Below are 72089 nucleotides of genomic sequence, written 5' to 3'. Positions count from 1 at the left end.
CTACCAGAACCTATTGTGTTGGCATGCATAAATGAGAAAATTGCCACTGAACTTTTTCTTCAATCTAAAAACAAGGCGTTAATACTGTACCTCGAGGTATTCCTCTGTGCACTATTCACAAAATAGCAAATTATAAATTAAAAGCAGAGTCCTCTACAACATAGCACTCTCTGCCGCCGCTAAACTCTACACAACTCTACTCTTCACCACTGCACTCTACTCTGCACCACTCTACTCTATGCTGCTCTTCTGTACTCTACCCCAATGCATGTAGCCAATACACTCTATATCTCTCCACTCTACACCAATACACTTTAAACCACTCTAATCTACCATGCACTACTGCACTCTACAACATTGAACTCTGCGACGCTCTACTCTATGACACTGCACTCTACACCACTCTATTCTACTCTGCTCTATTCCACTCAACGCCACTCCAATCTACGGCACTACAATCTACCCTGTGCCACTCCACTCAATGCCACTCTATTCTACGCCTCTGCACTCTACATCACTGTACTCTACGCCACTGCACTCTATGAAACTGCATTCAAAACCAATGCACTCTACTCCATTGCACTCTACACCAATCCACTCTGCACATCTGCACTGTACGCCACCATATTCTACTTTGCAACACTCTGCCGTTGCTCGCCTTCTTCCATTTTGACTTATTGGACCAACCAGCACACACCTGCGCATCCCAGAAACATGCCAAAACTAATCGACAGAAGAGAAGAGATGGCACAGGACCTCTTTGGCAAAGGGTTCAGTGCGGCAGCTGCCGCACCACCAAATGCACAACGTAACACTGGACTATGATCATGCTTTATCAAATTGGAAAGGGTCAAACCGGAGATTTCCCATTGAAATCAATTGAGCGCCCGAAAGCTCAAAAGCCCTCTGCATCCAGCCGCCCGGGTGGCCCTGGCAGTGAAAACTCTACACCTACCCACTTCCCCACTTGCCCTGAGTAAGTGCCCAGGAGCTCAGCTCCCACAGCCGCGTGGCTTGCCAGTCAGCAGCCACCAACCAAGGCCCCCCTATCCCTCATAGGATAACATTGGGCCTAACTCTCTCTGCACCCGGCCGCCCTAGAGCCGCTGAGGGTGAACCAACTTTACCTACCTTACCCTGGGGGACCCCTGAGTCTATGCCCAGAACCTCAACTCTGCCAGTCGAGTACTTACCCTTAAACCGCAAACTCTATTTTCCTCATAGGGTAACATTGACTGGCTTTTTCCTGAAATTTCTTCTAAGTGTGGACTTTTCAAATCTTAAAATATTCACCAAAAATCAGCCGAGTAACAAAAACGAAATTACTCACCTGCTCTTAGGTGAGCTCCCTGTGCTGGATTTTGGTGCCCAGCACTGACTCTGAAAAATACTTACAACTGTACTTACCCTTAACTCAATTTTCTTCCGTAGGAAACCATTGACTGTTTTTCTGTGAAATTTCTTCAAAGTGTCGATTTCTTCAATCTTTAAATATTCTTCAAAAATCGTATAATATCTTCAAAGGTAATTACTTACCTGTTTTGGATAAAGATCCCAGTACTGAGTCCAGGCACCCAGTACTGGATTACAAAAGTAACTAGAAAGTACTATACCTGCAATTTGAATTTCTTGCCATAGAGAATCATTGAATGTTTTCTAGGAAATATTTTCTAAGTGTCAACTTTTGAAATAGCTACATATTACTTAAAAGTCATCACTGCAATTAATTCGACTTGTATCACTTGATTCAAAGTACTGACCCAGGACTGAATCTGGGATCCAGTCCTGGAATTCCAAAAGTAATCCGAAAAGTAATCTGTGACAAATAACATGAAAATTCCATTGAACTCAATGCACTGTTGTGTTTGAAATAGTGTTGCTTAGTGCAACCACTTGTAACTGTTTACAAAAATCAATTGCTCATTGCAATAGTATTTATATTCAACATCTCATTCTGAGAAAGTATATTTTAATTCCAATTGTTGGTTCTAAAATAAAACAAGCATATATGTTTTATATAAACTATTGGCCTAGAGTTCAGTTATTGAGTGTGTGAGACCATTTGCTGACTGAGTGTGTACAACAAATGCTTTACACTGTCCTCTGGTACTGCCTTACTGCTCGACCAAGCTACCACTTTAGAGAGTAAGGTTATACCTAACTTTAACCTCTCTCAGCCCCTGGGGGACTGTGGACTCTGTACACCCTGTACCTATTAAGGAACAGTATATACAGAGCCACTTTCTCACACACAGAGAAACAGATAGAATCAATGGATTGTCAGGATTTAGTGGAAAAAATGATGCCATCATTGATAAGGTCATAGAGGAGCACTAACAATACCTCAGAGACAAAAAATGAGAAAGAGCAAGAGGGATGACCGTGATTAGCAGGATGGCGGGATTTACACGTTTGCTAAAAAGTATGATAATCCCATCAGCAACAAGGATAGAAAAAAGTGCAGGGAAGAAAATCTAGAAACCAAATCAGCCAGTAGTATCTCTCTGGCATCAAGCGAAAGTACCACCTCCAGCACAGCACAATCAGAAATCCCTTTAGGCGAAGGTACCACCAATTTCCAAAGGGAACTGGAGAGACTACGCATAGGCGACAGGCAGACAATTATAACTTTTCAACATAATGCACAGCAGCCACAATGCTCTACAACATAGTCAAAAGCTCTGGCTAAACACATAAGGTCCAAAAGGCGAGACCTATTGGCTATGCCAATGCTTGCCTATGATTGTCTTTTAAATGCTGGAAGTTGATGACAGCCGCGTGACCGGTAACATAGAGGAAGGACTAGCAAAGTCTAATTTTTTTGGTACTTTAAATTTACAGTGGCTGATTCAGCCTAAACATGGTTGTTTTGTTTCCATCACTTGCCTTTTCAGCTTTATATATTCCAATAAAAGATACAAAATGTCGAAAAGTAGACACCGTGAAATCTTTCATAGAATGCAATTTGTTTAAAACGGAAATGGCCCGTGTATTGTCATTCAACTATCTGACAGTTAGTACCCCCCACGTCAAACGTCATTCTCTCGGCGTCCCGCCCACCGTTTCATGGGCTCACTGGCATATTAACAAATCCCCGAGTTGCTCTGCCCTGCATCCGATTTCCCAGTTCGGTTCCACCTGACGCTTAGCAAGTAACAAATTATGAGAAAAGCAATATTGTGTAAAAATAAAATACGGAAAAATAAACTGAGCTGCCAAATTAAGATGCTCGTAATACAACGTGGCTCTTTCAAATTACACACGGCCGCTTCCAAAACGTAGACCTAGAATGGACTGTGCATGTTGTGAGGGAGAGAACGCGAGCAGCGTTTTCACTGTTTCATTTCTACTTCCTTTGCCTGAGCTTGATTAACTCATGATGTGCTTATTCAAGTGTTGCATCGGCTGCTCGTTTCTATTGCAAGTTGTCTTCCTCGTGGCTTTGCTTTGATCACGTTAGAAAAGCAGGAAGCAGACGGGTCTCATTTACCCAGAAACCCTTGTTTTAATTTGCATAAATTGAAGATTATCTCCTGAAAGTCTGGCTTCAAGCAGTAAAGATATTCAAACAAATTGACGTGCTATCTCAGAGATAGGGGTGAAGAAAATGGATTACAAATCATCATATACCTTACCCTATTAATAAAGTGTTCTGTATTTTTGGGTTATATATAAGTCTCTACCTAACATCTGTATCTGCCCGGATGAACCTCAGTGGTCTGGGGTGCAGGCTTCAAACCTGTAGCTGTTTAGCGACAGAGTGGTTCAATTCCACCTTCTGGGCGAACTAATTAAATAGATCAGCTGTGTGTTTTGCTACAATAATCATAATTATAGCGTTATTTCTGATGACAGTTCCATGTGATTTATAGACAGACAAACGGAATATCACCGTTGGAATGGCAGGAGGACATAAATAGGTTGGGCTTCGCATATGACGCTGCCTCTGATTTTCGTGTGTACATGATGCTCTCATACTGATCTGCGCAATCACCCTGTGGCACACAAAGTGTGTGTGTATTTGTGTGATTCACTGCCTTTAAGGAGACAGCAATCATTGACTAAGTACCAAGCATTCCTGCCAATATTTGGAAGCAGGAGGAGGGAGATTTAGTAAAAACAAATTTGGGGATTTTATTTTTCACATTGAAGTCTGAAGAGGTCGCAGTTTTAGGCAGCATAATGCTAAAATAAAGCAACTTTTTGCTTTAAAAAATCGGTGCTTTTTGCTACCAGAACCTATTGTGTTGGCATGCATAAATGAGAAAATTGCCATTGAACTTTTTCTTCAATCTAAAAACAAGGCGTTAATACTGTACCTCGAGGTATTCCTCTGTGCACTATTCACAAAATAGCAAATTTTAAATTAAAAGCAGAGTCCTCTACAACATAGCACTCTCTGCCGCCACTAAACTCTAAACAACTCTACTCTTCACCACTGCACTCTACTCTGCACCACTCTACTCTATGCTGCTCTTCTGTACTCTACCCCAATGCATGTAGCCAATACACTCTATATCTCTCCACTCTACACCAATACACTTTAAACCACTCTAATCTACCATGCACTACTGCACTCTACAACATTGAACTCTGCGACGCTCTACTCTATGACACTGCACTCTACACCACTCTATTCTACTCTGCTCTATTCCACTCAACGCCACTCCACTCTACGGCACTACAATCTACCCTGTGCCACTCCACTCAATGCCACTCTATTCTACGCCTCTGCACTCTACATCACTGCACTCTACGCCACTGCACTCTATGCCACTGCATTCAAAACCAATGCACTCTACTCCATTGCACTCTACACCAATCCACTCTGTACATCTGCACTGTACGCCACCATATTCTACTTTGCAACACTCTGCCGTTGCTCGCCTTCTTCCATTTTGACTTATTGGACCAACCAGCACACACCTGCGCATCCCAGAAACATGCCAAAACTAATCGACAGAAGAGAAGAGATGGCACAGGACCTCTTTGGCAAAGGGTTCAGTGCGGCAGCTGCCGCACCACCGAATGCACAACGTAACACTGGACTATGATCATGCTTTATCAAATTGGAAAGGGTCAAACCGGAGATTTCCCATTGAAATCAATTGAGCGCCCGAAGGCTCAAAAGCCCTCTGCATCCAGCCGCCCGGGTGGCCCTGGCAGTGAAAACTCTACACCTACCCACTTCCCCACTTGCCGTGAGTAAGTGACCAGGAGCTCAGCTCCCACAGCCGCGTGGCTTGCCAGTCAGCAGCCACCAACCAAGGCCCCCCTATCCCTCATAGGATAACATTGGGCCTAACTCTCTCTGCACCCGGCCGCCCTAGAGCCGCTGAGGGTGAACCAACTTTACCTACCTTACCCTGGGGGACCCCTGAGTCTATGCCCAGAACCTCAACTCTGCCAGTCGAGTACTTACCCTTAAACCGCAGACTCTATTTTCCTCATAGGGTAACATTGACTGGCTGTTTCCTGAAATTTCTTTTAAGTGTGGACTTTTCAAATCTTAAAATATTCACCAAAAATCAGCCGAGTAACGAAAACGAAATTACTCACCTTCTCTTAGGTGAGCTCCCTGTGCTGGATCTTGGTACCCTGCACTGACTCTGAAAAATACTTACAACTGCACTTACCCTTAACTCAATTTTCTTCCATAGGAAACCATTGACTGTTTTTCTGTGAAATGTCTTCGAAGTGTCGATTTCTTCAATCTTTAAATATTCTTCAAAAATCGTATAATATCTTCAAACGTAATTACTTACCTGTTTTGGATAAAGATCCCAGTACTGAGTCCAGGCACCCAGTACTGGATTACAAAAGTAACTAGAAAGTACTATACCTGCAATTTGAATTTCTTGCCATAGAGAATCATTGAATGTTTTCTAGGAAATATTTTCGAAGTGTCAACTTTTGAAATAGCTACATATTACTTAAAAATCATCACTGCAATTAATTTGACTTGTATCACTTGATTCAAAGTACTGACCCAGGACTGAATCTGGGATCCAGTCCTGGAATTCCAAAAGTAATCTGAAAAGTAATCTGTGACAAATAACATGAAAATTCCATTGAACTCAATGCACTGTTGTGTTTGAAATAGTGTTGCCTATTGCAACCACTTGTAACTGTTTACAAAAATCAATTGCTCATTGCAAAAGTATTTATATTCAACATCTCATTCTGAGAAAGTATATTTTAATTCCATTTGTTGGTTCTAAAATAAAACAAGCATATATGTTTTATATAAACTATTGGCCTAGAGTTCAGTTATTGAGTGTGTGAGACCATTTGCTGACTGAGTGTGTACAACAAATGCTTTACACTGTCCTCTGGTACTGCCTTACTGCTCGACCAAGCTACCACTTTAGAGAGTAAGGTTATACCTAACTTTAACCTCTCTCAGCCCCTGGGGGACTGTGGACTCTGTACACCCTGTACCTATTAAGGAACAGTATATACAGAGCCACTTTCTCACACACAGAGAAACAGATAGAATCAATGGATTGTCAGGATTTAGTGGAAAAAAATTATGCCATCATTGATAAGGTCATAGAGGAGCACTAACAATACCTCAGAGACAAAAAATGAGAAAGAGCAAGAGGGATGACCGTGATTAGCAGGATGGCGGGATTTACACGTTTGCTAAAAAGTATGATAATCCCATCAGCAACAAGGATAGAAAAAGGTGCAGGGAAGAAAGTCTAGAAACCAAATCAGCCAGTAGTATCTCTCTGGCATCAAGCGAAAGTACCACCTCCAGCACAGCATAATCAGAAATCCCTTTAGGCGAAGGTACCACCAATTTCCAAAGGGAACTGGAGAGACTACGCATAGGCGACAGGCAGACAATTATAACTTTTCAACATAATGCACAGCAGCCACAATGCTCTACAACATAGTCAAAAGCTCTGGCTAAACACATAAGGTCCAAAAGGCGAGACCTATTGGCTATGCCAATGCTTGCCTATGATTGTCTTTTAAATGCTGGAAGTTGATGACAGCAGCGTGACCGGTAACATAGAGGAAGGACTAGCAAAGTCTAATTTTTTTGGTACTTTAAATTTACAGTGGCTGATTCAGCCTAAACATGGTTGTATTGTTTCCATCACTTGCCTTTCAGCTTTATATATTCCAATAAAAGAAACAAAATGTCCAAAAGTAGACACCGTGAAATCTTTCATAGAATGCAATTTGTTTAAAACGGAAATGGCCCGTGTATTGTCATTCAACTGTCTGACAGTTAGTACCCCCCCCACGTCAAACGTCATTCTCTCGGCGTCCCGCCCACCGTTTCATGGGCTCACTGGCATATTAACAAATCCCCGAGTTGCTCTGCCCTGCATCCGATTTCCCAGTTCGGTTCCACCTGACGCTTAGCAAGCAACAAATTATGAGAAAAGCAATATTGTGTAAAAATAAAATACGGAAAAATAAACTGAGCTGCCAAATTAAGATGCTCGTAATACAACGTGGCTCTTTCAAATTACACACGGCCGCTTCCAAAACGTAGACCTAGAATGGACTGTGCATGTTGTGAGGGAGAGAACGCGAGCAGCGTTTTCACTGTTTCATTTCTACTTCCTTTGCCTGAGCTTGATTAACTCATGATGTGCTTATTCAAGTGCTGCATCGGCTGCTCGTTTCTATTGCAAGTTGTCTTCCTCGTGGCTTTGCTTTGATCACGTTAGAAAAGCAGGAAGCAGACAGGTCTCATTTACCCAGAAACCCTTGTTTTAATTTGCATAAATTGAAGCTTATCTCCTGAAAGTCTGGCTTCAAGCAGTAAAGATATTCAAACAAATTGACGTGCTATCTCAGAGATAGGGGTGAAGAAAATGGATTACAAATCATCATATACCTTACCCTAATAATAAAGTGTTCTGTATTTTTGGGTTATATATAAGTCTCTACCTAACATCTGTATCTGCCGGGATGAACCTCAGTGGTCTGGGGTGCAGGCTTCAAACCTGTAGCTGTTTAGCGACAGAGTGGTTCAATTTCACCTTCTGGGCGGACTAATTAAATAGATCAGCTGTGTGTTTTGCTACAATAATCATAATTATAGCGTTATTTCTGATGACAGTTCCATGTGATTTATAGACAGACAAACGGAATATCACCGTTGGAATGGCAGGAGGACATAAATAGGTTGGGCTTCGCATATGACGCTGCCTCTGATTTTCGTGTGTACATGATGCTCTCATACTGATCTGCGCAATCACCCTGTGGCACACAAAGTGTGTGTTTATTTGTGTGATTCACTGCCTTTAAGGAGACAGCAATCATTGACTAAGTACCAAGCATTCCTGCCAATATTTGGAAGCAGGAGGAGGGAGATTTAGTAAAAACAAATTTGGGGATTTTATTTTTCACATTGAAGTCTGAAGGGGTCGCAGTTTTAGGCAGCATAATGCTAAAATAAAGCAACTTTTTGCTTTAAAAAATCGGTGCTTTTTGCTACCAGAACCTATTGTGTTGGCATGCATAAATGAGAAAATTGCCACTGAACTTTTTCTTCAATCTAAAAACAAGGCATTAATACTGTACCTCGAGGTATTCCTCTGTGAACTATTCACAAAATAGCAAATTATAAATTAAAAGCAGAGTCCTCTACAACATAGCACTCTCTGCCGCCACTAAACTCTACACAACTCTACTCTTCACCACTGCACTCTACTCTGCACCACTCTACTCTATGCTGCTCTTCTGTACTCTACCCCAATGCATGTAGCCAATACACTCTATATCTCTCCACTCTACACCAATACACTTTAAACCACTCTAATCTACCATGCACTACTGCACTCTACAACATTGAACTCTGCGACGCTCTACTCTATGACACTGCACTCTACACCACTCTATTCTACTCTGCTCTATTCCACTCAACGCCACTCCACTCTACGGCACTACAATCTACCCTGTGCCACTCCACTCAATGCCACTCTATTCTACGCCTCTGCACTCTACATCACTGCACTCTACGCCACTGCACTCTATGCCACTGCATTCAAAACCAATGCACTCTACTCCATTGCACTCTACACCAATCCACTCTGCACATCTGCACTGTACGCCACCATATTCTACTTTGCAACACTCTGCCGTTGCTCGCCTTCTTCCATTTTGACTTATTGGACCAACCAGCACACACCTGCGCATCCCAGAAACATGCCAAAACTAATCGACAGAAGAGAAGAGATGGCACAGGACTTCTTTGGCAAAGGGTTCAGTGCGGCAGCTGCCGCACCACCAAATGCACAACGTAACACAGGACTATGATCATGCTTTATCAAATTGGAAAGGGTCAAACCGGAGATTTCCCATTGAAATCAATTGAGCGCCCGAAAGCTCAAAAGCCCTCTGCATCCAGCCGCCCGGGTGGCCCTGGCAGTGAAAACTCTACACCTACCCACTTCCCCACTTGCCCTGAGTAAGTGACCAGGAGCTCAGCTCCCACAGCCGCGTGGCTTGCCAGTCAGCAGCCACCAACCAAGGCCCCCCTATCCCTCATAGGATAACATTGGGCCTAACTCTCTCTGCACCCGGCCGCCCTAGAGCCGCTGAGGGTGAACCAACTTTACCTACCTTACCCTGGGGGACCCCTGAGTCTATGCCCAGAACCTCAACTCTGCCAGTCGAGTACTTACCCTTAAACCGCAAACTCTATTTTCCTCATAGGGTAACATTGACTGGCTTTTTCCTGAAATTTCTTCCAAGTGTGGACTTTTCAAATCTTAAAATATTCACCAAAAATCAGCCGAGTAACAAAAACGAAATTACTCACCTGCTCTTAGGTGAGCTCCCTGTGCTGGATTTTGGTGCCCAGCACTGACTCTGAAAAATACTTACAACTGTACTTACCCTTAACTCAATTTTCTTCCGTAGGAAACCATTGACTGTTTTTCTGTGAAATTTCTTCAAAGTGTCGATTTCTTCAATCTTTAAATATTCTTCAAAAATCGTATAATATCTTCAAAGGTAATTACTTACCTGTTTTGGATAAAGATCCCAGTACTGAGTCCAGGCACCCAGTACTGGATTACAAAAGTAACTAGAAAGTACTATACCTGCAATTTGAATTTCTTGCCATAGAGAATCATTGAATGTTTTCTAGGAAATATTTTCTAAGTGTCAACTTTTGAAATAGCTACATATTACTTAAAAGTCATCACTGCAATTAATTCGACTTGTATCACTTGATTCAAAGTACTGACCCAGGACTGAATCTGGGATCCAGTCCTGGAATTCCAAAAGTAATCCGAAAAGTAATCTGTGACAAATAACATGAAAATTCCATTGAACTCAATGCACTGTTGTGTTTGAAATAGTGTTGCTTAGTGCAACCACTTGTAACTGTTTACAAAAATCAATTGCTCATTGCAATAGTATTTATATTCAACATCTCATTCTGAGAAAGTATATTTTAATTCCAATTGTTGGTTCTAAAATAAAACAAGCATATATGTTTTATATAAACTATTGGCCTAGAGTTCAGTTATTGAGTGTGTGAGACCATTTGCTGACTGAGTGTGTACAACAAATGCTTTACACTGTCCTCTGGTACTGCCTTACTGCTCGACCAAGCTACCACTTTAGAGAGTAAGGTTATACCTAACTTTAACCTCTCTCAGCCCCTGGGGGACTGTGGACTCTGTACACCCTGTACCTATTAAGGAACAGTATATACAGAGCCACTTTCTCACACACAGAGAAACAGATAGAATCAATGGATTGTCAGGATTTAGTGGAAAAAAATGATGCCATCATTGATAAGGTCATAGAGGAGCACTAACAATACCTCAGAGACAAAAAATGAGAAAGAGCAAGAGGGATGACCGTGATTAGCAGGATGGCGGGATTTACACGTTTGCTAAAAAGTATGATAATCCCATCAGCAACAAGGATAGAAAAAAGTGCAGGGAAGAAAATCTAGAAACCAAATCAGCCAGTAGTATCTCTCTGGCATCAAGCGAAAGTACCACCTCCAGCACAGCACAATCAGAAATCCCTTTAGGCGAAGGTACCACCAATTTCCAAAGGGAACTGGAGAGACTACGCATAGGCGACAGGCAGACAATTATAACTTTTCAACATAATGCACAGCAGCCACAATGCTCTACAACATAGTCAAAAGCTCTGGCTAAACACATAAGGTCCAAATGGCGAGACCTATTGGCTATGCCAATGCTTGCCTATGATTGTCTTTTAAATGCTGGAAGTTGATGACAGCCGCGTGACCGGTAACATAGAGGAAGGACTAGCAAAGTCTAATTTTTTTGGTACTTTAAATTTACAGTGGCTGATTCAGCCTAAACATGGTTGTTTTGTTTCCATCACTTGCCTTTTCAGCTTTATATATTCCAATAAAAGATACAAAATGTCGAAAAGTAGACACCGTGAAATCTTTCATAGAATGCAATTTGTTTAAAACGGAAATGGCCCGTGTATTGTCATTCAACTATCTGACAGTTAGTACCCCCCACGTCAAACGTCATTCTCTCGGCGTCCCGCCCACCGTTTCATGGGCTCACTGGCATATTAACAAATCCCCGAGTTGCTCTGCCCTGCATCCGATTTCCCAGTTCGGTTCCACCTGACGCTTAGCAAGTAACAAATTATGAGAAAAGCAATATTGTGTAAAAATAAAATACGGAAAAATAAACTGAGCTGCCAAATTAAGATGCTCGTAATACAACGTGGCTCTTTCAAATTACACACGGCCGCTTCCAAAACGTAGACCTAGAATGGACTGTGCATGTTGTGAGGGAGAGAACGCGAGCAGCGTTTTCACTGTTTCATTTCTACTTCCTTTGCCTGAGCTTGATTAACTCATGATGTGCTTATTCAAGTGTTGCATCGGCTGCTCGTTTCTATTGCAAGTTGTCTTCCTCGTGGCTTTGCTTTGATCACGTTAGAAAAGCAGGAAGCAGACGGGTCTCATTTACCCAGAAACCCTTGTTTTAATTTGCATAAATTGAAGATTATCTCCTGAAAGTCTGGCTTCAAGCAGTAAAGATATTCAAACAAATTGACGTGCTATCTCAGAGATAGGGGTGAAGAAAATGGATTACAAATCATCATATACCTTACCCTATTAATAAAGTGTTCTGTATTTTTGGGTTATATATAAGTCTCTACCTAACATCTGTATCTGCCCGGATGAACCTCAGTGGTCTGGGGTGCAGGCTTCAAACCTGTAGCTGTTTAGCGACAGAGTGGTTCAATTCCACCTTCTGGGCGGACTAATTAAATAGATCAGCTGTGTGTTTTGCTACAATAATCATAATTATAGCGTTATTTCTGATGACAGTTCCATGTGATTTATAGACAGACAAACGGAATATCACCGTTGGAATGGCAGGAGGACATAAATAGGTTGGGCTTCGCATATGACGCTGCCTCTGATTTTCGTGTGTACATGATGCTCTCATACTGATCTGCGCAATCACCCTGTGGCACACAAAGTGTGTGTGTATTTGTGTGATTCACTGCCTTTAAGGAGACAGCAATCATTGACTAAGTACCAAGCATTCCTGCCAATATTTGGAAGCAGGAGGAGGGAGATTTAGTAAAAACAAATTTGGGGATTTTATTTTTCACATTGAAGTCTGAAGAGGTCGCAGTTTTAGGCAGCATAATGCTAAAATAAAGCAACTTTTTGCTTTAAAAAATCGGTGCTTTTTGCTACCAGAACCTATTGTGTTGGCATGCATAAATGAGAAAATTGCCATTGAACTTTTTCTTCAATCTAAAAACAAGGCGTTAATACTGTACCTCGAGGTATTCCTCTGTGCACTATTCACAAAATAGCAAATTATAAATTAAAAGCAGAGTCCTCTACAACATAGCACTCTCTGCCGCCACTAAACTCTAAACAACTCTACTCTTCACCACTGCACTCTACTCTGCACCACTCTACTCTATGCTGCTCTTCTGTACTCTACCCCAATGCATGTAGCCAATACACTCTATATCTCTCCACTCTACACCAATACACTTTAAACCACTCTAATCTACCATGCACTACTGCACTCTACAACATTGAACTCTGCGACGCTCTACTCTATGACACTGCACTCTACACCACTCTATTCTACTCTGCTCTATTCCACTCAACGCCACTCCACTCTACGGCACTACAATCTACCCTGTGCCACTCCACTCAATGCCACTCTATTCTACGCCTCTGCACTCTACATCACTGCACTCTACGCCACTGCACTCTATGCCACTGCATTCAAAACCAATGCACTCTACTCCATTGCACTCTACACCAATCCACTCTGTACATCTGCACTGTACGCCACCATATTCTACTTTGCAACACTCTGCCGTTGCACGCCTTCTTCCATTTTGACTTATTGGACCAACCAGCACACACCTGCGCATCCCAGAAACATGCCAAAACTAATCGACAGAAGAGACGAGATGGCACAGGACCTCTTTGGCAAAGGGTTCAGTGCGGCAGCTGCCGCACCACCGAATGCACAACGTAACACTGGACTATGATCATGCTTTATCAAATTGGAAAGGGTCAAACCGGAGATTTCCCATTGAAATCAATTGAGCGCCCGAAGGCTCAAAAGCCCTCTGCATCCAGCCGCCCGGGTGGCCCTGGCAGTGAAAACTCTACACCTACCCACTTCCCCACTTGCCGTGAGTAAGTGACCAGGAGCTCAGCTCCCACAGCCGCGTGGCTTGCCAGTCAGCAGCCACCAACCAAGGCCCCCCTATCCCTCATAGGATAACATTGGGCCTAACTCTCTCTGCACCCGGCCGCCCTAGAGCCGCTGAGGGTGAACCAACTTTACCTACCTTACCCTGGGGGACCCCTGAGTCTATGCCCAGAACCTCAACTCTGCCAGTCGAGTACTTACCCTTAAACCGCAGACTCTATTTTCCTCATAGGGTAACATTGACTGGCTGTTTCCTGAAATTTCTTTTAAGTGTGGACTTTTCAAATCTTAAAATATTCACCAAAAATCAGCCGAGTAACGAAAACGAAATTACTCACCTTCTCTTAGGTGAGCTCCCTGTGCTGGATCTTGGTACCCTGCACTGACTCTGAAAAATACTTACAACTGCACTTACCCTTAACTCAATTTTCTTCCATAGGAAACCATTGACTGTTTTTCTGTGAAATGTCTTCGAAGTGTCGATTTCTTCAATCTTTAAATATTCTTCAAAAATCGTATAATATCTTCAAACGTAATTACTTACCTGTTTTGGATAAAGATCCCAGTACTGAGTCCAGGCACCCAGTACTGGATTACAAAAGTAACTAGAAAGTACTATACCTGCAATTTGAATTTCTTGCCATAGAGAATCATTGAATGTTTTCTAGGAAATATTTTCGAAGTGTCAACTTTTGAAATAGCTACATATTACTTAAAAATCATCACTGCAATTAATTTGACTTGTATCACTTGATTCAAAGTACTGACCCAGGACTGAATCTGGGATCCAGTCCTGGAATTCCAAAAGTAATCTGAAAAGTAATCTGTGACAAATAACATGAAAATTCCATTGAACTCAATGCACTGTTGTGTTTGAAATAGTGTTGCCTATTGCAACCACTTGTAACTGTTTACAAAAATCAATTGCTCATTGCAAAAGTATTTATATTCAACATCTCATTCTGAGAAAGTATATTTTAATTCCATTTGTTGGTTCTAAAATAAAACAAGCATATATGTTTTATATAAACTATTGGCCTAGAGTTCAGTTATTGAGTGTGTGAGACCATTTGCTGACTGAGTGTGTACAACAAATGCTTTACACTGTCCTCTGGTACTGCCTTACTGCTCGACCAAGCTACCACTTTAGAGAGTAAGGTTATACCTAACTTTAACCTCTCTCAGCCCCTGGGGGACTGTGGACTCTGTACACCCTGTACCTATTAAGGAACAGTATATACAGAGCCACTTTCTCACACACAGAGAAACAGATAGAATCAATGGATTGTCAGGATTTAGTGGAAAAAAATTATGCCATCATTGATAAGGTCATAGAGGAGCACTAACAATACCTCAGAGACAAAAAATGAGAAAGAGCAAGAGGGATGACCGTGATTAGCAGGATGGCGGGATTTACACGTTTGCTAAAAAGTATGATAATCCCATCAGCAACAAGGATAGAAAAAGGTGCAGGGAAGAAAGTCTAGAAACCAAATCAGCCAGTAGTATCTCTCTGGCATCAAGCGAAAGTACCACCTCCAGCACAGCATAATCAGAAATCCCTTTAGGCGAAGGTACCACCAATTTCCAAAGGGAACTGGAGAGACTACGCATAGGCGACAGGCAGACAATTATAACTTTTCAACATAATGCACAGCAGCCACAATGCTCTACAACATAGTCAAAAGCTCTGGCTAAACACATAAGGTCCAAAAGGCGAGACCTATTGGCTATGCCAATGCTTGCCTATGATTGTCTTTTAAATGCTGGAAGTTGATGACAGCAGCGTGACCGGTAACATAGAGGAAGGACTAGCAAAGTCTAATTTTTTTGGTACTTTAAATTTACAGTGGCTGATTCAGCCTAAACATGGTTGTATTGTTTCCATCACTTGCCTTTTCAGCTTTATATATTCCAATAAAAGAAACAAAATGTCCAAAAGTAGACACCGTGAAATCTTTCATAGAATGCAATTTGTTTAAAACGGAAATGGCCCGTGTATTGTCATTCAACTGTCTGACAGTTAGTACCCCCCCACGTCAAACGTCATTCTCTCGGCGTCCCGCCCACCGTTTCATGGGCTCACTGGCATATTAACAAATCCCCGAGTTGCTCTGCCCTGCATCCGATTTCCCAGTTCGGTTCCACCTGACGCTTAGCAAGCAACAAATTATGAGAAAAGCAATATTGTGTAAAAATAAAATACGGAAAAATAAACTGAGCTGCCAAATTAAGATGCTCGTAATACAACGTGGCTCTTTCAAATTACACACGGCCGCTTCCAAAACGTAGACCTAGAATGGACTGTGCATGTTGTGAGGGAGAGAACGCGAGCAGCGTTTTCACTGTTTCATTTCTACTTCCTTTGCCTGAGCTTGATTAACTCATGATGTGCTTATTCAAGTGCTGCATCGGCTGCTCGTTTCTATTGCAAGTTGTCTTCCTCGTGGCTTTGCTTTGATCACGTTAGAAAAGCAGGAAGCAGACAGGTCTCATTTACCCAGAAACCCTTGTTTTAATTTGCATAAATTGAAGCTTATCTCCTGAAAGTCTGGCTTCAAGCAGTAAAGATATTCAAACAAATTGACGTGCTATCTCAGAGATAGGGGTGAAGAAAATGGATTACAAATCATCATATACCTTACCCTAATAATAAAGTGTTCTGTATTTTTGGGTTATATATAAGTCTCTACCTAACATCTGTATCTGCCTGGATGAACCTCAGTGGTCTGGGGTGCAGGCTTCAAACCTGTAGCTGTTTAGCGACAGAGTGGTTCAATTTCACCTTCTGGGCGGACTAATTAAATAGATCAGCTGTGTGTTTTGCTACAATAATCATAATTATAGCGTTATTTCTGATGACAGTTCCATGTGATTTATAGACAGACAAACGGAATATCACCGTTGGAATGGCAGGAGGACATAAATAGGTTGGGCTTCGCATATGACGCTGCCTCTGATTTTCGTGTGTACATGATGCTCTCATACTGATCTGCGCAATCACCCTGTGGCACACAAAGTGTGTGTTTATTTGTGTGATTCACTGCCTTTAAGGAGACAGCAATCATTGACTAAGTACCAAGCATTCCTGCCAATATTTGGAAGCAGGAGGAGGGAGATTTAGTAAAAACAAATTTGGGGATTTTATTTTTCACATTGAAGTCTGAAGGGGTCGCAGTTTTAGGCAGCATAATGCTAAAATAAAGCAACTTTTTGCTTTAAAAAATCGGTGCTTTTTGCTACCAGAACCTATTGTGTTGGCATGCATAAATGAGAAAATTGCCACTGAACTTTTTCTTCAATCTAAAAACAAGGCATTAATACTGTACCTCGAGGTATTCCTCTGTGAACTATTCACAAAATAGCAAATTATAAATTAAAAGCAGAGTCCTCTACAACATAGCACTCTCTGCCGCCACTAAACTCTACACAACTCTACTCTTCACCACTGCACTCTACTCTGCACCACTCTACTCTATGCTGCTCTTCTGTACTCTACCCCAATGCATGTAGCCAATACACTCTATATCTCTCCACTCTACACCAATACACTTTAAACCACTCTAATCTACCATGCACTACTGCACTCTACAACATTGAACTCTGCGACGCTCTACTCTATGACACTGCACTCTACACCACTCTATTCTACTCTGCTCTATTCCACTCAACGCCACTCCACTCTACGGCACTACAATCTACCCTGTGCCACTCCACTCAATGCCACTCTATTCTACGCCTCTGCACTCTACATCACTGCACTCTACGCCACTGCACTCTATGCCACTGCATTCAAAACCAATGCACTCTACTCCATTGCACTCTACACCAATCCACTCTGCACATCTGCACTGTACGCCACCATATTCTACTTTGCAACACTCTGCCGTTGCTCGCCTTCTTCCATTTTGACTTATTGGACCAACCAGCACACACCTGCGCATCCCAGAAACATGCCAAAACTAATCGACAGAAGAGAAGAGATGGCACAGGACTTCTTTGGCAAAGGGTTCAGTGCGGCAGCTGCCGCACCACCAAATGCACAACGTAACACAGGACTATGATCATGCTTTATCAAATTGGAAAGGGTCAAACCGGAGATTTCCCATTGAAATCAATTGAGCGCCCGAAAGCTCAAAAGCCCTCTGCATCCAGCCGCCCGGGTGGCCCTGGCAGTGAAAACTCTACACCTACCCACTTCCCCACTTGCCCTGAGTAAGTGACCAGGAGCTCAGCTCCCACAGCCGCGTGGCTTGCCAGTCAGCAGCCACCAACCAAGGCCCCCCTATCCCTCATAGGATAACATTGGGCCTAACTCTCTCTGCACCCGGCCGCCCTAGAGCCGCTGAGGGTGAACCAACTTTACCTACCTTACCCTGGGGGACCCCTGAGTCTATGCCCAGAACCTCAACTCTGCCAGTCGAGTACTTACCCTTAAACCGCAAACTCTATTTTCCTCATAGGGTAACATTGACTGGCTTTTTCCTGAAATTTCTTCCAAGTGTGGACTTTTCAAATCTTAAAATATTCACCAAAAATCAGCCGAGTAACAAAAACGAAATTACTCACCTGCTCTTAGGTGAGCTCCCTGTGCTGGATTTTGGTGCCCAGCACTGACTCTGAAAAATACTTACAACTGTACTTACCCTTAACTCAATTTTCTTCCGTAGGAAACCATTGACTGTTTTTCTGTGAAATTTCTTCAAAGTGTCGATTTCTTCAATCTTTAAATATTCTTCAAAAATCGTATAATATCTTCAAAGGTAATTACTTACCTGTTTTGGATAAAGATCCCAGTACTGAGTCCAGGCACCCAGTACTGGATTACAAAAGTAACTAGAAAGTACTATACCTGCAATTTGAATTTCTTGCCATAGAGAATCATTGAATGTTTTCTAGGAAATATTTTCTAAGTGTCAACTTTTGAAATAGCTACATATTACTTAAAAAACATCACTGCAATTAATTCGACTTGTATCACTTGATTCAAAGTACTGACCAAGGACTGAATCTGGGATCCAGTCCTGGAATTCCAAAAGTAATCCGAAAAGTAATCTGTGACAAATAACATGAAAATTCCATTGAACTCAATGCACTGTTGTGTTTGAAATAGTGTTGCTTAGTGCAACCACTTGTAACTGTTTACAAAAATCAATTGCTCATTGCAATAGTATTTATATTCAACATCTCATTCTGAGAAAGTATATTTTAATTCCAATTGTTGGTTCTAAAATAAAACAAGCATATATGTTTTATATAAACTATTGGCCTAGAGTTCAGTTATTGAGTGTGTGAGACCATTTGCTGACTGAGTGTGTACAACAAATGCTTTACACTGTCCTCTGGTACTGCCTTACTGCTCGACCAAGCTACCACTTTAGAGAGTAAGGTTATACCTAACTTTAACCTCTCTCAGCCCCTGGGGGACTGTGGACTCTGTACACCCTGTACCTATTAAGGAACAGTATATACAGAGCCACTTTCTCACACACAGAGAAACAGATAGAATCAATGGATTGTCAGGATTTAGTGGAAAAAAATTATGCCATCATTGATAAGGTCGTAGAGGAGCACTAACAATACCTCAGAGACAAAAAATGAGAAAGAGCAAGAGGGATGACCGTGATTAGCAGGATGGCGGGATTTACACGTTTGCTAAAAAGTATGATAATCCCATCAGCAACAAGGATAGAAAAAGGTGCAGGGAAGAAAATCTAGAAACCAAATCAGCCAGTAGTATCTCTCTGGCATCAAGCGAAAGTACCACCTCCAGCACAGCACAATCAGAAATCCCTTTAGGCGAAGGTACCACCAATTTCCAAAGGGAACTGGAGAGACTACGCATAGGCGACAGGCAGACAATTATAACTTTTCAACATAATGCACAGCAGCCACAATGCTCTACAACATAGTCAAAAGCTCTGGCTAAACACATAAGGTCCAAAAGGCGAGACCTATTGGCTATGCCAATGCTTGCCTATGATTGTCTTTTAAATGCTGGAAGTTGATGACAGCCGCGTGACCGGTAACATAGAGGAAGGACTAGCAAAGTCTAATTTTTTTGGTACTTTAAATTTACAGTGGCTGATTCAGCCTAAACATGGTTGTATTGTTTCCATCACTTGCCTTTTCAGCTTTATATATTCCAATAAAAGATACAAAATGTCGAAAAGTAGACACCGTGAAATCTTTCATAGAATGCAATTTGTTTAAAACGGAAATGGCCCGTGTATTGTCATTCAACTATCTGACAGTTAGTACCCCCCACGTCAAACGTCATTCTCTCGGCGTCCCGCCCACCGTTTCATGGGCTCACTGGCATATTAACAAATCCCCGAGTTGCTCTGCCCTGCATCCGATTTCCCAGTTCGGTTCCACCTGACGCTTAGCAAGTAACAAATTATGAGAAAAGCAATATTGTGTAAAAATAAAATACGGAAAAATAAACTGAGCTGCCAAATTAAGATGCTCGTAATACAACGTGGCTCTTTCAAATTACACACGGCCGCTTCCAAAACGTAGACCTAGAATGGACTGTGCATGTTGTGAGGGAGAGAACGCGAGCAGCGTTTTCACTGTTTCATTTCTACTTCCTTTGCCTGAGCTTGATTAACTCATGATGTGCTTATTCAAGTGTTGCATCGGCTGCTCGTTTCTATTGCAAGTTGTCTTCCTCGTGGCTTTGCTTTGATCACGTTAGAAAAGCAGGAAGCAGACGGGTCTCATTTACCCAGAAACCCTTGTTTTAATTTGCATAAATTGAAGATTATCTCCTGAAAGTCTGGCTTCAAGCAGTAAAGATATTCAAACAAATTGACGTGCTATCTCAGAGATAGGGGTGAAGAAAATGGATTACAAATCATCATATACCTTACCCTATTAATAAAGTGTTCTGTATTTTTGGGTTATATATAAGTCTCTACCTAACATCTGTATCTGCCCGGATGAACCTCAGTGGTCTGGGGTGCAGGCTTCAAACCTGTAGCTGTTTAGCGACAGAGTGGTTCAATTCCACCTTCTGGGCGGACTAATTAAATAGATCAGCTGTGTGTTTTGCTACAATAATCATAATTATAGCGTTATTTCTGATGACAGTTCCATGTGATTTATAGACAGACAAACGGAATATCACCGTTGGAATGGCAGGAGGACATAAATAGGTTGGGCTTCGCATATGACGCTGCCTCTGATTTTCGTGTGTACATGATGCTCTCATACTGATCTGCGCAATCACCCTGTGGCACACAAAGTGTGTGTTTATTTGTGTGATTCACTGCCTTTAAGGAGACAGCAATCATTGACTAAGTACCAAGCATTCCTGCCAATATTTGGAAGCAGGAGGAGGGAGATTTAGTAAAAACAAATTTGGGGATTTTATTTTTCACATTGAAGTCTGAAGGGGTCGCAGTTTTAGGCAGCATAATGCTAAAATAAAGCAACTTTTTGCTTTAGAAAATCGGTGCTTTTTGCTACCAGAACCTATTGTGTTGGCATGCATAAATGAGAAAATTGCCACTGAACTTTTTCTTCAATCTAAAAACAAGGCGTTAATACTGTACCTCGAGGTATTCCTCTGTGCACTATTCACAAAATAGCAAATTATAAATTAAAAGCAGAGTCCTCTACAACATAGCACTCTCTGCCGCCGCTAAACTCTACACAACTCTACTCTTCACCACTGCACTCTACTCTGCACCACTCTACTCTATGCTGCTCTTCTGTACTCTACTCCAATGCATGTAGCCAATACACTCTATATCTCTCCACTCTACACCAATACACTTTAAACCACTCTAATCTACCATGCACTACTGCACTCTACAACACTGAACTCTGCGACGCTCTACTCTATGACACTGCACTCTAAACCACTCTATTCTACTCTGCTCTATTCCACTCAACGCCACTCCACTCTACGCCACTACAATCTACCCTGTGCCACTCCACTCAATGCCACTCTATTCTACACCTCTGCACTCTACATCACTGCACTCTACGCCACTGCACTCTATGCCACTGCATTCAAAACCAATGCACTCTACTCCATTGCACTCTACACCAATCCACTCTGCACATCTGCACTGTACGCCACCATATTCTACTTTGCAACACTCTGCCGTTGCTCGCCTTCTTCCATTTTGACTTATTGGACCAACCAGCACACACCTGCGCATCCCAGAAACATGCCAAAACTAATCGACAGAAGAGAAGAGATGGCACAGGACTTCTTTGGCAAAGGGTTCAGTGCGGCAGCTGCCGCACCACCAAATGCACAACGTAACACAGGACTATGATCATGCTTTATCAAATTGGAAAGGGTCAAACCGGAGATTTCCCATTGAAATCAATTGAGCGCCCGAAAGCTCAAAAGCCCTCTGCATCCAGCCGCCCGGGTGGCCCTGGCAGTGAAAACTCTACACCTACCCACTTCCCCACTTGCCCTGAGTAAGTGACCAGGAGCTCAGCTCCCACAGCCGCGTGGCTTGCCAGTCAGCAGCCACCAACCAAGGCCCCCCTATCCCTCATAGGATAACATTGGGCCTAACTCTCTCTGCACCCGGCCGCCCTAGAGCCGCTGAGGGTGAACCAACTTTACCTACCTTACCCTGGGGGACCCCTGAGTCTATGCCCAGAACCTCAACTCTGCCAGTCGAGTACTTACCCTTAAACCGCAAACTCTATTTTCCTCATAGGGTAACATTGACTGGCTTTTTCCTGAAATTTCTTCTAAGTGTGGACTTTTCAAATCTTAAAATATTCACCAAAAATCAGCCGAGTAACAAAAACGAAATTACTCACCTGCTCTTAGGTGAGCTCCCTGTGCTGGATTTTGGTGCCCAGCACTGACTCTGAAAAATACTTACAACTGTACTTACCCTTAACTCAATTTTCTTCCGTAGGAAACCATTGACTGTTTTTCTGTGAAATTTCTTCAAAGTGTCGATTTCTTCAATCTTTAAATATTCTTCAAAAATCGTATAATATCTTCAAAGGTAATTACTTACCTGTTTTGGATAAAGATCCCAGTACTGAGTCCAGGCACCCAGTACTGGATTACAAAAGTAACTAGAAAGTACTATACCTGCAATTTGAATTTCTTGCCATAGAGAATCATTGAATGTTTTCTAGGAAATATTTTCTAAGTGTCAACTTTTGAAATAGCTACATATTACTTAAAAATCATCACTGCAATTAATTCGACTTGTATCACTTGATTCAAAGTACTGACCAAGGACTGAATCTGGGATCCAGCCCTGGAATTCTAAAAGTAATCCGAAAAGTAATCTGTGACAAATAACATGAAAATTCCATTGAACTCAATGCACTGTTGTGTTTGAAATAGTGTTGCTTAGTGCAACCACTTGTAACTGTTTACAAAAATCAATTGCTCATTGCAATAGTATTTATATTCAACATCTCATTCTGAGAAAGTATATTTTAATTCCAATTGTTGGTTCTAAAATAAAACAAGCATATATGTTTTATATAAACTATTGGCCTAGAGTTCAGTTATTGAGTGTGTGAGACCATTTGCTGACTGAGTGTGTACAACAAATGCTTTACACTGTCCTCTGGTACTGCCTTACTGCTCGACCAAGCTACCACTTTAGAGAGTAAGGTTATACCTAACTTTAACCTCTCTCAGCCCCTGGGGGACTGTGGACTCTGTACACCCTGTACCTATTAAGGAACAGTATATACAGAGCCACTTTCTCACACACAGAGAAACAGATAGAATCAATGGATTGTCAGGATTTAGTGGAAAAAAATGATGCCATCATTGATAAGGTCGTAGAGGAGCACTAACAATACCTCAGAGACAAAAAATGAGAAAGAGCAAGAGGGATGACCGTGATTAGCAGGATGGCGGGATTTACACGTTTGCTAAAAAGTATGATAATCCCATCAGCAACAAGGATAGAAAAAAGTGCAGGGAAGAAAATCTAGAAACCAAATCAGCCAGTAGTATCTCTCTGGCATCAAGCGAAAGTACCACCTCCAGCACAGCACAATCAGAAATCCCTTTAGGCGAAGGTACCACCAATTTCCAAAGGGAACTGGAGAGACTACGCATAGGCGACAGACAGACAATTATAACTTTTCAACATAATGCACAGCAGCCACAATGCTCTACAACATAGTCAAAAGCTCTGGCTAAACACATAAGGTCCAAAAGGCGAGACCTATTGGCTATGCCAATGCTTGCCTATGATTGTCTTTTAAATGCTGGAAGTTAATGACAGCCGCGTGACCGGTAACATAGAGGAAGGACTAGCAAAGTCTAATTTTTTTGGTACTTTAAATTTACAGTGGCTGATTCAGCCTAAACATGGTTGTATTGTTTCCATCACTTGCCTTTTCAGCTTTATATATTCCAATAAAAGATACAAAATGTCGAAAAGTAGACACCGTGAAATCTTTCATAGAATGCAATTTGTTTAAAACGGAAATGGCCCGTGTATTGTCATTCAACTATCTGACAGTTAGTACCCCCCACGTCAAACGTCATTCTCTCGGCGTCCCGCCCACCGTTTCATGGGCTCACTGGCATATTAACAAATCCCCGAGTTGCTCTGCCCTGCATCCGATTTCCCAGTTCGGTTCCACCTGACGCTTAGCAAGTAACAAATTATGAGAAAAGCAATATTGTGTAAAAATAAAATACGGAAAAATAAACTGAGCTGCCAAATTAAGATGCTCGTAATACAACGTGGCTCTTTCAAATTACACACGGCCGCTTCCAAAACCTAGACCTAGAATGGACTGTGCATGTTGTGAGGGAGAGAACGCGAGCAGCGTTTTCACTGTTTCATTTCTACTTCCTTTGCCTGAGCTTGATTAACTCATGATGTGCTTATTCAAGTGTTGCATCGGCTGCTCGTTTCTATTGCAAGTTGTCTTCCTCGTGGCTTTGCTTTGATCACGTTAGAAAAGCAGGAAGCAGACGGGTCTCATTTACCCAGAAACCCTTGTTTTAATTTGCATAAATTGAAGATTATCTCCTGAAAGTCTGGCTTCAAGCAGTAAAGATATTCAAACAAATTGACGTGCTATCTCAGAGATAGGGGTGAAGAAAATGGATTACAAATCATCATATACCTTACCCTATTAATAAAGTGTTCTGTATTTTTGGGTTATATATAAGTCTCTACCTAACATCTGTATCTGCCCGGATGAACCTCAGTGGTCTGGGGTGCAGGCTTCAAACCTGTAGCTGTTTAGCGACAGAGTGGTTCAATTCCACCTTCTGGGCGGACTAATTAAATAGATCAGCTGTGTGTTTTGCTACAATAATCATAATTATAGCGTTATTTCTGATGACAGTTCCATGTGATTTATAGACAGACAAACGGAATATCACCGTTGGAATGGCAGGAGGACATAAATAGGTTGGGCTTCGCATATGACGCTGCCTCTGATTTTCGTGTGTACATGATGCTCTCATACTGATCTGCGCAATCACCCTGTGGCACACAAAGTGTGTGTGTATTTGTGTGATTCACTGCCTTTAAGGAGACAGCAATCATTGACTAAGTACCAAGCATTCCTGCCTATATTTGGAAGCAGGAGGAGGGAGATTTAGTAAAAACAAATTTGGGGATTTTATTTTTCACATTGAAGTCTGAAGAGGTCGCAGTTTTAGGCAGCATAATGCTAAAATAAAGCAACTTTTTGCTTTAAAAAATCGGTGCTTTTTGCTACCAGAACCTATTGTGTTGGAAGGCATAAATGAGAAAATTGCCACTGAACTTTTTCTTCAATCTAAAAACAAGGCGTTAATACTCTACCTCGAGGTATTCCTCTGTGCACTATTCACAAAATAGCAAATTATAAATTAAAAGCAGAGTCCTCTACAACATAGCACTCTCTGCCGCCACTAAACTCTACACAACTCTACTCTTCACCACTGCACTCTACTCTGCACCACTCTACTCTATGCTGCTCTTCTGTACTCTACCCCAATGCATGTAGCCAATACACTCTATATCTCTCCACTCTACACCAATACACTTTAAACCACTCTAATCTACCATGCACTACTGCACTCTGCAACATTGACCTCTGAGACGCTCTACTCTATGACACTGCACTCTACACCACTCTATTCTACTCTGCTCTATTCCACTCAACGCCACTCCACTCTACGGCACTACAATCTACCCTGTGCCACTCCACTCAATGCCACTCTATTCTACACCTCTGCACTCTACATCACTGCACTCTACGCCACTGCACTCTATGCCACTGCATTCAAAACCAATGCACTCTACTCCATTGCACTCTACACCAATCCACTCTGCACATCTGCACTGTACGCCACCATATTCTACTTTGCAACACTCTGCCGTTGCTCACCTTCTTCCATTTTGACTTATTGGACCAACCAGCACACACCTGCGCATCCCAGAAACATGCCAAAACTAATCGACAGAAGAGAAGAGATGGCACAGGACCTCTTTGGCAAAGGGTTCAGTGCGGCAGCTGCCGCACCACCGAATGCACAACGTAACACTGGACTATGATCATGCTTTATCAAATTGGAAAGGGTCAAACCGGAGATTTCCCATTGAAATCAATTGAGCGCCCGAAAGCTCAAAAGCCCTCTGCATCCAGCCGCCCGGGTGGCCCTGGCAGTGAAAACTCTACACCTACCCACTTCCCCACTTGCCCTGAGTAAGTGACCAGGAGCTCAGCTCCCACAGCCGCGTGGCTTGCCAGTCAGCAGCCACCAACCAAGGCCCCCCTATCCCTCATAGGATAACATTGGGCCTAACTCTCTCTGCACCCGGCCGCCCTAGAGCCGCTGAGGGTGAACCAACTTTACCTACCTTACCCTGGGGGACCCCTGAGTCTATGCCCAGAACCTCAACTCTGCCAGTCGAGTACTTACCCTTAAACCGCAAACTCTATTTTCCTCATAGGGTAACATTGACTGGCTTTTTCCTGAAATTTCTTCTAAGTGTGGACTTTTCAAATCTTAAAATATTCACCAAAAATCAGCCGAGTAACAAAAACGAAATTACTCACCTGCTCTTAGGTGAGCTCCCTGTGCTGGATTTTGGTGCCCAGCACTGACTCTGAAAAATACTTACAACTGTACTTACCCTTAACTCAATTTTCTTCCGTAGGAAACCATTGACTGTTTTTCTGTGAAATTTCTTCAAAGTGTCGATTTCTTCAATCTTTAAATATTCTTCAAAAATCGTATAATATCTTCAAAGGTAATTACTTACCTGTTTTGGATAAAGATCCCAGTACTGAGTCCAGGCACCCAGTACTGGATTACAAAAGTAACTAGAAAGTACTATACCTGCAATTTGAATTTCTTGCCATAGAGAATCATTGAATGTTTTCTAGGAAATATTTTCGAAGTGTCAACTTTTGAAATAGCTACATATTACTTAAAAATCATCACTGCAATTAATTCGACTTGTATCACTTGATTCAAAGTACTGACCAAGGACTGAATCTGGGATCCAGCCCTGGAATTCCAAAAGTAATCCGAAAAGTAATCTGTGACAAATAACATGAACATTCCATTGAACTCAATGCACTGTTGTGTTTGAAATAGTGTTGCTTAGTGCAACCACTTGTAACTGTTTACAAAAATCAATTGCTCATTGCAATAGTATTTATATTCAACATCTCATTCTGAGAAAGTATATTTTAATTCCAATTGTTGGTTCTAAAATAAAACAAGCATATATGTTTTATATAAACTATTGGCCTAGAGTTCAGTTATTGAGTGTGTGAGACCATTTGCTGACTGAGTGTGTACAACAAATGCTTTACACTGTCCTCTGGTACTGCCTTACTGCTCGACCAAGCTACCACTTTAGAGAGTAAGGTTATACCTAACTTTAACCTCTTTCAGCCCCTGGGGGACTGTGGACTCTGTACACCCTGTACCTATTAAGGAACAGTATATACAGAGCCACTTTCTCACACACAGAGAAACAGATAGAATCAATGGATTGTCAGGATTTAGTGGAAAAAAATTATGCCATCATTGATAAGGTCATAGAGGAGCACTAACAATACCTCAGAGACAAAAAATGAGAAAGAGCAAGAGGGATGACCGTGATTAGCAGGATGGCGGGATTTACACGTTTGCTAAAAAGTATGATAATCCCATCAGCAACAAGGATAGAAAAAGGTGCAGGGAAGAAAGTCTAGAAACCAAATCAGCCAGTAGTATCTCTCTGGCATCAAGCGAAAGTACCACCTCCAGCACAGCACAATCAGAAATCCCTTTAGGCGAAGGTACCACCAATTTCCAAAGGGAACTGGAGAGACTACGCATAGGCGACAGGCAGACAATTATAACTTTTCAACATAATGCACAGCAGCCACAATGCTCTACAACATAGTCAAAAGCTCTGGCTAAACACATAAGGTCCAAAAGGCGAGACCTATTGGCTATGCCAATGCTTGCCTATGATTGTCTTTTAAATGCTGGAAGTTGATGACAGCCGCGTGACCGGTAACATAGAGGAAGGACTAGCAAAGTCAAATTTTTTTGGTACTTTAAATTTACAGTGGCTGATTCAGCCTAAACATGGTTGTATTGTTTCCATCACTTGCCTTTTCAGCTTTATATATTCCAATAAAAGATACAAAATGTCGAAAAGTAGACACCGTGAAATCTTTCATAGAATGCAATTTGTTTAAAACGGAAATGGCCCGTGTATTGTCATTCAACTGTCTGACAGTTAGTACCCCCCACGTCAAACGTCATTCTCTCGGCGTCCCCCCCACCGTTTCATGGGCTCACTGGCATATTAACAAATCCCCGAGTTGCTCTGCCCTGCATCCGATTTCCCAGTTCGGTTCCACCTGACGCTTAGCAAGTAACAAATTATGAGAAAAGCAATATTGTGTAAAAATAAAATACGGAAAAATAAACTGAGCTGCCAAATTAAGATGCTCGTAATACAACGTGGCTTTTTAAAATTACACACGGCCGCTTCCAAAACGTAGACCTAGAATGGACTGTGCATGTTGTGAGGGAGAGAACGCGAGCAGCGTTTTCACTGTTTACTTTCTACTTCCTTTGCCTGAGCTTGATTAACTCATGATGTGCTTATTCAAGTGTTGCATCGGCTGCTCGTTTCTATTGCAAGTTGTCTTCCTCGTGGCTTTGCTTTGATCACGTTAGAAAAGCAGGAAGCAGACGGGTCTCATTTACCCAGAAACCCTTGTTTTAATTTGCATAAATTGAAGATTATCTCCTGAAAGTCTGGCTTCAAGCAGTAAAGATATTCAAACAAATTGACGTGCTATCTCAGAGATAGGGGTGAAGAAAATGGATTACAAATCATCATATACCTTACCCTATTAATAAAGTGTTCTGTATTTTTGGGTTATATATAAGTCTCTACCTAACATCTGTATCCGCCCGGATGAACCTCAGTGGTCTGGGGTGCAGGCTTCAAACCTGTGGCTGTTTAGCGACAGAGTGGTTCAATTCCACCTTCTGGGCGGATTAATTAAATAGATCAGCTGTGTGTTTTGCTACAATAATCATAATTATAGCGTTATTTCTGATGACAGTTCCATGTGATTTATAGACAGACAAACGGAATATCACCGTTGGAATGGCAGGAGGACATAAATAGGTTGGGCTTCGCATATGACGCTGCCTCTGATTTTCGTGTGTACATGATGCTCTCATACTGATCTGCGCAATCACCCTGTGGCACACAAAGTGTGTGTGTATTTGTGTGATTCACTGCCTTTAAGGAGACAGCAATCAATGACTAAGTACCAAGCATTCCTGCCAATATTTGGAAGCAGGAGGAGGGAGATTTAGTAAAAACAAATTTGGGGATTTTATTTTTCACATTGAAGTCTGAAGATGTCACAGTTTTAGGCAGCATAATGCTAAAGTAAAGCATCTTTTTGCTTTAAAAAATCGGTGCTTTTTGCTACCAGAACCTATTGTGTTGGCATGCATAAATGAGAAAATTGCCCCTGAACTTTTTCTTCAATCTAAAAACAAGGCGTTAATACTGTACCTCGAGGTATTCCTCTGTGCACTATTCACAAAATAGCAAATTATAAATTAAAAGCAGAGTCCTCTACAACATAGCACTCTCTGCCGCCACTAAACTCTACACAACTCTACTCTTCACCACTGCACTCTACTCTGCACCACTCTACTCTATGCTGCTCTTCTGTACTCTACCCCAATGCATGTACGCCAATACACTCTATATCTCTCCACTCTACACCAATACACTTTAAACCACTCTAATCTACCGTGCACTACTGCACTCTACAACACTGAACTCTGCGACGCTCTACTCTATGACACTGCACTCTACACCACTCTATTCTACTCTGTTCTATTCCACTCAACGCCACTCCACTCTACGCCACTACAATCTACCCTGTGCCACTCCACTCAATGCCACTCTATTCTACGCCTCTGCACTCTACATCACTGCACTCTACGCCACTGCACTCTATGCCACTGCATTCAAAACCAATGCACTCTACTCCATTGCACTCTACACCAATCCACTCTGCACATCTGCACTGTACGCCACTATATTCTACTTTGCAACACTCTGCCGTTGCTCGCCTTCTTCCATTTTGACTTATTGGACTAACCAGCACACACCTGCGCATCCCAGAAACATGCCAAAACTAATCGACAGAAGAGAAGAGATGGCACAGGACCTCTTTGGCAAAGGGTTCAGTGCGGCAGCTGCCGCACCACCGAATGCACAACGTAACACTGTACTATGATCATGCTTTATCAAATTGGAAAGGGTCAAACCGGAGATTTCCCATTGAAATCAATTGAGCGCCCAAAGGCTCAAAAGCCCTCTGCATCCAGCCGCCCGGGTGGCCCTGGGAGTGAAAACTCTACACCTACCCACTTCCCCACTTGCCCTGAGTAAGTGACCAGGAGCTCAGCTCCCACAGCCGCGTGGCTTGCCAGTCAGCAGCCACCAACCAAGGCCCCCCTATCCCTCATAGGATAACATTGGGCCTAACTCTCTCTGCACCCGGCCGCCCTAGAGCCGCTGAGGGTGAACCAACTTTACCTACCTTACCCTGGGGGACCCCTGAGTCTATGCCCAGAACCTCAACTCTGCCAGTCGAGTACTTACCCTTAAACCGCAAACTCTATTTTCCTCATAGGGTAACATTGACTGGCTTTTTCCTGAAATTTCTTCAAAGTGTGGACTTTTCAAATCTTAAAATATTCACCAAAAATCAGCCGAGTAACGAAAACGAAATTACTCACCTTCTCTTAGGTGAGCTCCCTGTGCTGGATCTTGGTACCCAGCACTGACTCTGAAAAATGCTTACAACTGTACTTACCCTTAACTCAATTTTCTTCCATAGGAAACCATTGACTGTTTTTCTGTGAAATTTCTTCTAAGTGTCGATTTCTTCAATCTTTAAATATTCTTCAAAAATCGTATAATATCTTCAAACGTAATTACTTACCTGTTTTGGATAAAGATCCCAGTACTGAGTCCAGGCACCCAGTACTGGATTACAAAAGTAACTAGAAAGTACTATACCTGCAATTTGAATTTCTTGCCATAGAGAATCATTGAATGTTTTCTAGGAAATATTTTCGAAGTGTCAACTTTTGAAATAGCTACATATTACTTAAAAATCATCACTGCAATTAATTCGACTTGTATCACTTGATTCAAAGTACTGACCCAGGACTGAATCTGGGATCCAATCCTGGAATTCCAAAAGTAATCCGAAAAGTAATCTGTGACAAATAACATGAAAATTCCATTGAACTCAATGCACTGTTGTGTTTGAAATAGTGCTGCCTATTGCAACCACTTGTAACTGTTTACAAAAATCAATTGCTCATTGCAAAAGTATTTATATTCAACATCTCATTCTGAGAAAGTATATTTTAATTCCAATTGTTGGTTCTAAAATAAAACAAGCATATATGTTTTATATAAACTATTGGCCTAGAGTTCAGTTATTGAGTGTGTGAGACCATTTGCTGACTGAGTGTGTACAACAAATGCTTTACACTGTCCTCTGGTACTGCCTTACTGCTCGACCAAGCTACCACTTTAGAGAGTAAGGTTATACCTAACTTTAACCTCTCTCAGCCCCTGGGGGACTGTGGACTCTGTACACCCTGTACCTATTAAGGAACAGTATATACAGAGCCACTTTCTCACACACAGAGAAACAGATAGAATCAATGGATTGTCAGGATTTAGTGGAAAAAAATTATGCCATCATTGATAAGGTCATAGAGGAGCACTAACAATACCTCAGAGACAAAAAATGAGAAAGAGCAAGAGGGATGACCGTGATTAGCAGGATGGCGGGATTTACACGTTTGCTAAAAAGTATGATAATCCCATCAGCAACAAGGATAGAAAAAGGTGCAGGGAAGAAAGTCTAGAAACCAAATCAGCCAGTAGTATCTCTCTGGCATCAAGCGAAAGTACCACCTCCAGCACAGCACAATCAGAAATCCCTTTAGGCGAAGGTACCACCAATTTCCAAAGGGAACTGGAGAGACTACGCATAGGCGACAGGCAGACAATTATAACTTTTCAACATAATGCACAGGAGCCACAATGCTCTACAACATAGTCAAAAGCTCTGGCTAAACACATAAGGTCCAAAAGGCGAGACCTATTGGCTATGCCAATGCTTGCCTATGATTGTCTTTTAAATGCTGGAAGTTGATGACAGCCGTGTGACCGGTAACATAGAGGAAGGACTAGCAAAGTCTAATTTTTTTGGTACTTTAAATTTACAGTGGCTGATTCAGCCTAAACATGGTTGTATTGTTTCCATCACTTGCCTTTTCAGCTTTATATATTCCAATAAAAGATACAAAATGTCGAAAAGTAGACACCGTGAAATCTTTCATAGAATGCAATTTGTTTAAAACGGAAATGGCCCGTGTATTGTCATTCAACTGTCTGACAGTTAGTACCCCCCACGTCAAACGTCATTCTCTCGGCGTCCCCCCCACCGTTTCATGGGCTCACTGGCATATTAACAAATCCCCGAGTTGCTCTGCCCTGCATCCGATTTCCCAGTTCGGTTCCACCTGACGCTTAGCAAGTAACAAATTATGAGAAAAGCAATATTGTGTAAAAATAAAATACGGAAAAATAAACTGAGCTGCCAAATTAAGATGCTCGTAATACAACGTGGCTTTTTAAAATTACACACGGCCGCTTCCAAAACGTAGACCTAGAATGGACTGTGCATGTTGTGAGGGAGAGAACGCGAGCAGCGTTTTCACTGTTTCATTTCTACTTCCTTTGCCTGAGCTTGATTAACTCATGATGTGCTTATTCAAGTGTTACATCGGCTGCTCGTTTCTATTGCAAGTTGTCTTCCTCGTGGCTTTGCTTTGATCACGTTAGAAAAGCAGGAAGCAGACGGGTCTCATTTACCCAGAAACCCTTGTTTTAATTTGCATAAATTGAAGATTATCTCCTGAAAGTCTGGCTTCAAGCAGTAAAGATATTCAAACAAATTGACGTGCTATCTCAGAGATAGGGGTGAAGAAAATGGATTACAAATCATCATATACCTTACCCTATTAATAAAGTGTTCAGTATTTTTGGGTTATATATAAGTCTCTACCTAACATCTGTATCCGCCCGGATGAACCTCAGTGGTCTGGGGTGCAGGCTTCAAACCTGTGGCTGTTTAGCGACAGAGTGGTTCAATTCCACCTTCTGGACGGACTAATTAAATAGATCAGCTGTGTGTTTTGCTACAATAATCATAATTATAGCGTTATTTCTGATGACAGTTCCATGTGATTTATAGACAGACAAACGTAATATCACCGTTGGAATGGCAGGAGGACATAAATAGGTTGGGCTTCGCATATGACGCTGCCTCTGATTTTCGTGTGTACATGATGCTCTCATACTGATCTGCGCAATCACCCTGTGGCACACAAAGTGTGTGTGTATTTGTGTGATTCACTGCCTTTAAGGAGACAGCAATCAATGACTAAGTACCAAGCATTCCTGCCAATATTTGGAAGCAGGAGGAGGGAGATTTAGTAAAAACAAATTTGGGGATTTTATTTTTCACATTGAAGTCTGAAGATGTCACAGTTTTAGGCAGCATAATGCTAAAGTAAAGCATCTTTTTGCTTTAAAAAATCGGTGCTTTTTGCTACCAGAACCTATTGTGTTGGCATGCATAAATGAGAAAATTGCCACTGAACTTTTTCTTCAATCTAAAAACAAGGCGTTAATACTGTACCTCGAGGTATTCCTCTGTGCACTATTCACAAAATAGCAAATTATAAATTAAAAGCAGAGTCCTCTACAACATAGCACTCTCTGCCGCCACTAAACTCTACACAACTCTACTCTTCACCACTGCACTCTACTCTGCACCACTCTACTCTATGCTGCTCTTCTGTACTCTACCCCAATGCATGTACGCCAATACACTCTATATCTCTCCACTCTACACCAATACACTTTAAACCACTCTAATCTACCGTGCACTACTGCACTCTACAACACTGAACTCTGCGACGCTCTACTCTATGACACTGCACTCTACACCACTCTATTCTACTCTGCTCTATTCCACTCAACGCCACTCCACTCTACGCCACTACAATCTACCCTGTGCCACTCCACTCAATGCCACTCTATTCTACGCCTCTGCACTCTACATCACTGCACTCTACGCCACTGCACTCTATGCCACTGCATTCAAAACCAATGCACTCTACTCCATTGCACTCTACACCAATCCACTCTGCACATCTGCACTGTACGCCACCATATTCTACTTTGCAACACTCTGCCGTTGCTCGCCTTCTTTCATTTCGACTTATTGGACCAACCAGCACACACCTGCGCATCCCAGAAACATGCCAAAACTAATCGACAGAAGAGAAGAGATGGCACAGGACCTCTTTGGCAAAGGGTTCAGTGCGGCAGCTGCCGCACCACCGAATGCACAACGTAACACTGGACTATGATCATGCTTTATCAAATTGGAAAGGGTCAAACCGGAGATTTCCCATTGAAATCAATTGAGCGCCCAAAGGCTCAAAAGCCCTTTGCATCCAGCCGCCCGGGTGGCCCTGGCAGTGAAAACTCTACACCAACCCACTTCCCCACTTGCCCTGAGTAAGTGACCAGGAGCTCAGCTCCCACAGCCGCGTGGCTTGCCAGTCAGCAGCCACCAACCAAGGCCCCCCTATCCCTCATTGGATAACATTGGGCCTAACTCTCTCTGCACCCGGCCGCCCTAGAGCCGCTGAGGGTGAACCAACTTTACCTACCTTACCCTGGGGGACCCCTGAGTCTATGCCCAGAACCTCAACTCTGCCAGTCGAGTACTTACCCTTAAACCGCAAACTCTATTTTCCTCATAGGGTAACATTGACTGGCTTTTTCCTGAAATTTCTTCTAAGCGTGGACTTTTCAAATCTTAAAATATTCACCAAAAATCAGCCGAGTAACGAAAACGAAATTACTCACCTTCTCTTAGGTGAGCTCCCTGTGCTGGATCTTGGTACCCAGCACTGACTCTGAAAAATGCTTACAACTGTACTTACCCTTAACTCAATTTTCTTCCATAGGAAACCATTGACTGTTTTTCTGTGAAATTTCTTCAAAGTGTCGATTTCTTCAATCTTTAAATATTCTTCAAAAATCGTATAATATCTTCAAAAGTAATTACTTACCTGTTTTGGATAAAGATCCCAGTACTGAGTCCAGGCACCCAATACTGGATTACAAAAGTAACTAGAAAGTACTATACCTGCAATTTGAATTTCTTGCCATAGAGAATCATTGAATGTTTTCTAGGAAATATTTTCGAAGTGTCAACTTTTGAAATAGCTACATATTACTTAAAAATCATCACTGCAATTAATTCGACTTGTATCACTTGATTCAAAGTACTGACCCAGGACTGAATCTGGGATCCAGTCCTGGAATTCCAAAAGTAATCCGAAAAGTAATCTGTGACAAATAACATGAAAATTCCATTGAACTCAATGCACTGTTGTGTTTGAAATAGTGTTGCCTATTGCAACCACTTGTAACTGTTTACAAAAATCAATTGCTCATTGCAAAAGTATTTATATTCAACATCTCATTCTGAGAAAGTATATTTTAATTCCAATTGTTGGTTCTAAAATAAAACAAGCATATATGTTTTATATAAACTATTGGCCTAGAGTTCAGTTATTGAGTGTGTGAGACCATTTGCTGACTGAGTGTGTACAACAAATGCTTTACACTGTCCTCTGGTACTGCCTTACTACTCGACCAAGCTACCACTTTAGAGAGTAAGGTTATACCTAACTTTAACCTCTCTCAGCCCCTGGGGGACTGTGGACTCTGTACACCCTGTACCTATTAAGGAACAGTATATACAGAGCCACTTTCTCACACACAGAGAAACAGATAGAATCAATGGATTGTCAGGATTTAGTGGAAAAAAATTATGCCATCATTGATAAGGTCATAGAGGAGCACTAACAATACCTCAGAGACAAAAAATGAGAAAGAGCAAGAGGGATGACCGTGATTAGCAGGATGGCGGGATTTACACGTTTGCTAAAAAGTATGATAATCCCATCAGCAACAAGGATAGAAAAAAGTGCAGGGAAGAAAATCTAGAAACCAAATCAGCCAGTAGTATCTCTCTGGCATCAAGCGAAAGTACCACCTCCAGCACAGCTAACATAGAGGAAGGACTAGCAAAGTCTAATTTTTTTGGTACTTTAAATTTACAGTGGCTGATTCAGCCTAAACATGGTTGTATTGTTTCCATCACTTGCCTTTTCAGCTTTATATATTCCAATAAAAGATACAAAATGTCGAAAAGTAGACACCGTGAAATCTTTCATAGAATGCAATTTGTTTAAAACGGAAATGGCCCGTGTATTGTCATTCAACTGTCTGACAGTTAGTACCCCCCACGTCAAACGTCATTCTCTCGGCGTCCCGCCCACCGTTTCATGGGCTCACTGGCATATTAACAAATCCCCGAGTTGCTCTGCCCTGCATCCGATTTCCCAGTTCGGTTCCACCTGACGCTTAGCAAGTAACAAATTATGAGAAAAGCAATATTGTGTAAAAATAAAATACGGAAAAATAAACTGAGCTGCCAAATTAAGATGCTCGTAATACAACGTGGCTTTTTAAAATTACACACGGCCGCTTCCAAAACGTAGACCTAGAATGGACTGTGCATGTTGTGAGGGAGAGAACGCGAGCAGCGTTTTCACTGTTTCATTTCTACTTCCTTTGCCTGAGCTTGATTAACTCATGATGTGCTTATTCAAGTGTTGCATCGGCTGCTCGATTCTATTGCAAGTTGTCTTCCTCGTGGCTTTGCTTTGATCACGTTAGAAAAGCAGGAAGCAGACGGGTCTCATTTACCCAGAAACCCTTGTTTTAATTTGCATGAATTGAAGATTATCTTCTGAAAGTCTGGCTTCAAGCAGTAAAGATATTCAAACAAATTGACGTGCTATCTCAGAGATAGGGGTGAAGAAAATGGATTACAAATCATCTTATACCTTACCCTATTAATAAAGTGTTCTGCGGGGTGCCTGAGGGACGTGAGGAGGCGGCGGCGGACCTTTTCGTGGAAGACGTGATTGTTACCCATCTCCAGCCACGGGGGCTGAGTAAATTCTTTGCTGTGGAGAGGGCCCACAGGGTTCCCGGGGGAAGGCCTAAGGTCGGAGCCACTCCGAGACCTCTCATTGCCCGGATTTTTAATTTTCGGGACAGAGACACTATCCTGCAATCCTCCAGACTACAGGGACCGATTAGACTTGACAATATGGACATTAATTTTTATCCTGATTTCACCCCAGCGGTCCAGAAGCAGAGACTGAGCTTCCTCGGTGTCAAACGCCGTCTTCGGGACCTAAACCTCAAATACGCCATGCTTTTCCCAGCTAAGCTGCGAGTGGAGGTGGATGGTCGCACGCACTTTTTTGATCGTCCCGAAGCGGCCGGGGACTGGCTGGATACTCTGTCTGGGGATCGGGATCGGGGGGGTGGGGGGTGAGCGGCGGGGGGAGAGGGCTCGCCAGATCAGGACTGAGGGACTAATATTAGGCCTCGCTAGGGACAAAAATGATGCCACTTTTGACCATACGTCTGTTCGCTTAAGTTCCCCTCCTATGGAGGTTGTGTGGGGTCTCTTGGGGGTTCTCCCTCCTCCTCTGGGGGTCTAGTTAGTTTAACTATCTATGGGGCGACAGGCACACTGCACGTTGGGGGGCTGTTTGGGCTCATGCAGGGGTGCAGGGAGGGGGGAGTTCTGTTGGGGGGGGTGGGCAGGGATGGGGTGTTGTTCGTTATTATCACAAGGCAAACTTATTTCTGTGTTGGTTCTAAGGTGCTCTCGGGGGGACGAATGATGGTTTCTGTGTATGATGGGGGTAGGGAATTAACTTTGTTGTCTTGGAACGTTAATGGACTGGGGGACAGGATCAAACGAGGTGTGGTCCTGCAGTTTTTGAAGCGACTCTCGCCCGATGTAGTCTTTCTGCAGGAGACACACCTTATTGGCAATTCCTTCTGTGCCATGAATCGGCGTGGCTACCGCCTCGTGGCCCACTCGGGCTTCACGTCAGGCTCAAGGGGTGTGGGTATCATGGTAAAGAACTCGCTCCCGTTAGAAATTGATGAGGTGCTCCACGATGATAGGGGACGTTACACTGTCTTGGTGGGGAGAATGGAGGGCAAAGTGGTTGTCTTTGTGTCAGTGTACGTCCCACCGGGGCTGCAGTCGACCACCTTTGCGGACCTGGGGCGCCTCCTCCTTGGCCTTCCGGGGGGGCTTCTGGTGGTGGGGGGGGATTTCAATGCGGTGGTTTCTGGGACTGTGGATCGTCACCCCCCTAGGGACCTCCCCCGGGCACAGGCGTGGCTATCCGGCCTCTTGGATACACTGGGATTGGTGGACTGCTGGCGCTTAAAACATCCCACGCAGCTGCAGTACACTTTCCACTCGGGGGCCCATGGTAGTCTCTCGCGGCTTGATTATGTCCTTGTCCCGGCGGCCTATGTCGGGAGGGTGGGGGAGGTGCGCCATTTGGCACGGGGTATCTCGGACCACTCCCCGCTCCTGTTACATTTCGATGTCTTTCCGAGGGGTGAGGGCAGGGTGGTCCCAATCAATTCCTGGTACCTGCGCGACTCTACCATTTGCGCTGACTTGATTAAATCCCTCCAGCGATATTTTGATGAGAATGTGGGGTCAGTGCCTTCGGCTATCTCCATGTGGGAGGCCTTCAAGACAGTACTCAGAGGGGAGGCCCTGTCCCTTATTTCCCACGCCCGGAGGCGCGAGCGGGAGGAGGTGACCCGGGTGGAGGCTGAAATAGCCGAGTTGGAGGGTAATCTAGAAGATGGGGTGATGGATGCTGCACTACATGTCCTCCAACTCAAACAAGCGGCTTATAGGGCCCTCGTCACGGAGGCGGCCAGGGGCCTTAGTAGAGAGCAACAGGGGCGACTGTATGATGTGGGTGATAAGGCTGGTAAACTGATAGCGTGGTTGGACAAAAGGGAGAGAGCGAATCGTGTGGTGTCGCTGATTGAGAAAACGAATGGTGTGTGTGTAACTGAGCCAGAAGAAATTGTCTCCTGTTTCGCGGATTATTTCCGCGAGGTGTATTCCCCGGTCTCTTCTTGCTCTGAAGAGGATTCCCGTGCCCTGCTCAGGGATATCGCGCTGCCGTCCCTTTCCGGGGAGGACAGGGTGTCGCTGGACGCCGCTCCCACCTCCGACGAAATCGCCCTCGCCATACGCTCGGTCGCTTCTGGCAAGGCCATGGGCCCGAATGGTATCCCTATCGAGTTGTATAAGTTACGACCGGATACACTGGCGCCCCACCTCCGCGCAATGTTCCTGGCGGCCCACTCGCTGGGCTCCCTCCCGCTTGACCAGCGTCTGGCTACAATCGTGGTGATCCACAAGGAAGGGAGACCTCGGGACCGGGTTACTTCCTATCGGCATATCTCACTACTGAATGCGGAGCCCAAAATTCTCGCCAAGGTACTGGCCAATCGGCTGGTCGGTGTGGTGGGAGATCTGGTTCATCAGGACCAGTCCGGCTTTATTCCCCATCGCAACACAGCCCTTAACCTGCGGCGTTTGCATGGGGTGCTCGCGCACGTCCCATTTATACGGGAACCGGCCATTTTGGCGTCCTTGGACGCCACCATGGCGTTTGATACGCTTGAGTGGCCATACATCTGGGCGATGCTTGCGAAGTTTGGATTTGGCCCAGGATTCATCAGCTGGGTCAAATTGTTGTATTCGGGCCCATTGGCGCAGGTGGTGGTGAACGGAAGAGTATCGGCCCCGTTTGAGCTGGGCCGGGGCACGCGACAGGGCTGTCCCTTATCGCCGCTTCTTTTTGCGCTTGCCTTGGAGCCCCTGGCGGAGTGGCTGCGGTGGGAGCCTTCCATCCGTGGTCTCCGTTGGACCCCCGAGTATGAGGACCGCGTATCCCTATACGCTGATGACATCCTTCTGTACCTAGCCTCCCCACGTAAATCACTTATAGTGCTGGTTGATGTTTTACATTCATTTGGTCGTAACTCCGGTCTCGTCATCAACTGGGCTAAATCGTGCGTGTATGTTCTCTCTGGGGAGGCTCCTATTCTCCCGCGGGGCTGTCCGATCCAGATCGCCCCGCAGGGATTTCGGTACCTGGGTGTCTTCATTACTCTGGACCCGGAGGCCCGGTATGAACGGAACCTGCTTCCCCCCCTCCAGCGCCTGCAGGTAGATGTCGCACGCTGGCGGCGCCTGCCGCTTTCGCCGCTCGCCCGGGCGGCATTGTTCAAGATGATGTCTCTGCCGCGTTTCCTGTACGCTTTGCAGAACACTATGGACTTAGTCCCGGCGCGCTACTTCCGTGAGGTGGAGAGTCTGCAACGCCGCCTGTTCTGGGACGGGAGGCCGCGTATTGCCCTGGCGAAGTTGACGCTCCCATGGTATGACGGGGGGTTGCCCTCCCGGATATTAAACGGTACTATTGGGCCTCCCAGCTAGCTGCAATTAATCATGGCCTATACGGGCCCGCCTTAAACCCGGCATTCGAAATGGACAAGATGCTCCTGCCAGGTGGCGACTACAATCGAGCGCTCTATTCTAGCGCGCCCGACGCTCGTCTGACGGGCCCCACGCGTGTCATGGTGCAAGTGTGGCACGCGGCCAATGCAGCTATGGGGTGGAAGGACCGTTTGACCCGGGCGTCACCACTATACGCGTCTGAGCGGTTAGGCTCCCTGTGGACCTCTAAGGGCTTTGAGAAGTGGGACATAATAGGTATCAGTAAAGTGGGGGATCTCTGGACGAGGGGAGGATTTAAAACGTTCGATATGCTGCAGACGGAATTTCAGTTGCAGGGCAGTGAATACTTTCGGTATTTGCAGGTCCGTCATGCGCTGGGCTCCGTCTTCTCGGACGTTGCCTCCATCCCGGAATATTCCCCCCTGGAGGATAGAATGCTGGATGGGCACGTCCCGGACAGCACGATCTCACTGATATACAAAAAGCTGATAAACGACCGCTCGGGCCTGTTGACTGCCCTTCGTGCGGCTTGGGTTGCCGACGGGCTGGAGTTGAACGACGAGGACTGGACCTCCGCGGTGGCGTCCCCGAAGGAGGTGGCCATACCGGCTCGCCTTCGCTTCGTCCAGCTCAAGATACTCCACCGGGTCTACATGACGGGGCCAAAGCTTCTGCGTATGGACTATGCTGGAGATGGGTTGTGTAAGCGTGGATGTGGTGCTTTGGGGACCTTTCTGCATATTTTGTGGGAGTGCCCGGAGGTGGAGGGGTTCTGGCGTGGTGTACATGAGGTGCTGCGACTGGTTACGCATGTGGCGCTGTTGCCTGAAGCGAGGAGATGCCTGTTGAATGTGTGGGAACCGACTGATTATTCGGCGCCGCAGACGTGGTGGGTGACTCTGGGATATATGATAGCCAGGCGTGATATTGCTCAACTGTGGGGATCCCAGAGGCCCCCGACGGTCTCGGCCTGGAAAGAACACATGGACTGGTGCATGTTTCGAGAAAAGGTGGTGTATGTGGCGAGGGGTAAGCCTGGGACATGGGTGAAAGTATGGGGCCCCTGGAACGCCTACCGCGGGGGTATCTGTGCACCACCGTTGCTGCCTGATACCTCGCCAGCCCCATCCCCTTAGCCGACTCATTCCCCCGCTGCCGGGCATTGGGTTCCCCCAGTCCTCGCTCTGCTCTCTTCCCCCTCTTTAGACTTCTGTGGATAGTTGGGATCCCCCCTCTAGGGGAGCACGTGCTGCTATTTCCGATTGTGGGTTGCCTTGTGGGTGTGGTTTTCTTGTTGTTCTTAATTTAAAATGAAACCGTATAGCGGGGTCTGGATGATGTGGCTTTTGACGTTGTTACCTCCTGAGCATGCTCCTCCGCAACACCGCGTGTTCCATAAATGTATGTCGTATGTTCCTGTCATTGCTAGCGGCCGGCCGGAAGGTTGTAGGCCCATACTTGTATACTCTTGAGACTTGTAATAAATGGTTTCAAAAAAAATAAAAAAATAAAAATAAAATAAAGTGTTCTGTATTTTTGGGTTATATATAAGTCTCTACCTAACATCTGTATCTGCTTGGATGAACCTCAGTGGTCTGGGGTGCAGGCTTCAAACCTGTAGCTGTTTAGCGACAGAGTGGTTCAATTCCACCTTCTGGGCGGACTAATTAAATAGATCAGCTGTGTGTTTTGCTACAATAATCATAATTATAGCGTTATTTCTGATGACAGTTCCATGTGATTTATAGACAGACAAACGGAATATCACCGTTGGAATGGCAGGAGGACATAAATAGGTTGGGCTTCGCATATGACGCTGCCTCTGATTTTCGTGTGTACATGATGCTCTCATACTGATCTGCGCAATCACCCTGTGGCACACAAAGTGTGTGTGTATTTGTGTGATTCACTGCCTTTAAGGAGACAGCAATCATTGACTAAGTACCAAGCATTCCTGCCAATATTTGGAAGCAGGAGGAGGGAGATTTAGTAAAAACAAATTTGGGGATTTTATTTTTCACATTGAAGTCTGAAGAGGTCACAGTTTTAGGCAGCATAATGCTAAAGTAAAGCATCTTTTTGCTTTAAAAAATCGGTGCTTTTTGCTACCAAAACCTATTGTGTTGGCATGCATAAATGAGAAAATTGCCCCTGAACTTTTTCTTCAATCTAAAAACAGGGCGTTAATACTGTACCTCGAGGTATTCCTCTGTGCACTATTCACAAAATAGCAAATTATAAATTAAAAGCAGAGTCCTCTACAACATAGCACTCTCTGCCGCCACTAAACTCTACACAACTCTACTCTTCACCACTGCACTCTACTCTGCACCACTTTACTCTATGCTGCTCTTCTGTACTCTACCCCAATGCATGTACGCCAATACACTCTATATCTCTCCACTCTACTCCAATACACTTTAAACCACTCTAATCTACCGTGCACTACTGCACTCTACAACACTGAACTCTGCGACGCTCTACTCTATGACACTGCACTCTACACCACTCTATTCTACTCTGCTCTATTCCACTCAACGCCACTCCACTCTACGCCACTACAATCTACCCTGTGCCACTCCACTCAATTTCACTCTATTCTACGCCTCTGCACTCTACATCACTGCACTCTACGCCACTGCACTCTATGCCACTGCATTCAAAACCAATGCACTCTACTCCATTGCACTCTACACCAATCCACTATGCACATCTGCACTGTACGCCACTATATTCTACTTTGCAACACTCTGCCGTTGCTCGCCTTCTTCCATTTTGACTTATTGGACCAACCAGCACACACCTGCGCATCCCAGAAACATGCCAAAACTAATCGACAGAAGAGAAGAGATGGCACAGGACCTCTTTGGCAAAGGGTTCAGTGCGGCAGCTGCCGCACCACCGAATGCACAACGTAACACTGGACTATTATCATGCTTTATCAAATTGGAAAGGGTCAAACCAGAGATTTCCCATTGAAATCAATTGAGCACACAAAGGCTCAAAAGCCCTCTACATCCAGCCGCCCGGGTGGCCCTGGCAGTGAAAACTCTACACCTACCCACTTCCCCACTTGCCCTGAATAAGTCACCAGGAGCTCAGCTCCCACAGCCGCGTGGCTTGCCAGTCAGCAGCCACCAACCAAGGCCCCCCTATCCCTCATTGGATAACATTGGGCCTAACTCTCTCTGCACCCGGCCGCCCTAGAGCCGCTGAGGGTGAACCAACTTTACCTACCTTACCCTGGGGGACCCCTGAGTCTATGCCCAGAACCTCAACTCTGCCAGTCGAGTACTTACCCTTAAACCGCAAACTCTATTTTCCTCATAGGGTAACATTGACTGGCTTTTTCCTGAAATTTCTTCTAAGTGTGGACTTTTCAAATCTTAAAATATTCACCAAAAATCAGCCGAGTAACGAAAACGAAATTACTCACCTTCTCTTAGGTGAGCTCCCTGTGCTGGATCTTGGTACCCAGCACTGACTCTGAAAAATGCTTACAACTGTACTTACTCTTAACTCAATTTTCTTCCATAGGAAACCATTGACTGTTTTTCTGTGAAATTTCTTCAAAGTGTCGATTTCTTCAATCTGTAAATATTCTTAAAAAATCGTATAATATCTTCAAACGTAATTACTTACCTGTTTTGGATAAAGATCCCAGTACTGAGTCCAGGCACCCAGTACTGGATTACAAAAGTAACTAGAAAGTACTATACCTGCAATTTGAATTTCTTGCCATAGAGAATCATTGAATGTTTTCTAGGAAATATTTTCGAAGTGTCAACTTTTGAAATAGCTACATATTACTTAAAAATCATCACTGCAATTAATTTGACTTGTATCACTTGATTCAAAGTACTGACCCAGGACTGAATCTGGGATCCAGTCCTGGAATTCCAAAAGTAATCCGAAAAGTAATCTGTGACAAATAACATGAAAATTCCATTGAACTCAATGCACTGTTGTGTTTGAAATAGTGTTGCCTATTGCAACCACTTGTAACTGTTTACAAAAATCAATTGCTCATTGCAAAAGTATTTATATTCAACATCTCATTCTGAGAAAGTATATTTTAATTCCAATTGTTGGTTCTAAAATAAAACAAGCATATATGTTTTATATAAACTATTGGCCTAGAGTTCAGTTATTGAGTGTGTGAGACCATTTGTTGACTGAGTGCGTACAACAAATGCTTTACACTGTCCTCTGGTACTGCCTTACTGCTCGACCAAGCTACCACTTTAGAGAGTAAGGTTATACCTAACTTTAACCTCTCTCAGCCCCTGGGGGACAGTGGACTCTGTACACCCTGTACCTATTAAGGAACAGTATATACAGAGCCACTTTCTCACACACAGAGAAACAGATAGAATCAATGGATTGTCAGGATTTAGTGGAAAACAATTATGCCATCATTGATAAGGTCATAGAGGAGCACTAACAATACCTCAGAGACAAAAAATGAGAAAGAGCAAGAGGGATGACCGTGATTAGCAGGATAGCGGGATTTACACGTTTGCTAAAAAGTATGATAATCCCATCAGCAACAAGGATAGAAAAAGGTGCAGGGAAGAAAGTCTAGAAACCAAATCAGCCAGTAGTATCTCTCTGGCATCAAGCGAAAGTACCACCTCCAGCACAGCACAATCAGAAATCCGTTTAGGCGAAGGTACCACCAATTTCCGAAGGGAACTGGAGAGACTACGCATAGGCGACAGGCAGACAATTATAACTTTTCAACATAATGCACAGCAGCCACAATGCTCTACAACATAGTCAAAAGCTCTGGCTAAACACATAAGGTCCAAAAGGCGAGACCTATTGGCTATGCCAATGCTTGCCTATGATTGTCTTTTAAATGCTGGAAGTTGATGACAGCCGCGTGACCGGTAACATAGAGGAAGGACTAGCAAAGTCTAATTTTTTTGGTACTTTAAATTTACAGTGGCTGATTCAGCCTAAACATGGTTGTATTGTTTCCATCACTTGCCTTTTCAGCTTTATATATTCCAATAAAAGATACAAAATGTCGAAAAGTAGACACCGTGAAATCTTTCATAGAATGCAATTTGTTTAAAACGGAAATGGCCCGTGTATTGTCGTTCAACTGTCTGACAGTTAGTACCCCCCACGTCAAACGTCATTCTCTCGGCGTCCCGCCCACCGTTTCATGGGCTCACTGGCATATTAACAAATCCCCGAGTTGCTCTGCCCTGCATCCGATTTCCCAGTTCGGTTCCACCTGACGCTTAGCAAGTAACAAATTATGAGAAAAGCAATATTGTGTAAAAATAAAATACGGAAAAATAAACTGAGCTGCCAAATTAAGATGCTCGTAATACAACGTGGCTCTTTCAAATTACACACGGCCGCTTCCAAAACGTAGACCTAGAATGGACTGTGCATGTTGTGAGGGAGAGAACGCGAGCAGCGTTTTCACTGTTTCATTTCTACTTCCTTTGCCTGAGCTTGATTAACTCATGATGTGCTTATTCAAGTGTTGCATCGGCTGCTCGTTTCTATTGCAAGTTGTCTTCCTAGTGGCTTTGCTTTGATCACGTTAGAAAAGCAGGAAGCAGACGGGTCTCATTTACCCAGAAACCCTTGTTTTAATTTGCAAAAATTGAAGATTATCTCCTGAAAGTCTGGCTTCAAGCAGTAAAGATATTCAAACAAATTGACGTGCTATCTCAGAGATAGGGGTGAAGAAAATGGATTACAAATCATCATATACCTTACCCTATTAATAAAGTGTTCTGTATTTTTGTGTTATATATAAGTCTCTACCTAACACCTGTATCCGCCCGGATGAACCTCAGTGGTCTGGGGTGCAGGCTTCAAACCTGTAGCTGTTTAGCGACAGAGTGGTTCAATTCCACCTTCTGGGCGGACTAATTAAATAGATCAGCTGTGTGTTTTGCTACAAGAATCATAATTATAGCGTTATTTCTGATGACAGTTCCATGTGATTTATAGACAGACAAACGGAATATCACCGTTGGAATGGCAGGAGGACATAAATAGGTTGGGCTTCGCATATGACACTGCCTCTGATTTTCGTGTGTACATGATGCTCTCATACTGAGCTGCGCAATCACCCTGTGGCACACAAAGTGTGTGTGTATTTGTGTGATTCACTGCCTTTAAGGAGACAGCAATCATTGACTAAGTACCAAGCATTCCTGCCAATATTTGGAAGCAGGAGGAGGGACATTTAGTAAAAACAAATTTGGGGATTTTATTTTTCACATTGAAGTCTGAAGAGGTCGCAGTTTTATGCAGCATAATGCTAAAATAAAGCAACTTTTTGCTTTAAAAAATCGGTGCTTTTTGCTACCAGAACCTATTGTGTTTGAATGCATAAATGAGAAAATTGCCACTGAACTTTTTCTTCAATCTAAAAACAAGGCGTTAATACTGTACCTCGAGGTATTCCTCTGTGCACTATTCACAAAATAGCAAATTATAAATTAAAATCTGAGTCCTCTACAACATAGCACTCTCTGCCGCCACTAAACTCTACACAACTCTACTCTTCACCACTGCACTCTACTCTGCACCACTCTACTCTATGCTGCTCTTCTGTACTCGACCCCAATGCATGTAGCCAATACACTCTATATCTCTCCACTCTACACCAATACACTTTAAACCACTCTAATCTACCATGCACTACTGCACTCTACAACACTGAACTCTGCGACGCTCTACTCTATGACACTGCACTCTAAACCACTCTATTCTACTCTGCTCTATTCCACTCAACGCCACTCCACTCTACGCCACTACAATCTACCCTGTGCCACTCCACTCAATGCCACTCTATTCTACACCTCTGCACTCTACATCACTGCACTCTACGCCACTGCACTCTATGCCACTGCATTCAAAACCAATGCACTCTACTCCATTGCACTCTACACCAATCCACTCTGCACATCTGCACTGTACGCCACCATATTCTACTTTGCAACACTCTGCCGTTGCTCGCCTTCTTCCATTTTGACTTATTGGACCAACCAGCACACACCTGCGCATCCCAGAAACATGCCAAAACTAATCGACAGAAGAGAAGAGATGGCACAGGACCTCTTTGGCAAAGGGTTCAGTGCGGCAGCTGCCGCACCACCGAATGCACAACGTAACACTGGACTATGATCATGCTTTATCAAATTGGAAAGGGTCAAACCGGAGATTTCCCATTGAAATCAATTGAGCGCCCGAAGGCTCAAAAGCCCTCTGCATCCAGCCGCCCGGGTGGCCCTGGCAGTGAAAACTCTACACCTACCCACTTCCCCACTTGCCCTGAGTAAGTGACCAGGAGCTCAGCTCCCACAGCCGCGTGGCTTGCCAGTCAGCAGCCACCACCCAAGGCCCCCCTATCCCTCATAGGATAACATTGGGCCTAACTCTCTCTGCACCCGGCCGCCCTAGAGCCGCGGAGGGTGAACCAACTTTACCTACCTCACCCTGGGGGACCCCTGAGTCTATGCCCAGAACCTCAACTCTGCCAGTCGAGTACTTACCCTTAAACCGCAAACTCTATTTTCCTCATAGGGTAACATTGACTGGCTTTTTCCTGAAATTTCTTCCAAGTGTGGACTTTTCAAATCTTAAAATATTCACCACAAATCAGCCGAGTAACGAAAACGAAATTACTCACCTTCTCTTAGGTGAGCTCCCTGTGCTGGATCTTGGTACCCAGCACTGACTCTGAAAAATACTTACAACTGCACTTACCCTTAACTCAATTTTCTTCCATAGGAAACCATTGACTGTTTTTCTGTGAAATGTCTTCAAAGTGTCGATTTCTTCAATCTTTAAATATTCTTCAAAAATCGTATAATATCTTCAAACGTAATTACTTACCTGTTTTGGATAAAGATCCCAGTACTGAGTCCAGGCACCCAGTACTGGATTACAAAAGTAACTAGAAAGTACTATACCTGCAATTTGAATTTCTTGCCATAGAGAATCATTGAATGTTTTCTAGGAAATATTTTCGAAGTGTCAACTTTTGAAATAGCTACATATTACTTAAAAATCATCACTGCAATTAATTCGACTTGTATCACTTGATTCAAAGTACTGACCTAGGACTGAATCTGGGATCCAGTCCTGGAATTCCAAAAGTAATCCGAAAAGTAATCTGTGACAAATAACATGAAAATTCCATTGAACTCAATGCACTGTTGTGTTTGAAATAGTGTTGCCTATTGCAACCACTTGTAACTGTTTACAAAAATCAATTGCTCATTGCAAAAGTATTTATATTCAACATCTCATTCTGAGAAAGTATATTTTAATTCCAATTGTTGGTTCTAAAATAAAACAAGCATATATGTTTTATATAAACTATTGGCCTAGAGTTCAGTTATTGAGTGTGTGAGACCATTTGCTGACTGAGTGTGTACAACAAATGCTTTACACTGTCCTCTGGTACTGCCTTACTGCTCGACCAAGCTACCACTTTAGAGAGTAAGGTTATACCCAACTTTAACCTCTCTCAGCCCCTGGGGGACTGTGGACTCTGTACACCCTGTACCTATTAAGGAACAGTATATACAGAGCCACTTTCTCACACACAGAGAAACAGATAGAATCAATGGATTGTCAGGATTTAGTGAAAAAAAATTATGCCATCATTGATAAGGTCATAGAGGAGCACTAACAATACCTCAGAGACAAAAAATGTGAAAGAGGAAGAGGGATGACCGTGATTAGCAGGATGGCGGGATTTAAACGTTTGCTAAAAAGTATGATAATCCCATCAGCAACAAGGATAGAAAAAGGTGCAGGGAAGAAAGTCTAGAAACCAAATCAGCCAGTAGTATCTCTCTGGCATCAAGCGAAAGTACCACCTCCAGCACAGCACAATCAGAAATCCCTTTAGGCGAAGGTACCACCAATTTCCAAAGGGAACTGGAGAGACTACGCATAGGCGACAGGCAGACAATTATAACTTTTCAACATAATGCACAGCAGCCACAATGCTCTACAACATAGTCAAAAGCTCTGGCTAAACACATAAGGTCCAAAAGGCGAGACCTATTGGCTATGCCAATGCTTGCCTATGATTGTCTTTTAAATGCTGGAAGTTGATGACAGCCGCGTGACCGGTAACATAGAGGAAGGACAAGCAAAGTCTAATTTTTTTGGTACTTTAAATTTACAGTGGCTGATTCAGCCTAAACATGGTTGTATTGTTTCCATCACTTGCCTTTTCAGCTTTATATATTCCAATAAAAGATACAAAATGTCGAAAAGTAGACACCGTGAAATCTTTCATAGAATGCAATTTGTTTAAAACGGAAATGGCCCGTGTATTGTCATTCAACTGTCTGACAGTTAGTACCCCCCACGTCAAACGTCATTCTCTCGGCGTCCCGCTCACCGTTTCATGGGCTCACTGGCATATTAACAAATCCCCGAGTTGCTCTGCCCTGCATCCGATTTCCCAGTTCGGTTCCACCTGACGCTTAGCAAGTAACAAATTATGAGAAAAGCAATATTGTGTAAAAATAAAATACGGAAAAATAAACTGAGCTGCCAAATTAAGATGCTCGTAATACAACGTGGCTCTTTCAAATTACACACGGCCGCTTCCAAAACGTAGACCTAGAATGGACTGTGCATGTTGTGAGGGAGAGAACGCGAGCAGCGTTTTCACTGTTTCATTTCTACTTCCTTTGCCTGAGCTTGATTAACTCATGATGTGCTTATTCAAGTGTTGCATCGGCTGCTCGTTTCTATTGCAAGTTGTCTTCCTCGTGGCTTTGCTTTGATCACGTTAGAAAAGCAGGAAGCAGACGGGTCTCATTTACCCAGAAACCCTTGTTTTAATTTGCATAAATTGAAGATTATCTCCTGAAAGTCTGGCTTCAAGCAGTAAAGATATTCAAACAAATTGACGTGCTATCTCAGAGATAGGGGTGAAGAAAATGGATTACAAATCATCATATACCTTACCCTATTAATAAAGTGTTCTGTATTTTTGGGTTATATATAAGTCTCTACCTAACATCTGTATCCGCCCGGATGAACCTCAGTGGTCTGGGGTGCAGGCTTCAAACCTGTGGCTATTTAGCGACAGAGTGGTTCAATTCCACCTTCTGGGCGGACTAATTAAATAGATCAGCTGTGTGTTTTGCTACAATAATCATAATTATAGCGTTATTTCTGATGACAGTTCCATGTGATTTATAGACAGACAAACGGAATATCACCGTTGGAATGGCAGGAGGACATAAATAGGTTGGGCTTCGCATATGACGCTGCCTCTGATTTTCGTGTGTACATGATGCTCTCATACTGATCTGCGCAATCACCCTGTGGCACACAAAGTGTGTGTGTATTTGTGTGATTCACTGCCTTTAAGGAGACAGCAATCAATGACTAAGTACCAAGCATTCCTGCCAATATTTGGAAGCAGGAGGAGGGAGATTTAGTAAAAACAAATTTGGGGATTTTATTTTTCACATTGAAGTCTGAAGAGGTCACAGTTTTAGGCAGCATAATGCTAAAGTAAAGCATCTTTTTGCTTTAAAAAATCGGTGCTTTTTGCTACCAAAACCTATTGTGTTGGCATGCATAAATGAGAAAATTGCCCCTGAACTTTTTCTTCAATCTAAAAACAAGGCGTTAATACTGTACCTCGAGGTATTCCTCTGTGCACTATTCACAAAATAGCAAATTATAAATTAAAAGCAGAGTCCTCTACAACATAGCACTCTCTGCCGCCACTAAACTCTACACAACTCTACTCTTCACCACTGCACTCTACTCTGCACCACTCTACTCTATGCTGCTCTTCTGTACTCTACCCCAAGGCATGTAGCCAATACACTCTATATCTCTCCACTCTACACCAATACACTTTAAACCACTCTCATCTACCATGCACTGCTGCACTCTACAACACTGAACTCTGCGACGCTCTACTCTATGACACTGCACTCTAAACCACTCTATTCTACTCTGCTCTATTCCACTCAACGCCACTCCACTCTACGCCACTACAATCTACCCTGTGCCACTCCACTCAATGCCACTCTATTCTACACCTCTGCACTCTACATCACTGCACTCTACGCCACAGCACTCTATGCCACTGCATTCAAAACCAATGCACTCTACTCCATTGCACTCTACACCAATCCACTCTGCACATCTGCACTGTACGCCACCATATTCTACTTTGCAACACTCTGCCGTTGCTCGCCTTCTTCCATTTTGACTTATTGGACCAACCAGCACACACCTGCGCATCCCAGAAACATGCCAAAACTAATCGACAGAAGAGAAGAGATGGCACAGGACCTCTTTGGCAAAGGGTTCAGTGCGGCAGCTGCCGCACTACCGAATGCACAACGTAACACTGGACTATGATCATGCTTTATCAAATTGGAAAGGGTCAAACCGGAGATTTCCCATTGAAATCAATTGAGCGCCCGAAGGCTCAAAAGCCCTCTGCATCCAGCCGCCCGGAAGGCCCTGGCAGTGAAAACTCTACACCTACCCACTTCCCCACTTGCCCTGAGTAGGTGACCAGGAGCTCAGCTCCCACAGCCGCGTGGCTTGCCAGTCAACAGCCACCACCCAAGGCCCCCCTATCTCTCATAGGATAACATTGGGCCTAACTCTCTCTGCACCCGGCCGCCCTAGAGGCGCTGAGGGTGAACCAACTTTACCTACCTCACCCTGGGGGACCCCTGAGTCTATGCCCAGAACCTCAACTCTGCCAGTCGAGTACTTACCCTTAAACCGCAAACTCTATTTTCCTCATAGGGTAACATTGACTGGCTTTTTCCTGAAATTTGTTTTAAGTGTGGACTTTTCAAATCTTAAAATATTCACCAAAAATCAGCCGAGTAACGAAAACGAAATTACTCACCTTCTCTTATGTGAGCTTCCTGTGCTGGATCTTGGTACCCAGCACTGACTCTGAAAAATACTTACAACTGCACTTACCCTTAACTCAATTTTCTTCCATAGGAAACCATTGACTGTTTTTCTGTGAAATTTCTTCAAAGTGTCGATTTCTTCAATCTTTAAATATTCTTCAAAAATCGTATAATATCTTCAAACGTAATTACTTACCTGTTTTGGATAAAGATCCCAGTACTGAGTCCAGGCACCCAGTACTGGATTACAAAAGTAACTAGAAAGTACTATACCTGCAATTTGAATTTCTTGCCATAGAGAATCATTGAATGTTTTCTAGGAAATATTTTCGAAGTGTCAACTTTTGAAATAGCTACATATTACTTAAAAATCATCACTGCAATTAATTTGACTTGTATCACTTGATTCAAAGTACTGACCCAGGACTGAATCTGGGATCCAGTCCTGGAATTCCAAAAGTAATCCGAAAAGTAATCTGTGACAAATAACATGAAAATTCCATTGAACTCAATGCACTGTTGTGTTTGAAATAGTGTTGCCTATTGCAACCACTTGTAACTGTTTACAAAAATCAATTGCTCATTGCAAAAGTATTTATATTCAACATCTCATTCTGAGAAAGTATATTTTAATTCCAATTGTTGGTTCTAAAATAAAACAAGCATATATGTTTTATATAAACTATTGGCCTAGAGTTCAGTTATTGAGTGTGTGAGACCATTTGTTGACTGAGTGCGTACAACAAATGCTTTACACTGTCCTCTGGTACTGCCTTACTGCTCGACCAAGCTACCACTTTAGAGAGTAAGGTTATACCTAACTTTAACCTCTCTCAGCCCCTGGGGGACAGTGGACTCTGTACACCCTGTACCTATTAAGGAACAGTATATACAGAGCCACTTTCTCACACACAGAGAAACAGATAGAATCAATGGATTGTCAGGATTTAGTGGAAAACAATTATGCCATCATTGATAAGGTCATAGAGGAGCACTAACAATACCTCAGAGACAAAAAATGAGAAAGAGCAAGAGGGATGACCGTGATTAGCAGGATAGCGGGATTTACACGTTTGCTAAAAAGTATGATAATCCCATCAGCAACAAGGATAGAAAAAGGTGCAGGGAAGAAAGTCTAGAAACCAAATCAGCCAGTAGTATCTCTCTGGCATCAAGCGAAAGTACCACCTCCAGCACAGCACAATCAGAAATCCGTTTAGGCGAAGGTACCACCAATTTCCGAAGGGAACTGGAGAGACTACGCATAGGCGACAGGCAGACAATTATAACTTTTCAACATAATGCACAGCAGCCACAATGCTCTACAACATAGTCAAAAGCTCTGGCTAAACACATAAGGTCCAAAAGGCGAGACCTATTGGCTATGCCAATGCTTGCCTATGATTGTCTTTTAAATGCTGGAAGTTGATGACAGCCGCGTGACCGGTAACATAGAGGAAGGACTAGCAAAGTCTAATTTTTTTGGTACTTTAAATTTACAGTGGCTGATTCAGCCTAAACATGGTTGTATTGTTTCCATCACTTGCCTTTTCAGCTTTATATATTCCAATAAAAGATACAAAATGTCGAAAAGTAGACACCGTGAAATCTTTCATAGAATGCAATTTGTTTAAAACGGAAATGGCCCGTGTATTGTCGTTCAACTGTCTGACAGTTAGTACCCCCCACGTCAAACGTCATTCTCTCGGCGTCCCGCCCACCGTTTCATGGGCTCACTGGCATATTAACAAATCCCCGAGTTGCTCTGCCCTGCATCCGATTTCCCAGTTCGGTTCCACCTGACGCTTAGCAAGTAACAAATTATGAGAAAAGCAATATTGTGTAAAAATAAAATACGGAAAAATAAACTGAGCTGCCAAATTAAGATGCTCGTAATACAACGTGGCTCTTTCAAATTACACACGGCCGCTTCCAAAACGTAGACCTAGAATGGACTGTGCATGTTGTGAGGGAGAGAACGCGAGCAGCGTTTTCACTGTTTCATTTCTACTTCCTTTGCCTGAGCTTGATTAACTCATGATGTGCTTATTCAAGTGTTGCATCGGCTGCTCGTTTCTATTGCAAGTTGTCTTCCTAGTGGCTTTGCTTTGATCACGTTAGAAAAGCAGGAAGCAGACGGGTCTCATTTACCCAGAAACCCTTGTTTTAATTTGCAAAAATTGAAGATTATCTCCTGAAAGTCTGGCTTCAAGCAGTAAAGATATTCAAACAAATTGACGTGCTATCTCAGAGATAGGGGTGAAGAAAATGGATTACAAATCATCATATACCTTACCCTATTAATAAAGTGTTCTGTATTTTTGTGTTATATATAAGTCTCTACCTAACACCTGTATCCGCCCGGATGAACCTCAGTGGTCTGGGGTGCAGGCTTCAAACCTGTAGCTGTTTAGCGACAGAGTGGTTCAATTCCACCTTCTGGGCGGACTAATTAAATAGATCAGCTGTGTGTTTTGCTACAAGAATCATAATTATAGCGTTATTTCTGATGACAGTTCCATGTGATTTATAGACAGACAAACGGAATATCACCGTTGGAATGGCAGGAGGACATAAATAGGTTGGGCTTCGCATATGACACTGCCTCTGATTTTCGTGTGTACATGATGCTCTCATACTGAGCTGCGCAATCACCCTGTGGCACACAAAGTGTGTGTGTATTTGTGTGATTCACTGCCTTTAAGGAGACAGCAATCATTGACTAAGTACCAAGCATTCCTGCCAATATTTGGAAGCAGGAGGAGGGACATTTAGTAAAAACAAATTTGGGGATTTTATTTTTCACATTGAAGTCTGAAGAGGTCGCAGTTTTATGCAGCATAATGCTAAAATAAAGCAACTTTTTGCTTTAAAAAATCGGTGCTTTTTGCTACCAGAACCTATTGTGTTTGAATGCATAAATGAGAAAATTGCCACTGAACTTTTTCTTCAATCTAAAAACAAGGCGTTAATACTGTACCTCGAGGTATTCCTCTGTGCACTATTCACAAAATAGCAAATTATAAATTAAAATCTGAGTCCTCTACAACATAGCACTCTCTGCCGCCACTAAACTCTACACAACTCTACTCTTCACCACTGCACTCTACTCTGCACCACTCTACTCTATGCTGCTCTTCTGTACTCGACCCCAATGCATGTAGCCAATACACTCTATATCTCTCCACTCTACACCAATACACTTTAAACCACTCTAATCTACCATGCACTACTGCACTCTACAACACTGAACTCTGCGACGCTCTACTCTATGACACTGCACTCTAAACCACTCTATTCTACTCTGCTCTATTCCACTCAATGCCACTCCACTCTACGCCACTACAATCTACCCTGTGCCACTCCACTCAATGCCACTCTATTCTACACCTCTGCACTCTACATCACTGCACTCTACGCCACTGCACTCTATGCCACTGCATTCAAAACCAATGCACTCTACTCCATTGCACTCTACACCAATCCACTCTGCACATCTGCACTGTACGCCACCATATTCTACTTTGCAACACTCTGCCGTTGCTCGCCTTCTTCCATTTTGACTTATTGGACCAACCAGCACACACCTGCGCATCCCAGAAACATGCCAAAACTAATCGACAGAAGAGAAGAGATGGCACAGGACCTCTTTGGCAAAGGGTTCAGTGCGGCAGCTGCCGCACCACCGAATGCACAACGTAACACTGGACTATGATCATGCTTTATCAAATTGGAAAGGGTCAAACCGGAGATTTCCCATTGAAATCAATTGAGCGCCCGAAGGCTCAAAAGCCCTCTGCATCCAGCCGCCCGGGTGGCCCTGGCAGTGAAAACTCTACACCTACCCACTTCCCCACTTGCCCTGAGTAAGTGACCAGGAGCTCAGCTCCCACAGCCGCGTGGCTTGCCAGTCAGCAGCCACCACCCAAGGCCCCCCTATCCCTCATAGGATAACATTGGGCCTAACTCTCTCTGCACCCGGCCGCCCTAGAGCCGCGGAGGGTGAACCAACTTTACCTACCTCACCCTGGGGGACCCCTGAGTCTATGCCCAGAACCTCAACTCTGCCAGTCGAGTACTTACCCTTAAACCGCAAACTCTATTTTCCTCATAGGGTAACATTGACTGGCTTTTTCCTGAAATTTCTTCCAAGTGTGGACTTTTCAAATCTTAAAATATTCACCACAAATCAGCCGAGTAACGAAAACGAAATTACTCACCTTCTCTTAGGTGAGCTCCCTGTGCTGGATCTTGGTACCCAGCACTGACTCTGAAAAATACTTACAACTGCACTTACCCTTAACTCAATTTTCTTCCATAGGAAACCATTGACTGTTTTTCTGTGAAATGTCTTCAAAGTGTCGATTTCTTCAATCTTTAAATATTCTTCAAAAATCGTATAATATCTTCAAACGTAATTACTTACCTGTTTTGGATAAAGATCCCAGTACTGAGTCCAGGCACCCAGTACTGGATTACAAAAGTAACTAGAAAGTACTATACCTGCAATTTGAATTTCTTGCCATAGAGAATCATTGAATGTTTTCTAGGAAATATTTTCGAAGTGTCAACTTTTGAAATAGCTACATATTACTTAAAAATCATCACTGCAATTAATTCGACTTGTATCACTTGATTCAAAGTACTGACCTAGGACTGAATCTGGGATCCAGTCCTGGAATTCCAAAAGTAATCCGAAAAGTAATCTGTGACAAATAACATGAAAATTCCATTGAACTCAATGCACTGTTGTGTTTGAAATAGTGTTGCCTATTGCAACCACTTGTAACTGTTTACAAAAATCAATTGCTCATTGCAAAAGTATTTATATTCAACATCTCATTCTGAGAAAGTATATTTTAATTCCAATTGTTGGTTCTAAAATAAAACAAGCATATATGTTTTATATAAACTATTGGCCTAGAGTTCAGTTATTGAGTGTGTGAGACCATTTGCTGACTGAGTGTGTACAACAAATGCTTTACACTGTCCTCTGGTACTGCCTTACTGCTCGACCAAGCTACCACTTTAGAGAGTAAGGTTATACCCAACTTTAACCTCTCTCAGCCCCTGGGGGACTGTGGACTCTGTACACCCTGTACCTATTAAGGAACAGTATATACAGAGCCACTTTCTCACACACAGAGAAACAGATAGAATCAATGGATTGTCAGGATTTAGTGAAAAAAAATTATGCCATCATTGATAAGGTCATAGAGGAGCACTAACAATACCTCAGAGACAAAAAATGTGAAAGAGGAAGAGGGATGACCGTGATTAGCAGGATGGCGGGATTTAAACGTTTGCTAAAAAGTATGATAATCCCATCAGCAACAAGGATAGAAAAAGGTGCAGGGAAGAAAGTCTAGAAACCAAATCAGCCAGTAGTATCTCTCTGGCATCAAGCGAAAGTACCACCTCCAGCACAGCACAATCAGAAATCCCTTTAGGCGAAGGTACCACCAATTTCCAAAGGGAACTGGAGAGACTACGCATAGGCGACAGGCAGACAATTATAACTTTTCAACATAATGCACAGCAGCCACAATGCTCTACAACATAGTCAAAAGCTCTGGCTAAACACATAAGGTCCAAAAGGCGAGACCTATTGGCTATGCCAATGCTTGCCTATGATTGTCTTTTAAATGCTGGAAGTTGATGACAGCCGCGTGACCGGTAACATAGAGGAAGGACAAGCAAAGTCTAATTTTTTTGGTACTTTAAATTTACAGTGGCTGATTCAGCCTAAACATGGTTGTATTGTTTCCATCACTTGCCTTTTCAGCTTTATATATTCCAATAAAAGATACAAAATGTCGAAAAGTAGACACCGTGAAATCTTTCATAGAATGCAATTTGTTTAAAACGGAAATGGCCCGTGTATTGTCATTCAACTGTCTGACAGTTAGTACCCCCCACGTCAAACGTCATTCTCTCGGCGTCCCGCTCACCGTTTCATGGGCTCACTGGCATATTAACAAATCCCCGAGTTGCTCTGCCCTGCATCCGATTTCCCAGTTCGGTTCCACCTGACGCTTAGCAAGTAACAAATTATGAGAAAAGCAATATTGTGTAAAAATAAAATACGGAAAAATAAACTGAGCTGCCAAATTAAGATGCTCGTAATACAACGTGGCTCTTTCAAATTACACACGGCCGCTTCCAAAACGTAGACCTAGAATGGACTGTGCATGTTGTGAGGGAGAGAACGCGAGCAGCGTTTTCACTGTTTCATTTCTACTTCCTTTGCCTGAGCTTGATTAACTCATGATGTGCTTATTCAAGTGTTGCATCGGCTGCTCGTTTCTATTGCAAGTTGTCTTCCTCGTGGCTTTGCTTTGATCACGTTAGAAAAGCAGGAAGCAGACGGGTCTCATTTACCCAGAAACCCTTGTTTTAATTTGCATAAATTGAAGATTATCTCCTGAAAGTCTGGCTTCAAGCAGTAAAGATATTCAAACAAATTGACGTGCTATCTCAGAGATAGGGGTGAAGAAAATGGATTACAAATCATCATATACCTTACCCTATTAATAAAGTGTTCTGTATTTTTGGGTTATATATAAGTCTCTACCTAACATCTGTATCCGCCCGGATGAACCTCAGTGGTCTGGGGTGCAGGCTTCAAACCTGTGGCTATTTAGCGACAGAGTGGTTCAATTCCACCTTCTGGGCGGACTAATTAAATAGATCAGCTGTGTGTTTTGCTACAATAATCATAATTATAGCGTTATTTCTGATGACAGTTCCATGTGATTTATAGACAGACAAACGGAATATCACCGTTGGAATGGCAGGAGGACATAAATAGGTTGGGCTTCGCATATGACGCTGCCTCTGATTTTCGTGTGTACATGATGCTCTCATACTGATCTGCGCAATCACCCTGTGGCACACAAAGTGTGTGTGTATTTGTGTGATTCACTGCCTTTAAGGAGACAGCAATCAATGACTAAGTACCAAGCATTCCTGCCAATATTTGGAAGCAGGAGGAGGGAGATTTAGTAAAAACAAATTTGGGGATTTTATTTTTCACATTGAAGTCTGAAGAGGTCACAGTTTTAGGCAGCATAATGCTAAAGTAAAGCATCTTTTTGCTTTAAAAAATCGGTGCTTTTTGCTACCAAAACCTATTGTGTTGGCATGCATAAATGAGAAAATTGCCCCTGAACTTTTTCTTCAATCTAAAAACAAGGCGTTAATACTGTACCTCGAGGTATTCCTCTGTGCACTATTCACAAAATAGCAAATTATAAATTAAAAGCAGAGTCCTCTACAACATAGCACTCTCTGCCGCCACTAAACTCTACACAACTCTACTCTTCACCACTGCACTCTACTCTGCACCACTCTACTCTATGCTGCTCTTCTGTACTCTACCCCAAGGCATGTAGCCAATACACTCTATATCTCTCCACTCTACACCAATACACTTTAAACCACTCTCATCTACCATGCACTGCTGCACTCTACAACACTGAACTCTGCGACGCTCTACTCTATGACACTGCACTCTAAACCACTCTATTCTACTCTGCTCTATTCCACTCAACGCCACTCCACTCTACGCCACTACAATCTACCCTGTGCCACTCCACTCAATGCCACTCTATTCTACACCTCTGCACTCTACATCACTGCACTCTACGCCACAGCACTCTATGCCACTGCATTCAAAACCAATGCACTCTACTCCATTGCACTCTACACCAATCCACTCTGCACATCTGCACTGTACGCCACCATATTCTACTTTGCAACACTCTGCCGTTGCTCGCCTTCTTCCATTTTGACTTATTGGACCAACCAGCACACACCTGCGCATCCCAGAAACATGCCAAAACTAATCGACAGAAGAGAAGAGATGGCACAGGACCTCTTTGGCAAAGGGTTCAGTGCGGCAGCTGCCGCACTACCGAATGCACAACGTAACACTGGACTATGATCATGCTTTATCAAATTGGAAAGGGTCAAACCGGAGATTTCCCATTGAAATCAATTGAGCGCCCGAAGGCTCAAAAGCCCTCTGCATCCAGCCGCCCGGAAGGCCCTGGCAGTGAAAACTCTACACCTACCCACTTCCCCACTTGCCCTGAGTAGGTGACCAGGAGCTCAGCTCCCACAGCCGCGTGGCTTGCCAGTCAACAGCCACCACCCAAGGCCCCCCTATCTCTCATAGGATAACATTGGGCCTAACTCTCTCTGCACCCGGCCGCCCTAGAGGCGCTGAGGGTGAACCAACTTTACCTACCTCACCCTGGGGGACCCCTGAGTCTATGCCCAGAACCTCAACTCTGCCAGTCGAGTACTTACCCTTAAACCGCAAACTCTATTTTCCTCATAGGGTAACATTGACTGGCTTTTTCCTGAAATTTGTTTTAAGTGTGGACTTTTCAAATCTTAAAATATTCACCAAAAATCAGCCGAGTAACGAAAACGAAATTACTCACCTTCTCTTATGTGAGCTTCCTGTGCTGGATCTTGGTACCCAGCACTGACTCTGAAAAATACTTACAACTGCACTTACCCTTAACTCAATTTTCTTCCATAGGAAACCATTGACTGTTTTTCTGTGAAATTTCTTCAAAGTGTCGATTTCTTCAATCTTTAAATATTCTTCAAAAATCGTATAATATCTTCAAACGTAATTACTTACCTGTTTTGGATAAAGATCCCAGTACTGAGTCCAGGCACCCAGTACTGGATTACAAAAGTAACTAGAAAGTACTATACCTGCAATTTGAATTTCTTGCCATAGAGAATCATTGAATGTTTTCTAGGAAATATTTTCGAAGTGTCAACTTTTGAAATAGCTACATATTACTTAAAAATCATCACTGCAATTAATTCGACTTGTATCACTTGATTCAAAGTACTGACCCAGGACTGAATCTGGGATCCAGTCCTGGAATTCCAAAAGTAATCCGAAAAGTAATCTGTGACAAATAACATTAAAATTCCATTGAACTCAATGCACTGTTGTGTTTGAAATAATGTTGCCTATTGCAACCACTTGTAACTGTTTACAAAAATCAATTGCTCATTGCAAAAGTATTTATATTCAACATCTCATTCTGAGAAAGTATATTTTAATTCCAATTGTTGGTTCTAAAATAAAACAAGCATATATGTTTTATATAAACTATTGGCCTAGAGTTCAGTTATTGAGTGTGTGAGACCATTTGCTGACTGAGTGTGGTCAACAAATGCTTTACACTGTCCTCTGGTACTGCCTTACTGCTCGACCAAGCTACCAATTTAAAGAGTAAGGTTATACCTAACTTTAACCTCTCTCAGCCCCTGGGGGACTGTGGACTCTGTACACCCTGTACCTATTAAGGAACAGTATATACAGAGCCACTTTCTCACACACAGAGAAACAGATAGAATCAATGGATTGTCAGGATTTAGTGGAAAAAAATTATGCCATCATTGATAAGGTCATAGATGAGCACTAACAATACCTCAGAGACAAAAAATGAGAAAGAGCAAGAGGGATGACAGTGATTAGCAGGATGGCGGGATTTACACATTTGCTAAAAAGTATGATAATCCCATCAGCAACAAGGATAGAAAAAGGTGCAGGGAAGAAAGTCTAGAAACCAAATCAGCCAGTAGTATCTCTCTGGCATCAAGCGAAAGTACCACCTCCAGCACAGCACAATCAGAAATCCCTTTAGGCGAAGGCACCACCAATTTCCAAAGGGAACTGGAGAGACTACGCATAGGCGACAGGCAGACAATTATAACTTTTCAACATAATGCACAGCAGCCACAATGCTCTACAACATAGTCAAAAGCTCTGGCTAAACACATAAGGTCCAAAAGGCGAGACCTATTGGCTATGCCAATGCTTGCCTATGATTGTCTTTTAAATGCTGGAAGCTGATGACAGCCACGCGACCGGTAACATAGAGGAAGAACTAGCAAAGTCTAATTTTTTTGGTACTTTAAATTTCCAGTGGCTGATTCAGCCTAAACATGGTTGTATTGTTTCCATCACTTGCCTTTTCAGCTTTATATATTCCTATAAAAGATACAAAATGTCGAAAAGTAGACACCGTGAAATCTTTCATAGAATGCAATTTGTTTAAAACGGAAATGGCCCGTGTATTGTCATTCAACTATCTGACAGTTAGTACCCCCCACGTCAAACGTCATTCTCTCGGCGTCCCGCCCACCGTTTCATGGGCTCACTGGCATATTAACAAATCCCCGAGTTGCTCTGCCCTGCATCCGATTTCCCAGTTCGGTTCCACCTGACGCTTAGCAAGTAACAAATTATGAGAAAAGCAATATTGTGTAAAAATAAAATACGGAAAAATAAACTGAGCTGCCAAATTGAGATGCTCGTAATACAACGTGGCTCTTTCAAATTACACACGGCCGCTTCCAAAACGTAGACCTAGAATGGACTGTGCATGTTGTGAGGGAGAGAACGCGAGCAGCGTTTTCACTGTTTAATTTCTACTTCCTTTGCCTGAGCTTGATTAACTCATGATGTGCTTATTCAAGTGTTGCATCGGCTGCTCGTTTCTATTGCAAGTTGTCTTCCTCGTGGCTTTGCTTTGATCACGTTAGAAAAGCAGGAAGCAGACGGGTCTCATTTACCCAGAAACCCTTGTTTTAATTTGCATAAATTGAAGATTATCTCCTGAAAGTCTGGCTTCAAGCAGTAAAGATATTCAAACAAATTGACGTGCTATCTCAGAGATAGGGGTGAAGAAAATGGATTACAAATCATCATATACCTTACCCTATTAATAAAGTGTTCTGTATTTTTGGGTTATATATAAGTCTCTACCTAACATCTGTATCCGCCCGGATGAACCTCAGTGGTCTGGGGTGCAGGCTTCAAACCTGTAGCTATTTAGCGACAGAGTGGTTCAATTCCACCTTCTGGGCGGACTAATTAAATAGATCAGCTGTGTGTTTTGCTACAATAATCATAATTATAGCGTTATTTCTGATGACAGTTCCATGTGATTTATAGACAGACAAACGGAATATCACCGTTGGAATGGCAGGAGGACATAAATAGGTTGGGCTTCGCATATGACGCTGCCTCTGATTTTCGTGTGTACATGATGCTCTCATACTGATCTGCGCAATCACCCTGTGGCACACAAAGTGTGTGTGTATTTGTGTGATTCACTGCCTTTAAGGAGACAGCAATCATTGACTAAGTACCAAGCATTCCTGCCAATATTTGGAAGCAGGAGGAGGGAGATTTAGTAAAAACAAATTTGGGGATTTTATTTTTCACATTGAAGTCTGAAGAGGTCGCAGTTTTAGGCAGCATAATGCTAAAATAAAGCAACTTTTTGCTTTAAAAATCGGTGCTTTTTGCTACCAGAACCTATCGTGTTGGCATGCATAAATGAGAAAATTGCCACTGAACTTTTTCTTCAATCTAAAAACAAGGCGTTAATACTGTACTCGAGGTATTCCTCTGTGCACTATTCACAAAATAGCAAATTATAAATTAAAAGCAGAGTCCTCTACAACATAGCACTCTCTGCCGCCACTAAACTCTACACAACTCTACTCTTCACCACTGCACTCTACTCTGCACCACTCTACTCTATGCTGCTCTTCTGTACTCTACCCCAATGCATGTAGCCAATACACTCTATATCTCTCCAATCTACACCAATACACTTTAAACCACTCTAATCTACCATGCACTACTGCACTCTACAACACTGAACTCTGCGACGCTCTACTCTATGACACTGCACTCTACACCACTCTATTCTACTCTGCTCTATTCCACTCAACGCCACTCCACTCTACGCCACTACAATCTACCCTGTGCCACTCCACTCAATGCCACTCTATTCTACGCCTCTGCACTCTACATCACTGCACTCTACGCCACTGCACTCTATGCCACTGCATTCAAAACCAATGCACTCTACTCCATTGCACTCTACACCAATCCACTCTGCACATCTGCACTGTACGCCACCATATTCTACTTTGCAACACTCTGCCGTTGCTCGCCTTCTTCCATTTTGACTTATTGGACCAACCAGCACACACCTGCGCATCCCAGAAACATGCCAAAACTAATCGACAGAAGAGAAGAGATGGCACAGGACCTCTTTGGCAAAGGGTTCAGTGCGGCAGCTGCTGCACCACCGAATGCACAACGTAACACTGGACTATGATCATGCTTTATCAAATTGGAAAGGGTCAAACCGGAGATTTCCCATTGAAATCAATTGAGCGCCCGAAGGCTCAAAAGCCCTCTGCATCCAGCCGCCCGAGTGGCCCTGGCAGTGAAAACTCTACACCTACCCACTTCCCCACTTGCCCTGAGTAAGTTGACCAGGAGCTCAGCTCCCACAGCCGCGTGGCTTGCCAGTCAGCAGCCACCAACCAAGGCCCCCCTATCCCTCATAGGATAACATTGGGCCTAACTCTCTCTGCACCCGGCCGCCCTAGAGGCGCTGAGGGTGAACCAACTTTACCTACCTTCCCCTGGGGGACCCCTGAGTCTATGCCCAGAACCTCAACTCTGCCAGTCGAGTACTTACCCTTAAACCGCAAACTCTATTTTCCTCATAGGGTAACATTGACTGGCTTTTTCCTGAAATTTCTTCTAAGTGTGGACTTTTCAAATCTTAAAATATTCACCAAAAAGCAGCCGAGTAACGAAAACGAAATTACTCACCTTCTCTTAGGTGAGCTCCCTGTGCTGGATCTTGGTACCCAGCACTGACTCTGAAAAATACTTACAACTGTACTTACCCTTAACTCAATTTTCTTCCATAGGAAACCATTGACTGTTTTTCTGTGAAATTTCTTCAAAGTGTCGATTTCATCAATCTTTAAATATTCTTCAAAAATCGTATAATATCTTCAAACGTAATTACTTACCTGTTTTGGATAAAGATCCCAGTACTGAGTCCAGGCACCCAGTACTGGATTACAAAAGTAACTAGAAAGTACTATACCTGCAATTTGAATTTCTTGCCATAGAGAATCATTGAATGCTTTCTAGGAAATATTTTCGAAGTGTCAACTTTTGAAATAGCTACATATTACTTAAAAATCATCACTGCAATTAATTCGACTTGTATCACTTGATTCAAAGTACTGACCCAGGACTGAATCTGGGATCCAGTCCTGGAATTCCAAAAGTAAACCGAAAAGTAATCTGTGACAAATAACATGAAAATTCCATTGAACTCAATGCACTGTTGTGTTTGAAATAGTGTTGCCTATTGCAACCACTTGTAACTGTTTACAAAAATCAATTGCTCATTGCAAAAGTATTTATATTCAACATCTCATTCTGAGAAAGTATATTTTAATTCCAATTGTTGGTTCTAAAATAAAACAAGCATATATGTTTTATATAAACTATTGGCCTAGAGTTCAGTTATTGAGTGTGTGAGACCATTTGCTGACTGAGTGTGTACAACAAATGCTTTACACTGTCCTCTGGTACTGCCTTACTGCTCGACCAAGCTACCACTTTAGAGAGTAAGGTTATACCTAACTTTAACCTCTCTCAGCCCCTGGGGGACTGTGGACTCTGTACACCCTGTACCTATTAAGGAACAATATATACAGAGCCACTTTCTCACACACAGAGAAACAGATAGAATCAATGGATTGTCAGGATTTAGTGGAAGAAAAGTATGCCATCATTGATAAGGTCATAGAGGAGCACTAACAATACCTCAGAGACAAAAAATGAGAAAGAGCAAGAGGGATGACCGTGATTAGCAGGATGGCGGGATTTACACGTTTGCTAAAAAGTATGATAATCCCATCAGCAACAAGGATAGAAAAAGGTGCAGGGAAGAAAGTCTAGAAACCAAATCAGCCAGTAGTATCTCTCTGGCATCAAGCGAAAGTACCACCTCCAGCACAGCACAATCAGAAATCCCTTTAGGCGAAGGTACCACCAATTTCCAAAGGGAACTGGAGAGACTACGCATAGGCGACAGGCAGACAATTATAACTTTTCAACATAATGCACAGCAGCCACAATGCTCTACAACATAGTCAAAAGCTCTGGCTAAACACATAAGGTCCAAAAGGCGAGACCTATTGGCTATGCCAATGCTTGCCTATGATTGTCTTTTAAATGCTGGAAGTTGATGACAGCCGCGTGACCGGTAACATAGAGGAAGGACTAGCAAAGTCTAATTTTTTTGGTACTTTAAATTTACAGTGGCGGATTCAGCCTAAACATGGTTGTATTGTTTCCATCACTTGCCTTTTCAGCTTTATATATTCCAATAAAAGATACAAAATGTCGAAAAGTAGACACCGTGAAATCTTTCATAGGATGCAATTTGTTTAAAACGGAAATGGCCCGTGTATTGTCATTCAACTGTCTGACAGTTAGTACCCCCCACGTCAAACGTCATTCTCTCGGCGTCCCGCTCACCGTTTCATGGGCTCACTGGCATATTAACAAATCCCCGAGTTGCTCTGCCCTGCATCCGATTTCCCAGTTCGGTTCCACCTGACGATTAGCAAGTAACAAATTATGAGAAAAGGAATATTGTGTAAAAATAAAATACGGAAAAATAAACTGAGCTGCCAAATTAAGATGCTCGTAATACAACGTGGCTCTTTCAAATTACACACGGCCGCTTCCAAAACGTAGACCTAGAATGGACTGTGCATGTTGTGAGGGAGAGAACGCGAGCAGCGTTTTCACTGTTTCATTTCTACTTCCTTTGCCTGAGCTTGATTAACTCATGATGTGCTTATTCAAGTGTTGCATCGGCTGCTCGTTTCTATTGCAAGTTGTCTTCCTCGTGGCTTTGCTTTGATCACGTTAGAAAAGCAGGAAGCAGACGGGTCTCATTTACCCAGAAACCCTTGTTTTAATTTGCATAAATTGAAGATTATCTCCTGAAAGTCTGGCTTCAAGCAGTAAAGATATTCAAACAAATTGACGTGCTATCTCAGAGATAGGGGTGAAGAAAATGGATTACAAATCATCATATACCTTACCCTATTAATAAAGTGTTCTGTATTTTTGGGTTATATATAAATCTCTACCTAACATCTGTATCCACCCGGATGAACCTCAGTGGTCTGGGGTGCAGGCTTCAAACCTGTAGCTGTTTAGCGACAGAGTGGTTCAATTCCACCTTCTGGGCGGACTAATTAAATAGATCAGCTGTGTGTTTTGCTACAATAATCATAATTATAGCGTTATTTCTGATGACAGTTCCATGTGATTTATAGACAGACAAACGGAATATCACCGTTGGAATGGCAGGAGGACATAAATAGGTTGGGCTTCGCATATGACGCTGCCTCTGATTTTCGTGTGTACATGATGCTCTCATACTGATCTGCGCAATCACCCTGTGGCACACAAAGTGTGTGTGTATTTGTCTGATTCACTGCCTTTAAGGAGACAGCAATCATTGACTAAGTACCAAGCATTCCTGCCAATATTTGGAAGCAGGAGGAGGGAGATTTAGTAAAAACAAATTTGGGGATTTTATTTTTCACATTGAAGTCTGAAGAGGTCGCAGTTTTAGGCAGCATAATGCTAAAATAAAGCAACTTTTTGCTTTAAAAAATCGGTGCTTTTTGCTACCAGAACCTATTGTGTTGGCATGCATAAATGAGAAAATTGCCACTGAACTTTTTCTTCAATCTAAAAACAAGGCGTTAATACTGTACCTCGAGGTATTCCTCTGTGCACTATTCACAAAATAGCAAATTATAAATTAAAAGCAGAGTCCTCTACAACATTGCACTCTCTGCCGCCACTAAACTCTACACAACTCTACTCTTCACCACTGCACTCTACTCTGCACCACTCTACTCTATGCTGCTCTTCTGTACTCTACCCCAATGCATGTACGCCAATACACTCTATATCTCTCCACTCTACACCAATACACTTTAAACCACTCTAATCTACCGTGCACTACTGCACTCTACAACACTGAACTCTGCGACGCTCTACTCTATGACACTGCACTCTACACCACTCTATTCTACTCTGCTATATTCCACTCAACGCCACTCCACTCTACACCACTACAATCTACCCTGTGCCACTCCACTCAACACCACTCTATTCTACGCCTCTGCACTCTACATCACTGCACAACTGCACTGTACTCCACCATATTCTACTTTGCAACACTCTGCCATTGCTCGCCTTCTTCCATTTTGACTTATTGGTCCAACCAGCACACACCTGCGCATCCCAGAAACATGCCAAAACTAATCGACAGAAGAGAAGAGATGGCACAGGACCTCTTTGGCAAAGGGTTCAGTGCGGCTGCTGCCGCACCACCGAATGAACAACGTAACACTGGTCTACGATCATGCTTTATCAAATTGGAAAGGGTCAAGAAACAGGAACTGGCCTGCTGGTGGGACGGCATAATCCTCCAGCAATATATGGACAACAAAAAAATCCCTTGAGACCTCAGAATCCTTATTTTTCCCACATTTTGGGATCTAAGCGGGGACTTCTTGGGGCAATGGGAACACAATCTAGAACACGGGTACTCATAGTACCGCCCGCGGGCTGCCAGCGGCCCGGCAAGCCTTCCTTTGCGGCCTGCGGACCTTGCAGACATCCTACCTGTGTATTAAAAAAACAATTTAAATAGTGTTAGCAAACACTGTTGGTTGCAGCAGCCGGGACTCTGAGACTCTGCTCTGTGGGGGCCGGGGGATTCCAGTGATTGTCAAAGTGGAGATGCAGGGGCGCTAAGAGGTGAAATACAACAAAGCTTTATTAACATATAAATGGTCTTTTAAAGACCTGTGAAGTACTCGGGTGCGGATGTGTGTGTGCGCTGGGAAGCTATCTCAGCTGGGCTGAGGGCTGACACACACACGGGGTGAGATGACACAGGTAGGGAGACAGAGGGAGAGGGAGGGAGATAGAGGTTGACAGAGGGTGACCGAGAGAGGGAGACAGAGAGAGGCAGTCCAGGGGAGACAGAGGGAGAGAGACAGAGGGTGACAGAGGGAGGGAGGGAGACAGAGGGAGGGAGTGAGAGGGAGACAAGGAGGGAGACAGGGAGGGAGACAGAGAGGGAGGGAGACAGGGAGGGAGACAGAGGGAGGGTGACAGAGGGTGACGGAGGGAGGGAGGGAGACAGAGGGTCACAGAGGGAGGGAGAGGAATGGAGACAGAGAGAGTCAGAGAGAGGGAGGCAGAGAGGGAGGGAGACAGAGGGAGGGAGAGGGAGACTGGGAGGTAGAGGGAGACTGGGAGGGAGACAGAGAGAGACAGAGAGGGAGGGAGACAGAGTGAGGGAGAGGGGGAAGGAGACAGACGGAGGGAGACGGAGGGAGACAGAGGGAGGGAGACAGGGAGGGAGACAGGGAGGGAGACAGGGAAGGAGACAGAGGGAGAGAGACAGAGGGAGAGGGAGGGAGACAAAGGGAGGGAGAGAGACAGGGAGGGAGATAGAGGGAGGGAGATAGAGGGAGGGAGACAGAGAGAGAGACAGAGGGAGGGAGACAGAGGAAGGGAGACGGAGGGAGGGAGACAGAGGTAGGGAGACAGAGGGAGGGAGACGGAGGGAGGGAGACGGAGGTAGACAGAGGAAGGGAGAGGGAGACAGGGAGGGAGAGGGAGACAGGGAGGGAGACAGAGGGAGGAGGCAGGGAGGGAGACAGAGGGAGGAGACAGAGGGAGGGAGACGGAGGGAGGGAGATGGAGGGAGACGGAGGGAGAGGGAGACAGAGGGAGAGAGACAGAGAGAGAGAGACAGAGGGAGAGGGAGGGAAACAGAGGGTGACAGAGAGAGGGAGGGAGACAGAGGGAGGGAGAGGAAGGGAGACAGAGAGAGGGAGGCAGAGAGGGAGGCAGAGAGGGAGGGAGAGGGAGGGAGGGAGCGGGAGACAGGGAGGGAGGCAGAGGGAGGGAGACGGACGGAGACAGAGGGTGACAGTGGGAGGGAGGGAGAAAGAGAGAGACAGAGAGAGGGAGGCAGAGAGGGAGGGAGACAGAGGGCGGGAGAGGGAGGGAAGGAGAGGGAGACTAGGAGGGAGATGGAGGGAGGCAGAGGGAGGGAGAGGGAGACAGGGAGGGAGACAGAGGGAGAGAGACAGAGGGAGAGGGAGTGAGACAGAGGGGGACAGAGGGAGGGAGAGAGACAGGGAGAGAGACATGGAGGGAGACAGAGGGAGGGAGACAGAGGGAGGGAGACAGAGGGAGGGAGATGGAGGGAGATGGAGACAGGGAGGGAGACAGAGAGAGAGAGGCAGAGGGAGAGGGAGGGAGGGAGACAGAGGGAGGGAGAGACACGGAGGGAGAGACACGGAGGGAGATAGAGGGAGGGAGACAGAGAGAGGCAGAGGGAGGAAGACAGAGGAAGGGAGACAGAGGGAGGGAGACAGAGGGGGAGACAGAGGTAGGGAGACAGAAGGAGGGAGGCAGAGGGAGAGGGAGGGAGACAGAGGGGGAGACAGAGGTAGGGAGACAGAGGGAGGGAGACAGAGGGAGGGAGACAGAGGGGGAGACAGAGGTAGGGAGACAGAGGGAGGGAGACAGAGGGGGACGGAGACAGAGGGAGACAGAGAGAGGGAGACAGAGGGGGAGACAGAAGGAGGAGGGCAACAGAGGGAGACAGACAGAGGGAGGAGGGTGACACAGGGAGACAGACAGAGAGAGGAAGGCGACAGAGGGAGGAGGGCGACAGAGGGAGAAGGGCGTCAGAGGAGGGAGGGAGACAGAGGGAGAGAGACAGAGGGAGGGAGACAGAGGGACGGAGACAGAGAGAGAGAGGGAGACAGAGGGAGGAGGGTGACAGGGAGGGCGACAGAGGGAGGGCGACGGAGGGAGGGTGAAGGAGGGAGACAGACGGAGGGAGATAGATGGAGGGAGACAGACAGAGGGAGACAGACAGAGGGAGACAGACAGAGGGACACAGACAGAGGGAGACAGACAGACGGAGGGCGGGAGAGAGAGGGAGACAGAGAGAGAGAGAGGGAGGGAGAGAGAGGGGGAGAAAGAGAGAGAGAGAGAGAGAGAGAGAGAGAGAGAGAGAGAGAGAGAGAGAGAGATGAGAGATGAGAGATGTGTGTATGCCGGGTCTGGTGGCTCAGTGGACGAAGGTATCTACTGCAGGGACCTGTGTTCAACTTCATGCGCACAATTTTTTTTGCTTTATCCCTGCTCCTTCCCCTCTGACCCCGCCCTCACCGGTGCGGCCCTCGGCCACAAACCACACTGTAAATTTGGCCCCGAGAGAAAGTTTGTGAGTACCCATGATCTAGAAGGAGCATCATTCACAATGATGAAAATCTTTGTTAAATATGCTAGTGAGAAGGGCCAAAAATTACAGGCTGAAATAGATGACACAGAGATACAGATAGAATCAATGGATTGTCAGGATTTAGTGGAAAAAAATTATGCCATCATTAATAAGGTCATAAAGGAGCACTAACAATACCGCAGAGACAAAAAATG

The 72089-nt window shown here is 43.7% G+C and overlaps 15 non-coding genes across 15 annotated transcripts; all 15 read left to right on the top strand.

The window, feature by feature from the left end:
• Nucleotides 1-3698: 3698 nt before the first annotated feature.
• TRNASTOP-UCA (transfer RNA opal suppressor (anticodon UCA)) lies at nucleotides 3699-3785 on the top strand. Its single transcript has one exon. It is a non-coding gene; the product is annotated as a tRNA-Sec (tRNA).
• Nucleotides 3786-7929: 4144 nt separating this feature from the next.
• On the top strand, nucleotides 7930-8016 carry TRNASTOP-UCA (transfer RNA opal suppressor (anticodon UCA)). Its single transcript has one exon. It is a non-coding gene; the product is annotated as a tRNA-Sec (tRNA).
• A 4143-nt stretch (nucleotides 8017-12159) lies between these two features.
• On the top strand, nucleotides 12160-12246 carry TRNASTOP-UCA (transfer RNA opal suppressor (anticodon UCA)). The gene has a single exon. It is a non-coding gene; the product is annotated as a tRNA-Sec (tRNA).
• A 4144-nt stretch (nucleotides 12247-16390) lies between these two features.
• TRNASTOP-UCA (transfer RNA opal suppressor (anticodon UCA)) lies at nucleotides 16391-16477 on the top strand. The gene has a single exon. It is a non-coding gene; the product is annotated as a tRNA-Sec (tRNA).
• Nucleotides 16478-20620: 4143 nt separating this feature from the next.
• TRNASTOP-UCA (transfer RNA opal suppressor (anticodon UCA)) lies at nucleotides 20621-20707 on the top strand. The gene has a single exon. It is a non-coding gene; the product is annotated as a tRNA-Sec (tRNA).
• A 4143-nt stretch (nucleotides 20708-24850) lies between these two features.
• On the top strand, nucleotides 24851-24937 carry TRNASTOP-UCA (transfer RNA opal suppressor (anticodon UCA)). The gene has a single exon. It is a non-coding gene; the product is annotated as a tRNA-Sec (tRNA).
• A 4143-nt stretch (nucleotides 24938-29080) lies between these two features.
• Nucleotides 29081-29167, top strand: TRNASTOP-UCA (transfer RNA opal suppressor (anticodon UCA)). Its single transcript has one exon. It is a non-coding gene; the product is annotated as a tRNA-Sec (tRNA).
• Nucleotides 29168-33311: 4144 nt separating this feature from the next.
• On the top strand, nucleotides 33312-33398 carry TRNASTOP-UCA (transfer RNA opal suppressor (anticodon UCA)). Its single transcript has one exon. It is a non-coding gene; the product is annotated as a tRNA-Sec (tRNA).
• An 8927-nt stretch (nucleotides 33399-42325) lies between these two features.
• TRNASTOP-UCA (transfer RNA opal suppressor (anticodon UCA)) lies at nucleotides 42326-42412 on the top strand. The gene has a single exon. It is a non-coding gene; the product is annotated as a tRNA-Sec (tRNA).
• Nucleotides 42413-46556: 4144 nt separating this feature from the next.
• On the top strand, nucleotides 46557-46643 carry TRNASTOP-UCA (transfer RNA opal suppressor (anticodon UCA)). The gene has a single exon. It is a non-coding gene; the product is annotated as a tRNA-Sec (tRNA).
• A 4143-nt stretch (nucleotides 46644-50786) lies between these two features.
• Nucleotides 50787-50873, top strand: TRNASTOP-UCA (transfer RNA opal suppressor (anticodon UCA)). Its single transcript has one exon. It is a non-coding gene; the product is annotated as a tRNA-Sec (tRNA).
• Nucleotides 50874-55016: 4143 nt separating this feature from the next.
• On the top strand, nucleotides 55017-55103 carry TRNASTOP-UCA (transfer RNA opal suppressor (anticodon UCA)). Its single transcript has one exon. It is a non-coding gene; the product is annotated as a tRNA-Sec (tRNA).
• A 4143-nt stretch (nucleotides 55104-59246) lies between these two features.
• On the top strand, nucleotides 59247-59333 carry TRNASTOP-UCA (transfer RNA opal suppressor (anticodon UCA)). The gene has a single exon. It is a non-coding gene; the product is annotated as a tRNA-Sec (tRNA).
• A 4143-nt stretch (nucleotides 59334-63476) lies between these two features.
• On the top strand, nucleotides 63477-63563 carry TRNASTOP-UCA (transfer RNA opal suppressor (anticodon UCA)). The gene has a single exon. It is a non-coding gene; the product is annotated as a tRNA-Sec (tRNA).
• Nucleotides 63564-67705: 4142 nt separating this feature from the next.
• TRNASTOP-UCA (transfer RNA opal suppressor (anticodon UCA)) lies at nucleotides 67706-67792 on the top strand. The gene has a single exon. It is a non-coding gene; the product is annotated as a tRNA-Sec (tRNA).
• Nucleotides 67793-72089: the final 4297 nt, after the last annotated feature.

Source organism: Triturus cristatus, chromosome 4_1, assembly GCF_964204655.1.
Source record: "Triturus cristatus chromosome 4_1, aTriCri1.1, whole genome shotgun sequence".
In the NCBI taxonomy this organism is placed as follows: domain Eukaryota; kingdom Metazoa; phylum Chordata; class Amphibia; order Caudata; family Salamandridae; genus Triturus; species Triturus cristatus.
The sequence above is the reverse complement of the archived record's forward strand: the minus strand, read 5'-3'. Positions and strand labels throughout refer to the sequence as shown.